The sequence below is a fragment of the Clarias gariepinus genome, chromosome 13 (genome assembly GCF_024256425.1).
Source record: "Clarias gariepinus isolate MV-2021 ecotype Netherlands chromosome 13, CGAR_prim_01v2, whole genome shotgun sequence".
Lineage (NCBI taxonomy): Eukaryota > Metazoa > Chordata > Actinopteri > Siluriformes > Clariidae > Clarias > Clarias gariepinus.
In genome coordinates this window covers 4850930-4923018 of record NC_071112.1, presented here as the reverse complement: position 1 = coordinate 4923018, position 72089 = coordinate 4850930, and the positions used below count along the sequence as shown (strand labels likewise).

Sequence of the window (72089 nt, the reverse complement as noted above, 5' to 3'; positions counted from 1 at the left end):
AACAGAGAATCTAAAGAACTGCTTGTTTTATAATTTTCTGATATGTCATATGACAAGCAGGCAGTGTTAAAGCCACACCTTTTACTGTACACCAATCAGCTGTGACATTAAAACCACCTGCACCACTCCTCACCAGGGAATACTGTTTGCATGAAAGAGTGTACTTTATCAGCAAAAATTTTAAGGCAGGGGGTACATGTAAAAGCAACATAAATGAATGGCAAAACCCAAGCCGAATATTGCCCAGTGCATCACACTCCACCAGCTTACCTTCTAGACCATCCTGGTACATTCTCTTCCCTAGTGCATGAGAAAATGTAATCCATCATACCAGCACATCTTAGTTTCATGGTCCATTTCCAATGCTCACATGCACATTGTAGGTACTTTCGATGGAGAAATGTGGTGAGCATGGGCACCCTGACTGGTGTGCAGCTTCATAACCAAATACACAGCAGGTTGAAATCAGTTCTAACATCTTTTATTGCCAGCAGTAGCTATTAATTATTATTATTATTTTTTTACAATTGTGTTTGATTGGCTGGCCAACTCAAAAACATGAGTGCTTGGAGAAGACTCGTCGATTATTAGAACTACATCTTCAATCGAAAGCTTTTTTCTCACTTGAAACCATTATTGACGCTCCTGAAGCAAGGGCAAATATTCACGCACCCATCGCTTTCAGAATAAGTCGGCAAGGTATTGGATTTGCTTCCACTTGCAACAGGCGTAAATGTCCTCTTTTTTGAAAAGTCCAGGAGGCAAGTTTGGCTGTCTTTTCATCAACAGCAGGTGGTTGGGTGTCAGGGGTTCCAGATTTGTGGGATTGTCCATAACAGTGGTTTGAATATCCATTGTATCCCCTTTTGCATGAGGACGCCTTAAATTTTTGCCTGATTCCACTGTTGGATAGCTTTACGCAATTCAATCTCAGCACCTATAAAGTTTGTTCCATTATCACTTCTCATAACTGACACCTGGCCTCTTCTGCACACAAATCGTCGAATAGCATTTAAGCAGGAGTCTGTATCTAGTGACTGCACAACTTCAATGTTCACAGCTCTTGTTGTCGGACAAGTAAACAATTCGCCATATCTTTTAACATTACTTCTACCTTGTTTGACCTCGAAAGGTTCAAAATAGTCTACCCCTACGTTAGTGAATGGTGGTGATCTGGTGTTATTTTATCACGTGGCAGTTCTGACATTTTTTGTTCACCAGTCTTTGCTCTGATCTTTCTACATGTCACACAATTGGAAAGAAACTTTCTCACAAGGGAGTTAGCAGTCGGAATCCAATATTTCTGCCGCAATTTTAAAAGCATATAATTCCTTCCACAATGTCCAACCTTTTTGTGAATGTCTCTTAAGATTAAGGTTGTGATGTGTGAGTCTTTAGGTATGATGACCGGATGTTTTACATACTCGGCCATTGCAGACTTACCGAGATGTCCTCCAACTCTTAGCACTCCATCCTGCAGTACTGGGTCTAGTTTGGAGAGACAACTGTTTCTTTTTACAGATGCATTGCCTTTTGCAACATGGAAATTTCATCTTTGAATTTTTGGTGAATTTTTGAACTTAATAATTTCGTTTTCTGCTTTTGTTAAGTCCTGAATTGTCAGAGACTTGTGGTTTTTTGTTATTAAGGCAGTTACATGTCTTTTAATATTTTTTGTTCTCTGTTTAAGCATGTCCTTAACATAAAGAATCCAGGCAACGATCTTTTCAACTTGTACCAGTCAGAGTGCTCTCTGTAGTCTTTGCAAGATTCACTGAAGCTCAATGTTTATTCTCAATGTCATCCTCTTTTATTGACAGATCGTTAGTGTTCTCAGGCCATTTACACTCTGGTTCTTTGAGAAAGGAGGGACCATGGATCCAATTGGTGTTTTTCATGAATTTTTCACAAGAAACTCCCCTGGATGCGGCGTCAGCTGGGTTTTTTGAAGTGTTCACATACCTCCACTGCTGTGGCTTGGCCAGCTCTCTTATAATGGTACTGTAATTCTGTTGGCAACAAACACGTAGAGTCAAACTGGTTTTACGCATATTGCTACATTAACTCAGACAATTGATGCAACTCTTGTAGCCAGGCCTTCCATCTTTTTGTAAACTGTTTGGGAATGTCATCATCCCAAGCGAGTCTTTCTTTACACAACTGCTGCATTAGGATCTTAGCTGGCAGTATGACTGGTGCAAGGAAGCCTAAGGGGTCATAAATTGAACTAGTGACTGACAAGATTCCTCTTCTAGTCACAGGCCGTTCTTTTAAACCAATCTTAAACTTGAGCGTGTCTGATTTCATACACTACAACACCCCTAGAGCTCTCTCGACAGGGAGTGTGTCTTTACTTAAATCTACATCCCTCATGTCTTTGATTCTTTCACTTTCAGGAATGGAAGTTAGTAAGACACGACTATTACTTGCCCACTTGGTGAGGTGAAACTCTTTACTTGCGCAAAAGTTGGTGAGATTGTTATATAACGCAACTGCTTGATTATGACTAGAGACTCACACATCACAACCTTAACACCACAGCCAATTGAAAAGATTGTTTTTTTTTTCTTTCCAATCTTTCCAACAAGATCCAGCCAAGGCATAGTCTTATCACTTGCTGCCTAATATATCAGACCCCTTTACAGTTGCCATTGTAATGAGATAATTGATGTAATTCACTTCACCAGCTAGTGCTTTTAATGTTATGGCTGACTGGTGTATGTAAGGTACAGATCTGGCCATTAAGAATGCACGTTTCGAGAAAAGGGATCCTGCAAGCTTTGAAAATGCCCTTCATTACCTGTAGGGGGCAGTCGTGTTTCAGTCTGAAAATGCTTTTTCAAGCTGAAAATGTGTTATCTATCTTAGGCGCCCATTAACAGCAAGCGACAGAGCTCATAAACGTATAGAGTTCAAACTGTAAATACTGATATGTATTTATTCTTCATTTTCTTCTCTCCTTCAGTGATAATACTTCTTTGACTGCGCTTTCTCCATTCAGTATTATTATTATTATTATTATTATTAGTAGTAGTAGTAGTAATGCTCCGAATTTATTATCATTGTTATTATACTTATTATTATTGTAACGCACCTGCGCGTATGTGCAAAAAGACGAAGTACTGTACAACAAATAATACAAAAATGTATGATATGTTAGCCCAAAACAATATTGTTTTATTGTGTTTATGTGCTTTAAATATACACTAAACAATAAACACTGTCTTGTGCACTGCGCGTGCGACTTTTTGATCAAAAGGCTGAAAAAACGCGTGCGCAGATATGAGCAGATTTATCCATAAAACTACAGACATGAATGGAAAACAAACAAAAATATATGGTACTCGCTGAATACAACGCGACAGCACGCAGAATCCCCCGCTTTGACTGCGCTTTCTTCATTCATTAGTAGTAAGAGTACACACACACAAAAAAATGCTGGGTTTCTGTAAACACATCATTGGGTTGTTCATGCTGGGTCAAAATTCTGTGTTATTTCGGGTACTTTAGGCGCACTGTTGGGTTGCTTTTGCTAGGAATACTAACAGCGCTGCATGATTAAACTCAATGCAAAAAAACGGAAAAAGAAACTTTATATATATATATATATATATGTGGCATTTTAGTTCGAATCCAACATTTTAATGGTCAGTGATTGCTGCATGGGCGTCAACTCGCACGTTCTGTAATTTTCCATTGTCATTCATACTGCTGTTGTTTTAGAGCCCTTTACTAAAGCATTTGCTAGTTAGTAAGTAAGTAAGCAAATAAAAGATAAGTGAATAAATAGCTTTAAATGGTACTTCAGCGTAGTAAAAGTACCCTAGCATGAGTTTATATAATGAAAATATTATGTATAAAGAAAATCAAATTTATATATTTTTATGTAATTAAATTCTTGACATTTTAATGGTTAGTGATTGTTGCAGACATTCACACTATTTTGTGGGGAAGGGGATTGGCTTGTACAGGCTACTTTACACTCAACAGTTGGTGCTCCGCTGTAACCAGCAGATCAAAGGAGCAGTTATCGGCTATGACATGTAGCCTTCTGAGTTTGGAGGCCAGGTTTAGTTGGTTGGTTGGGTAGTTGGTTGGAAGCACGTTTAAAGGAGAAGATAACAGCACAAAAACACACACAAACTCTCCGTGCATACACACACAATCTCTCCGTGCAGATACACCGTGCAGGGAACAACTAAACAACAGGTCTTCACTTTGTAATAGATAAACGCTGGCTTTTCCAACACATCAGCGCACGCCGATTTGTTCAAGCTACACTTAGTTCAAAATGCCACTGCCAGAATTCCTACCAGATCAAGAAAATTTTATCATATAACCCCAATACTATCATCCCTGCATTGGCTACCTGTTAAGTTTAAAATTTATTACAAACTAGCACTAATTACATTTAAGATCCTAAATGGTTAAGTATCCTTTGTGTGTTTCAATTGTTAGAGTATTGTTGGGTCAACTTGTTGAATCATTAACTGAACCAGTAACAAAAGTATAAATAATTGAGCCCTAAACCAATACTGCTTGAGCTGACAAATATTTGAATTGGAGATAAGTAGAGTCAAAAAGATTTTGAGTTGGGTACACACTGACAAATAAAAAGCAATTTCTCTAAGTATAGTAAAAAGCTGTGCAATGTGTTACTAAATGTTTTTAAGTTGAGGCATCGATTTAGGACACATTTACAGAACAAAAATGTCTATAAAATAGGTTTGACAGATTATGTCAACTGATTCAACCGTGTTCCATGTAATGTCTTTTGCAATAATGAGAGCTATGTTGTGGCAGTAAATCTATTCAACAGAACAGAAAACAATATATAGTAGGGTAAAAATGTATTTAGTAAGCCACCAACTGTGCAAGTTCTACCATTTAAAAAATTGAAAGTAATTTTCAGTTGGACTGTAATTTTCATCATAGGTATACCTTAACTATGAGAGACAAAATAAGAAAATTGAAAATCACATTGTAGGATTTTCAAGAATTTATTTGCAAATTATGGTGAAAAATAAGCATTTGGTCAAACACAAAGTTCTATTTTGGTTTCATCTGACCATAAGCCATTCTCCCAATGCTCTTCTGGATCATCCAAATGCTCTCTAGCAAACTTTATATGGGCCTGGACATGTACTGGCTTAAGCAGGGAGACACATTTGGCACTGCAGGATTTGAGTCCCTGGCGGTGCAGTGTATTACTCATGGTAGCCTTTGTTACTTTGGTCCCAGCTCTCTACAGGTCACTAGGTCCCACCGTGTGGTTTTGGGATTTTTGCCAACAGTTCTTGTGATCCTTTTGACCCCACAGGGTGAGATCTTGCGTGGAGCCCCAGATCGAGGGAGATTATCAGTGGTCTTGTATGTCTTCCATTTTCTAATAATTGCTCCCACAGTTGATTTCTTCACACCAGCTGCTAACCTATTGCAGATTCAGTCTTCCCAGCCTGGTGCAGGTCTACAATTCTGTTTCTGGTGTCCTTTGACAGCTCTTTGATCTTGGCCATAGTGGAGTTTGGAGTCTGACTGTTTGAGGTTGGAGACAGGTGTCTTTTATACTGATAACAGATGCCATTAAAAAAGGTAACGAGTTAAAAAAAAAAAAAAAAAATTGTTTTTCACCATAATTTGCAAAGAAATTCTTTAAAAATCCTACAATGCAATTTTCTGAATTTTTCTTTTTTATTTTGTCTCTCGTAGTTGAGGTATACCTACTGTACTTTCATCTTTTTAAGTGGGAGAACTTGTACAATTGGTGGCTGACTGAATACTTTTTTGCCCCACTGTATAATATAAAACTTTAAAACTTAATTGCCTTTGGATAATGAATAACTGATACCGTGGGAAACAGCAGCCAGTTCTTTATAAGCATTTGCCTAAGTATGACAAAGCAATTGTCATTTATTACAAAGAAGGAGAAATTACTTTTTCCATGTAATGTCTTATGCAATAATCAGAGCTTTGATGTTTGTGGCAGTAAATCTATTCAACAGAAAACAATATATAATATAAAACTTTGATACTTAATTGCCTTTGGATAATGAATAACTGATACTGTGGGAAACAGCAGCCAGTTCTTCATAAGCATTTGCATAAGTATGACAAAGCAATTGTCATTTATTCCAAAGAATGAGAAATTACTTTTTCCATGTAATGTCTTATGCAATAATCAGAGCTTTAGTGTTTATGGCAGTAAACCTATTCAACAGAAAACATATACGGACCGCTCCTGAGGGCTGCAGGACCCGTCGCCGGGGATGGGGGGGGGCAATCTCTTCCTCTGGAAGCAGGCATTTGTGGGTGTTGTTGGTGAAACTCTCTGGTTTGGGTCGAGAATTACATATAACTGAGTAACTAAATAACTGAGTACTTAAACGGTGGACCTAATGTGGTAGATTACTCGTTACATCAAAAAAGTAGTCCAAGTACTCTAACGCCAAGTACTCTAACTTTGTAATGCGTTAAACCCAACACTGCATCTGATATATGATGAATGCACTTAAACTTTACTGTACATTTATTTTTCTGTAAAATAAACAATTACCCCAAATAGTCTAACTTTTCTCCCCCTATCTCACCATTAAAGAATTCCTATCTCAGCTATTTTCAAGGCACAGAATGACACAGGAGGGAAACCTAAAGTATGTTAAGGGCAAGTGCAGAATCCACCAAGCCTAGAGTGCATGGGGTGAGCTTGTTTGTATATGAATCTAGGTGTGACTCTAAAGAGCATTCATTTGAAAAGAAGGAAAAAAAATAAGATCCATGTATTTTTAAGTAGATGTGAAGCACGGAATCACACTTATACAAGATGGAGGCATAATAATGAAATTGTAAATTATGGAAAAAAAAAATTCTGACCATTAGCGGTGTTGAATCCTGGGCATTTTCTGTACAAGTTGTGGAGGGAGAATCCTTTCAGGAAGTTATACACACTGCTGACAATGGGGCAATAATTCAGAAAGCTGTTCAGCACTGAAGCTTTTGGACTGATCCGCACAGTATCCGATGTCGGAGATTTATTATCTGTCTCTACAGGACAGAGAAAATAATAAATGTCTACTCTCCTAAAAGATAGATGATTACAGGGCTATTTTTAAGTTTAAACTAATATTTGTGTGTGGGCTAAGCACATGCATGAGGTGATATTGTAACCTATACAAAAAAACAAAAAAACTGGGTTGACCTACAATTTGGTCCTTACCTTTGGCATTAGGCTATTTTCATACATGCACACATTTTTGGGGGGTCAGAAATAATGAAACACATGGCTCATCAAGCAGATTAAAGAAATGCAACCACAATCCAGCACAATCCAGTGTCTTCTTGTGCCAGTCCCAAGTTTGGATAAATGCAGAGGGTTGTGTCAGGAAGGGCATCCGACGTAAAACATTTGCCAAATCAATGATGCAAATCACGAATATAATTCCTATACCGGATCGGTCGTGGCCCGGGTTTACAACGACCGCCACTGGTGTTGTTGACCTACAGGGTGCCGGTGAAAAATTGAGCTACTGTTGGTCAAAGAAGGAGAGGGGGAAGGCGTGTTCGAAAGCAGAGAGAGAAGAGGAAAGGCAAAAGTTTAGGAGTGATAGTAGAGACTTTGAATGTTGGGACCATGACAGGGAAGGGAAGAGAGTTAGTTGATATGATGCAGAGAAGGAAGGTGGATATACTGTGTGTCCAGGAGACCAGGTGGAAAGGTAGCAAGGCCAGAAGCTTAGGATCAGGGTTTAAATTGTTTTACCATGGTGTGGATAGGAAAGGAAATGGAGTAGAAGTTATTCTGAAAGAGGAGTTTGTAAGGAATGTTCTAGAGGTGAAGAGAGTATCAGATAAGGTGATGAGTCTAAGGCTAAAAATTTAAGGGATAATGTTCAATGTTGTTAGTGATTATGCCCCACAGGTAGGATGTGAGTTAAAAGAGAAGGATAAATTCTGGAGTGAGTTAGATAAAGTGATGCAGAGCATCCCCAGGGGTGAGAGTGTGGTGATTGGTGCAGACTTTAATTGACATGTTGGGAAAGGGAACAGAGGTGATGAAAATGTGATGGGCAGGTTTGGTCTTCAGGACAGAAATGTAGATGGTGGTGGACTTTGCAAAGAGGATGGAAATGGCAGTAGTACATACTTTCTTCCAGAAGAGGCAGGAACATAGGGTGACATATAAGAGTGGAGGCAGAAGCACTCAGGTCGACTACATCTTGTGTCGACGTTGTAATCTGAAAGAGATCAGTGACTGCAAAATGTTGGTAGAGGAGAGTGTAGCCAAACCACCAGAATAGTGGTGTGTAAAATAACCCTGGTGGTGAGGAAGGTGAAGAGGACAAAGGCAGAGCAGTGGACAAAGTGGTGGAAGCTGAGAAAGAAGGAATGTTGCAAAGTCTTTAGGGAGGAGTTGGGACAGGCTATGGGTGGTCAGGAGGTGCTTTCAATTGACTGGACAACTACAGCCAATGTGATCAGGGAGACAGGTAGGAGGGTACTTGGTGTATCATCAGGTAAGGGGAAAGTGGACAAGGAGACTTGGTGGTGGAATGAGGAAGTCCAGGAGTGTATACAGGGAAAGAGGCTAGCTAAGAAGAAGTGGGACACTGAGAGGACTGAAGAGAGTAGACAGGAGTACAGGGAGATGCAGAGTAGGGTGAAGGTAGAGGTGGCAAAGGCCAAACAAAAGAGCACATAAGGACTTGTATGCTAGAGATGGAAATGTACTGACAGATGCCAGGAGGGTAATAAGAAGATGGAAGGAGTACTTTAAGGGAGTTGATGAATGAGGAAAACGAAAGAGAACAAAAAATAGAAGAGGTGACTGTTGTGGAACAGGAAGTAGCAAATATTAGTAGAAGTGAGGTGAGAAGGGCGTTGAAGAGGATGAAGAGTGGAAAGGCCTGACGACATACCTGTGGAGGTATGGAAGTGCTTAGGAGAGGTGGCAGTAGAGTTTTTGACTAGTTTGTTTAACAAGATCTTGGAGAGTGAGAGGATTCCAGAGGAATGGAGAAGTGTATTGGTGCCAATTTTTAAGAACAAGGGAGATGTGCAAAGCTGTGGCAATTATAGAGGTATAAAGCTAATGAGCCAGACAATGAAGCCGTGGGAAAGAGTAGTGGAAGCTAGGTTAAGGGCAGAGGTGAGCATTTGTGAGTAGCAATATGGTTTTATGCCTAGAAGGAGTACAGATGCAGTATTTGCTTTGAGGATGCTGGCGGAGAGGTACAGAGAAGGTAACAGCGAGTTGCATTGTGTCTTTGTAGATTTAGAGAAAGCGTACAGTACATAAATTAATTTATTACATACACTATGTGCAACTTCCTAAATTAAATTTTTTTTGCATGTTGCACTAAAATTATTGAGTTCATCCAACAAATTTTAACATTAAATGAATATAACTGTGTTTTTAACAACACAGACAGCAGCTTAGAGTGAAGTACTGTAATGCTGTGTGTGAAGGGATTCTTTGCACACAGTACGAGACTGTGCATGTGTGTCCTTCTGTACTTCCTAAACACAGCACCTGTAAAAGGGGTATTTTTTTTTACTTGTTCTGGGATGTTCAATTAAAATAAAAAAGTTGAGAATTTTGAAATTTCTTATCAATTTTCATATAAGCTAATTGAAGGTTGCACCTTAACCATTAAAAATAAGTGACAAATAAATGAAGCCAACAACAGAAGTGAACAAATCTCGTTTCGAAATAAAGCAGTCACACCAATAACACCCGATACAAGCGTGAAAAAAAAAAAAAAAATTAACAACCAAATAATATCTGCTCAGTGATTTCCTCTTATCATTAATGGATGAGAAAAATACAGGATACCAAATTGGTCATTAAGACTCCTCTATAACCAGTATTTGTCATTGTGTGATTCAGAATGAATGAATCTAAATATCTGAATATGTTCTTGCCAAAAAAAAAAACAAGTTGTGAACCAATCACCCATTACATTTCGTCACTAAGGAAATAATAGCACATATACTCTTCATTGACCTTATTTTGTGTAAAAACTTGGCTGTGTTTGATTTTAAATGTATCTTGCAAACCTTAGTGGGTAAAGTCAGAAACTGTACTTGGTTTAGATTTATAAAGACAGTAAACACACACACACACACACACACACACACACACACACACACACACACACACACACATGCACATTTAAAGTATCTATTTAGTTTCTTTATTATTATCATTATTAAACCATGGCAAATATATAGGATACAGTAGTTTTTTATTACACACCTGCAGTAATGCATCTGTAACAAAATGCCATTTGGTTTTAATTGACTGCTCTGATCAATACATTTTTTAGCATGTATACATTTTATGCTGTAAGCAAAGCATCTATTCATATTGACACTAATAATTCATAATGGCAAATTAAAATTGTTCAATAAAAATAAATAAATTGAGAAAATGGTACCTGCATTTGGAACTGTTGTAAACCTTTCCTTGACTGAAGAGAAAAAAGAAGACAAGTGTTTCTTAAAAGAAAAGTAGTAAAACAGTCTAATACAAGGGAAACCTTATAAAACAGATAAAGGTGGTGTAGTGGTTAGCACTGTTGCCTTGCACCTCCAGGGTCTGGGTTCAATTCCTGATCAGACTCAATTCCTGTCTTTTGTGTGCATGGAGTTTGCATGTTCTTCCCGTGTTTGGTGGGTTTACTCTGGGTACTCCATAGTTTAAAAACAGGCAGATTAGGGTAATTGGCGCCCTGCCCCCCAAACCATCCCCCCCCCGAATACAGGGTAAAGTGGTGTAGAAGATAAGTAAGAGTGAGTAAACAGATAGAAAATAATATAAAATATAGTTGCAAGCATTGATGACAGGCCCAAGCACCCTGCGCCATCACCAGCCCGGGTGCACCGCACAACTTGAACACGTCACACAGTATATAGGGGTGATGTCAGTTTAGGCCCTAAATATTTGTGGTGTGTGTCTGTGTGTTAACATTTGTGATGCATCTGTTAGTATGTGTGTAATGTGTGTGTGAGACGTGACTTCTTTGTGTGTGTGTGTGTGTGTGTGTGTGTGTGTGTGTGTGATGTACAGTGGAACCTCGGATTGCGTGCTTAATTCGTTCCGGAAGCGGGCTCGTATTCCAAAACACTCGTAAACCAAATTTAATTTACTCATAGAAAATAATGGAAACTTAAATTATTCGTTCTACAGCCCCAAAAAAATAAATACATAAATATAATTAATACAAAATATAAAGTAAAAATAAAACAAATTAACCTGTACTTTCTCTAAAAAAAAAATTAAAAAAAAAAAATCCCGATAGATAAGGGTTTTCGTTTGTGCACGCAGGGTGTATGTGTGTAAAATGTGCACGTGCACACACACACACACACACACACACACACACATTAACGGATAGATCGTTTTAAAAACCGTTTAAAAATGAGGAAGGAACATTCCTAGTCACACTCACGTGAGCGCATACTAACAGGATCACTGCTGTAAGTAAAACAACAACAAAAAAAAAAAAACAATTAAACAGCTCCTCACCTTCGAAAACAATCGCGACAGAGAGAAGTTTGTGTGTTTATTTGGCAACCTGAGAGAAGGGGGGCTGAAGGGAGGCTCGCTCGCGTTTACGGCCCCCTTCTCTCAGGTTGCCAAACAAACACACAAACTCTTTGCCTTACACAGACACAAACACACGCGCACTCAAAAACACTGCAGGCACTAAGACCCAGCAGGGGAGACGAAAGGTCTCGGCGCACGTACAGCATGTGTGTGTGTGTGTGTGTGTGTGTGTGTGTGTGTGTTTGTATTCACCCAGCAGGAGAGGCGATTACCTACAATTCTGCTGCAAGAGAGAGAAAAACCGTTGGCTCACTTGTGATGATGTAACGCTCGGTGTTAAAACAAGAAGCGCATGCATGAAACATGATACTCGGTGCTCGTAAACTAAGACAATGCTCGTTTTTCAAGTCAAAAATGATTAAAAATTGTTGCTCGTCTTGCGAAACACTCGTAAACCGCGTTACTCGTAATCCGAGGTTCCACTGTATTGTGTTTCTGCGTGCATGCATGTGAGTGGGAGAAAGATGTAAGTGTTAACATTTGGGATGCGTGTGTGTGTATGTGTGTGATATGAGTGTGTTTGAGCATGCATGTGTGTGTCTGTGTGAGTGTTACCATCTGTAATGTGTGCATACAGTATGTATGTGTGTACTGTATGTATGTGATGTATATGTGTGTGTGTGTGTGTGTGAGAGTGACAACATTTGTGATGTGTACGTGTGTAGAATAGGCTGCAGATACTGAAAAAAAAAACATCACACTATAATGTTACTCAATGTGATGTCACTAAACATGATGTCCCTGAATATAATGTCAATCAATTTAATGTCACAAAAATAGTTATTAACCACTTTCCAGTGTAAGTTTAGGGCATTATCACGGCTGACCCGTTTACGATATCAAAAACCCCTTAACAATTTTGCATCCTCAATGTCTTTAGATCACATCGGCCCTGATGATGAACTGATGCAGGTTACCTCAATAAATTGACAGTGACAAAGTGAAAAGATCTGTAAAACTGTAATTGCTCTTAATTCAAGTAGATTTAAAAAAAAATATATATACCTTATATGAAATTTCTATCGTTTGCACAAACTATTTGACGAATTAAAGTATGAATTTTTCATAGAACTAATTTTAAAATAAAATCTTCAATCTTATTCTGTCCATGTTCACTATTCAGCCACTCAAAGAACAATTGAATAATTAGCATTAGAGGTTTAGCTCCAATTAAACAAAACTGAGGTTTATAACCTAATAAAAACAGGATTAGAGGAGACAGGAAAATACAAGGTCATATAAAGTCTTAAAGACTGTAGATAGCTGGAAGAAGGTAGACAGGATCATCACTCAAGTAATCTCGGGGACAATTTGATAATTTTGATCTATACATATTTCCTCACACATTTCAAAATCAGTGTGTGTCAACCTGTGTTATTACTCTGTGTTTATAATTTAAATACAAAAACTTAAACTTAACTTAAATTAAAACAAAAAAGCTACATTTTCACTGATCTCTGTTATGTCATCTGCCATAATTGTTATTTCAAAAAACAAAACTAGCAAATGATTGACTCCTACCACACGGGATGAAAATGAAAATATCTGATGGTGCAGTATCCAGCCAAGTCTGTGCCTCACCTAATGCGCTGAGAAACTCGCTGAATATTTATATCATAGCATATTTCAAGATATGCTAACTTTTGAATACAACTGTACAGTAAACACATTACACAGTGACAGTCTTCAAATATTACTATTGTTTGGTGCATTTAATAAACATAACCTAAACCACACAAATAGGACATGTCTATATGCAAAGGACGAAACATTACCGGTGTCAAATTCTGTAAAGATAAGCGCAAGACTCACCTTAGAAAAGGTCCTTGGAAATGTGATCCCCGGGACCGTCTGCTCTCAAACACAAAACAAAACTCACACCTTCGGCACCGTGCTGGGGGTACTGGCCTCTCAATGGGGTATTATTTTATATTACAAACAACGACAACTTAAAGCAAATAAAACTAGGTAGATCTATAGTGAATACAATAGTAAATACTAAGCAAAGGGTTCAATGGAAAATAAAGAACACAAAGGCTTTTGAACTTAAACTAACAGTGTATGCTAACACTGCCCAAGTACCAAGGAACAATTCAGGAGTACAACAGAACTCTCTTATACCCTGGTCCTGTGACTCATGTTCTAACAGCCTTATGCTACTAACCAATTAGCAGGCCTTGACCTTATAAGGTAAATACTGGCACACAAAGCTAAGCTTATATTGCTTCTAACTAGACCTAATGCACACATCAAAACACATATTTTTTTATCTCAGGGCTGGCTTCCTGCCAAACTGGCACACATTGTACAGCAGTAGCAAACGTGACTCGTGCAGTACAGTTCATCGTTAGGTGAAAGGGACATTGCTGGTAACCGCAGTCTTGCAGATGCCAACGGCTTCCTTCTCTGCGGTGATACAGCATGATACAATTACAACAGAGTTTTCATCTCTGAAACATATTTAGCTTCATGCAATACATCTCCTGAAGTAAGATGGGACATATGACACCTTATAATATTAGCCGGTTCCACAACACTATTCATAAATATAAAACCATGTTGTTTTATTGTGGAAATCTTAAGCAGTGACACTGAATTAAGGGAAGAGTTTTATTAATAGTTTTATTAATGCTTTACACTGCAAAGTGGACCTAAATTACACGTAGAGTCTTCATGACCAGTAAAAGCATGAGTTATTCTTCTCTATCTACAGTACTCTAAGACACACACCTGCAAGTTTTTTTTCTCTTCTCAGCCGTCTAGGTGTCTAATTATAGCTGATGTCCTTGTATAAAATTCCCTTCACTACACTGTGTGTTTGGGTGTCATATAGAACATTAGATTAATGTGAGAACAAGTACATGGCATCTTGACCTATGTTTAGTTTGGAGTCTTCCCTAACATCTCTGTGCTTTTTATAAAAACATTGATACCAAGGATAGACAATAAGACATACAAAAGAAAAAAAAATCCTTAATTATGGCTTGAGGAAACCATAATTCTTCTTTTTTAATTTTTGCTTTATTCAACAACTTCACAACTGAACATGAGTAATTAAATGTAGCTCATTCCTTATATCATTAGTTTTCTTAATTAAAAACAAAGCACAGCATTTAAATAATACACCATAACTTCAAATACAAGAACTTACCATTTAACTTAAATTAAAACAAAAAAGCTACTGTAAGGGCCATATTTTATTCTTGTGATTTGTTGTTGTGATTATTTCATTTCAATTTACTGGTTAAGCATTAAGCATTAAGTCTGTTAGTTAAGCATTATACATTAAGTCCATTAAGTTTATTAGTTTAAGTATTTAGTATTATACTCGTAAGCTGTATTGTGACATCATTTCATAAGTTGTTCTGTGAAATCTGCATGTCTATCACGCATGTTAGTTCTTCAGTTGTTACAGAACACAGCAAACGACTTGTCGTGACTACAGTGGACTTATGCAAGAAACTGTAACAACCGTTGTACTTTGATGTTGAAAATAAAACAAGAGACAAAGAAATCAACGGACGTCTGGAGTCCTGAGTAACATCGTGTAACAAGAAAGATTAGCGTCAGAACTTGTGAATGACATGCACGTACAGCTACAATTTTACTGATCTCTGTTATGTCATCTTCCATAATTGTTATTTTTAAAAACAAAACTAGCAAATAATTGACTGCTACCACACGAACTGAAAATGTGTGAATTTTTTTTTTATGAAAACCATGTGGAGGTTTATCAGCTTCAAATGCCTTTAAAGTCATCCTGAGTTATTATTATTATCATGTTTTGAAAATTTGTTACACTTAAATGATTAAGATCAAACAAATTGTACTATTACACACCAATAACCTAAGAAAATACTCAATGCAGCTTTTAAAAATCTGCTTTTTAATAAATTATCTCATTTATTTCTGGGAAAAAAGCTGTCCTAACCTAACAGGCCGTATGTGAAAAAGTAATTACCCCCATGGTAAATCATTAATGAACTGTGATTTTTAGAAAGCTGAGTAAATTTTTACTTACCACACCCAGGCCTGATTACTGTCTGACAAAGTAAAGCATGCTAAAATATGCAAAAAGAAACAAAGTAAATCACTTCACTTGCAGTTTTGTGTGCTTCTGTGTTCTTTTTAAAAAAGCCTACTGCTGGAAGCTTTCAAACAAACTATTTTTGTTAAATCATCTTCTAATTTTTCCAGTCTTAGACTTTACCATTTAACATGCTCAGTGAGATTTGTAAGCCCAATAATTTGAACATTCTAAAATGCAGACTTTTTTTTTTTCTTTCATAAGTCAGGCAGTATATATATATATATATATATATATATATATATATATATATATATATATATATATATATATACTGCCTAAATGGAATAAATAGATAATAGAATAAATGGATAGAATAAATAAATGGATAGAATAAATAAATGAATGAATAAATAAATGAATAAATAAATGAATAAATGGATAGAATAAATAAATAATAGAATAAATGGATTAACCTAAATGACTACAAATAGCCTTATAATGTAATTCAAGAGATGACTGCAAAATTGGAAGATATTTGGGGATATTAATAAATTCAAGCAGCATGACCCGATACTGATAGTGCCTACTGATGGTCATTTATTTAATCTCATCTGAAATAAGCCTATTTTTATTTTTACATAATTAAATCATAGCAAGAGTTACAGTACACCAAACAGCCAAAACATTACATGGCAAAACATTATGCCCAATGTTGTGTGGGTTACCCTTGTGCAGCCAGGACAGCTCTGGCCTCCTAGGGAATGACTCCACAAGACCTCCACAAGAAGTGTGCTCTGCTGTCTTGCTCCAGGATGTGAGCAGATCCTTTGAGTGCTTTAGGTTACATGGTCTCGTGGTTCTTGTATGCTTGATTGGATTGGGGTCTGTGGAGTTTGGAAGTTGAATATCTTTCTATTATGGCCCACTGTAATATCATGCTTACAGCCGGTGCACCTCACAATACATTAACTCCTTGCTTGACCAGGGGAATAAGCACATTGTGCACATACAGTACCATGGACAGCTCTACCACATCCAAAAGAGGGGTCTGCTTTCATCCGCTTCCTATAATAGGGTTGCAACAACTCAGTCCTGTGAGTACGATGTTCTGAGTATGCCATTTACGCTACTTTCATCTCCCCACAGATTAAGACTGCCTCAAAATCCCCCGACTTGCACACTGCCAAGAAGAGACCAGAGCTCACACTTGATTGCCTCCTCAACACACTTACCTTTTGCCTCACGCGCTCAGCAAAGCTTACCAGCTTACAGATCGTGGATCACCAACCCGAGGCTGTATATTCTGCATATCACCCTGTTTCTCCACACCAAATTCCCATGGAACTTTTGTGAATGTGTGTGTGAATGTGTGTGTGTGTGTGTGTGTGTGTGTGTGAGAGAGAGAGAGAGTCTGTTTTCTTGTGCCCACTAAAAACGCTTACACCAGCATTGACATTTCCGTGATTTGCTTTAAGTTGGCTTTTCTGTGGGATCCAATTACACAGGTTAGCCTTTGCTCCCCACAGATATAAAAGATTTTGCAAGTTCACTGGTATATAATTAAAAATCAATGTTAATGTGTTAATGCTATGTGGTGTTAATGTTCTGGCTAATTCGTTTATTTAATATGTAATTTATGGAAGCAAAATAGTCTCATTAATAATTCACACAAAAGACACAATGCACACATGCGTATCCCAATTCATGTGCACAAATATATATATATATATATATATATATATATATATATATATATATATATTTACAAAAAAACCACTCACGTGCATAAAATAAATACCTTTCACAAATGCAATTTACAGATGTACAACTGTGTACAAAATTTTTGAATTTTTTAAAAATCTTCTTTTGTGTGTGAATTGCCCTGGACTTGCCCTAGCAGCAGCGTGGGTTACTCGTACTTTTTAGCCAATCAGATGTGGCCCAAGTGAGGAAGGGTTCCCTGTTGAGTCTGGTTCCTCTCAAGGTTTCTTTCTTTTACCATCTCAGGGAGTTTTTCTTCGCCACTGTCGCCCTGACCATTTTGATTCATGCACACTCACATTCTATACAAACCTAAATGATTATTTTGATTGTGTAAAGCTGCTTTGCAAAAATGCCAATTGTTTAAAGCGCTATACAAATAAAATTTAATTGAATTAATTTGGAGAATAGATGTTTCTATGGGTCACAGGGTTTTCTGTTATCTGAATGCCACCAGATCTGCTTTGATTTTATCAACAGCTCAACAAGCTCAACAGATTAGTTAAAAATGTTGATTTATTCAGTAATACAATAAGTAAAGCCTTAAATCTTGTGGGAAAATTATGTTTATTGGAAAATTTTAAAATCATGCCTCACAATTTATCTACTGTATTTATGCAGCTTAGAGTGAATTATCAATAATTATAAAAGACTGTTTTAACAGGTGACAAGAGTTAATTGATAACATAAAATAACACCAGCATTACATAGCAGCTGGCAAAACTTGTCAGAGTACAGCATTTTACTGTAGTCTTTTTTTATATTTATATCTGTCTGATCCACTGACGCTGTATGAGGTTGCTTAGATTTGAAAGGGCTGTCATGACATCTTCCGGAATATGTATCATTTCATCCAGGGCACTAATAACCACTAGCTCCTGTCTGCAAATGAACTATAGGTATTCAATGTTCAGTGGCTGTCTCTCCAAGATATTGTGGCGTGGGCGGGGTTTCGACTGGCAACCATCATGCTTTGCGGGAGGGGTTGTTGTGTGTTCACCCTGTTGGGGAAGCGAGTTTGGGTTGGTGGGTTCGGCCAGGTTGTGTATGTGTGTTAGATGTGTGTTCTATTGATCGTGTGTGACCTGTTGAATGTGCTGTTCCTGTTATTTTCGTGCTGAGCTGAATAAAATACTCCCAGCCATTTGCATTGGGCAGCAAGGAAGCTCACTCGTCTCTCCAAATTCCTTCTTAGCGGTGAAAAACGCTACATTTGGTGTCAGAAGTGGGATGGAGAGTAACGGGTTACAGCGCACCCCCGAGGACATCCGGAAAATTCATGTAGGCTGCCACTGGGGGCGTTCGCCATGGACCTAAGATGTCTCACGCGGCGGGGCTACCCGGAATTCGAGCAGGACGAGCAGGAAGAGGTGGCACCGGCTTCCCTGTCTAAGGCTCTGCGCAAGGCGAGCGCGCTGAGCCCATCATGGCAGAACACCACAGCGAAAGAGCCGAGCGATGTCCCGTGGCTAGAGGGCCGGTCGGTAGGAGAATCTAGCCGGGGACAGGGCCTCGACCCAGCCTCTGAGATTCTGCGACGACGCTGAGGCCAGGGACCACGGGACTACCGCTGCAACGTTCTCAGGCCCGAGGACAGCATACCCCAGCAGCCGTTAAACTAGCTCCGGGGGGCGCCGAGGGAAAGCCGCTTCCCACAGCCGTCTTTGTTTCCCTAACTGCTGGATTTAACTTCCGGTCGGGACGTGTAGGAAATCGCGCGGGGGTCTACGTGAACTGTGGCCTGGACAACGTTTCGCTACAGGCGCTTGTAGACACCGGCTCTACAGTTTTGCTGCTGTGCTGGTGATTATTAGAACAAGGCGAGCGCGGTTGTATGCTGCCGGACCCAGCCTTGAACATTCGCACCTTGTCGGGGAGTTATCTGGAGATACGGGCCTGTCGCACAGTGCAAATACAAGTAGGTGCAATCATTCTTTATCATCCATTCTTTGTGGCAGACATCGAGGATGATTGTATCTTGGGGTTAAACATTTTGGAAAGGTGGGGTGCGGTACTGAATCTCGCGGACGGAACTCTGCGTGGTAACTTAGGGTTAGCCAGGTTGCTAGTGCCCAAAGCGCAGCCGGACGTGTTAGTAGCATGCACCAGGGGGGCGGAACTTCCAGTGGACGTGCCATGTAAACATCCGGTAGCCGACCGAGCGAGAATAATGGCTGAGCTTATGCAGTGTAGCAGTGTGGGGTTAAGTCCGACACAGACCGACACCGTGAAGTCCCTTTTGCGTGAGTGCACTCATACCAATTTGGTGCAGCACATGATCGATACGGGTAATGCAGCTTCTGTTCGGCTACATCCGAGACGCCTCCCATTAGCTAAACAAGCTATTGCCGAACAGAAGCTGCGTGAGATGGCCGACTCGGGCATCATAGAGCCAGCGTCCGGACCGTGGTCTTTACCGGTTGTGCTTGTGCGTAAAAAGGACGAATCGTGGCGGTTTTGTGTTGACTACTGGCGGTTAAACGAGGTGACGCGCAAAGATTCTTATCCGTTACTGCGAATAGATGATGCGCTGGAACACGTTGTGGGCTTGGCGTGGTTTAGCTCGTTGGATCTGCGTAGCGGGTACTGGCAAGTAGAGCTCGCCCCAGAAGCACGACCTAAAACCGTGTTCTCGAGGGATTGCCACCGATTCAGCCAAAATTGCTGCGGTACAGAATTGGCCTGAACCGTTAAATGTGTCGTAGCTACGCACCTTTCTCGGGTTAGCCTCTTACTATCGCCGGTTCGTGAAGGATTTTGCCATGATCACCAGCCGGCTGCACGGGCTCGCGAGAAAGAACCAGCCGTTTCGCTGGGACAGGGTGCACGCGCGTGCGTTCACTCAGTTACGGGAAGCTCTGGTCTTGTCGCCCGTTCTCGAATATCCTGACGCATCTTGTATGTTCATCCTCAACACGGATGCAAGCGATGTAGGGCTGGGGGCTGTACTGTCATTTAGGCTGTATTTATATGGGCAATCCTTCTTGCTGCGGACCGATCACGCTTCGCTAGTGTGGCTGCTTAGTTTTAAACTAACCGGTCCGAAGACCGGATTATACCGCGGTTGCTCACCTGGGCACAGAGGTAAAAGCTCTCCACTCACAGTTTAACCAAATAGCGTTGCGGGAGGGTTTTCAGCTGCTGGTGCCACAGACTCTGTGGGCACGTGTGTTAGGGATAGTTCATGGGCATGTGGGTGCGGGACACTTCGAGGTAATGAAAACTCTGCAAGACTCACCTTAGAAAAGGTCCTTGGAAATGTGATCCCCGGGACCGTCTGCTCTCAAACACAAAACAAAACTCACACCTTCGGCACCGTGCTGGGGGTACTGGCCTCTCAATGAGGTATTATTTTATATTACAAACAACGACAACTTAAAGCAAATAAAACTAGGTAGATCTATAGTGAATACAATAGTAAATACTAAGCAAAGGGTTCAATGGAAAATAAAGAACACAAAGGCTTTTGAACTTAAACTAACAGTGTATGCTAACACTGCCCAAGTACCAAGGAACAATTCAGGAGTACAACAGAACTCTCTTATACCCTGGTCCTGTGACTCATGTTCTAACAGCCTTATGCTACTAACCAATTAGCAGGCCTTGACCTTATAAGGTAAATACTGGCACACAAAGCTAAGCTTATATTGCTTCTAACTAGACCTAATGCACACATTAAAACACATATTTTTTTATCTCAGGGCTGGCTTCCTGCCAAACTGGCACACATTGTACAGCAGTAGCAAACGTGACTCGTGCAATACAGTTCATCGTTAGGTGAAAGGGACATTGCTGGTAACCGCAGTCTTGCAGATGCCAACGGCTTCCTTCTCTGCGGTGATACAGCATGATACAATTACAACAGAGTTTTCATCTCTGAAACATATTTAGCTTCATGCAATACATCTCCTGAAGTAAGCTGGGACATATGACACCTTATAATATTAGCCGGTTCCACAACACTATTCATAAATATAAAACCATGTTGTTTTATTGTGGAAATCTTAAGCAGTGACACTGAATTAAGGGAAGAGGTATAGTTTTATTAATGCTTTACACTGCAAAGTGGACCTAAATTACACGTAGAGTCTTCATGACCAGTAAAAGCATGAGTTATTCTTCTCTATCTACAGTACTCTAAGACACACACACGCAAGTTTTTTTCTCTTTTTAGCCGTCTAGGTGTCTAATTATAGCTGATGTCCTTGTATAAAATTCCCTTCACTACACTGTGTGTTTGGGTGTCATATAGAACATTAGATTAATGTGAGAACAAGTACATGGCATCTTGACCTATGTTTAGTTTGAAGTCTTTCCTAACATCTCTGTGCTTTTTATAAAACATTGATACCAAGGATAGACAATAAGACATACAAAAGAAAAAAAAAATCCTTAATTATGGCTTGAGGAAGCCATAATTCTTCTTTTTTAATTTTTGCTTTATTCAACAACTTCACAACTGAACATGAGTAATTAAATGTAGCTCATTCTTATATCATTAGTTTTCTTAATTAAAAACAAAGCACAGCATTTAAATAATACACCATAACTTCAAATACAAGAACTTACCATTTAACTTAAATTAAAACAAAAAAGCTACTGTAAGGGCCATATTTTATTCTTGTGATTTGTTGTTGTGGTTATTTCATTTCAATTTACTGGTTAAGCATTAAGCATTAAGTCTGTTAGTTAAGCATTATACATTAAGTCCATTAAGTTTATTAGTTTAAGTATTTAGTATTATACTCGTAAGCTGTATTGTGACATCATTTCATAAGTTGTTCTGTGAAATCTGCATGTCTATCACGCATGTTAGTTCTTCAGTTGTTACAGAACACAGCAAACGACTTCTCGTGACTACAGTGGACTTATGCAAAAAACTGTAACAACCGTTGTACTTTGATGTTGAAAATAAAACAAGAGACAAAGAAATCAACGGACGTCTGGAGTCCTGAGTAACATCGTGTAACAAGAAAGATTAGCGTCAGAACTTGTGAATGACATGCACGTACAGCTACAATTTTACTGATCTCTGTTATGTCATCTTCCATAATTGTTATTTTTAAAAACAAAACTAGCAAATAATTGACTGCTACCACACGAACTGAAAATGTGTGAATTTTTTTTTTATGAAAACCATGTGGAGGTTTATCAGCTTCAAATGCCTTTAAAGTCATCCTGAATTATTATTATTATCATGTTTTGAAAATTTGTTACACTTAAATGATTAAGATCAAACAAATTGTACTATTACACACCAATAACCTAAGAAAATACTCAATGCAGCTTTTAAAAATCTGCTTTTTAAAAAATTATCTCATTTATTTCTGGGAAAAAAGCTGTCCTAACCTAACAGGCCGTATGTGAAAAAGTAATTACCCCCATGCTAAATCATTAATGAACTGTGATTTTTAGAAAGCTGAGTAAATTTTTACTTACCACACCCAGGCCTGATTACTGTCAGGCTTATTGAATCAGGTAATCACTCAAATAGAACCTGTCTGACAAAGTAAAGCATGCTAAAATATGCAATAAGAAACAAAGTAAATCACTTCACTTGCAGTTTTGTGTGCTTCTGTGTTCTTTTTAAAAAAGCCTACTGCTGGAAGCTTTCAAACTAACTATTTTTGTTAAATCATCTTCTAATTGTGCAGTCTTAGACTTTACCATTTAACATGCTCAGTGAGATTTGTAAGCCCAATAATTTGAACATTCTAAAATGCAGACTTTTTTTTTTTCTTTCATAAGTCAGGCAGTATATATATATATATATATATATATATATATATATATATATATATATATATATATATATATATATATATATATAATTTGGGTTTTATTTACTTTTTTTTTTTTTTTTTTAGAATAAATGGATTAACCTAAATAACTACAAATAGCCTTATAATGTAATTCAAGAGATGACTGCAAAATTGAAAGATATTTGGGGATATTAATAAATTCAAGCAGCATGACCTGATACTGATAGTGCCTACTGATGGTCATTTATTTAATCTCATCTGAAATAAGCCTATTTTTATTTTTACATAATTAAATCATAGCAAGAGTTACAGTACACCAAACAGCCAAAACATTACATGGCAAAACATTATGCCCAATGTTGTGTGGGTTACCCTTGTGCAGCCAGGATAGCTCTGGCCTCCTAGGGAATGACTCCACAAGACCTCCACAAGAAGTGTGCTCTGCTGTCTTGCTCCAGGATGTGAGCAGATCCTTTGAGTGCTTTAGGTTACATGGTCTCGTGGTTCTTGTATGCTTGATTGGATTGGGGTCTGTGGAGTTTGGAAGTTGAATATCTTTCTATTATGGCCCACTGTAATATCATGCTTACAGCCGGTGCACCTCACAATACATTAACTCCTTGCTTGACCAGGGGAATAAGCACATTGTGCACATACAGTACCATGGACAGCTCTACCACATCCAAAAGAGGGGTCTGCTTTCATCCGCTTCCTATAATAGGGTTGCAACAACTCAGTCCTGTGAGTACGATGTTCTGAGTATGCCATTTACGCTACTTTCATCTCCCCACAGATTAAGACTGCCTCAAAATCCCCCGACTTGCACACTGCCAAGAAGAGACCAGAGCTCACACTTGATTGCCTCCTCAACACACTTACCTTTTGCCTCACGCGTTCAGCAAAGCTTACCAGCTTACAGATCGTGGATCACCAACCCGAGGCTGTATATTCTGCATATCACCCTGTTTCTCCACACCAAATTCCCATGGAACTTTTGTGAATGTGTGTGTGAATGTGTGTGTGTGTGTGTGTGTGTGTGTGTGAGAGAGAGAGAGAGTCTGTTTTCTTGTGCCCACTAAAAACGCTTACACCAGCATTGACATTTCCGTGATTTGCTTTAAGTTGGCTTTTCTGTGGGATCCAATTACACAGGTTAGCCTTTGCTCCCCACAGATATAAAAGATTTTGCAAGTTCACTGGTATATAATTAAAAATCAATGTTAATGTGTTAATGCTATGTGGTGTTAATGTTCTGGCTAATTCGTTTATTTAATGTGTAATTTATGGAAGCAAAATAGTCTCATTAATAATTCACACAAAAGACACAATGCACACATGCGTATCCCAATTCATGTGCACAAATATATATATATATATACATATATTTACAAAAAAACCACTCACGTGCATAAAATAAATACCTTTCACAAATGCAATTTACAGATGTACAACTGTGTACAAAATTTTTGAATTTTTTAAAAATCTTCTTTTGTGTGTGAATTGCCCTGGACTTGCCCTGGCAGCAGCGTGGGTTACTCGTACTTTTTAGCCAATCAGATGTGGCCCAAGTGAGGAAGGGTTCCCTGTTGAGTCTGGTTCCTCTCAAGGTTTCTTTCTTTTACCATCTCAGGGAGTTTTTCCTCGCCACTGTCGCCCTGACCATTTTGATTCATGCACACTCACATTCTATACAAACCTAAATGATTATTTTGATTGTGTAAAGCTGCTTTGCAAAAATGCCAATTGTTTAAAGCGCTATACAAATAAAATTGAATTGAATTAATTTGGAGAATAGATGTTTCTATGGGTCACAGGGTTTTCTGTTATCTGAATGCCACCAGATCTGCTTTGATTTTATCAACAGCTCAACAAGCTCAACAGATTAGTTAAAAATGTTGATTTATTCAGTAATACAATAAGTAAAGCCTTAAATCTTGTGGGAAAATTATGTTTATTGGAAAATTTTAAAATCATGCCTCACAATTTATCTACTGTATTTATGCAGCTTAGAGTGAATTATCAATAATTATAAAAGACTGTTTTAACAGGTGACAAGAGTTAATTGATAACATAAAATAACACCAGCATTACATAGCAGCTGGCAAAACTTGTCAGAGTACAGCATTTTACTGTAGTCTTTTTTTATATTTATATCTGTCTGATCCACTGACGCTGTATGAGGTTGCTTAGATTTGAAAGGGCTGTCATGACATCTTCCGGAATATGTATCATTTCATCCAGGGCACTAATAACCACTAGCTCCTGTCTGCAAATGAACTATAGGTATTCAATGTTCAGTGGCTGTCTCTCCAAGATATTGTGGCGTGGGCTGGGTTTCGACTGGCAACCATCATGCTTTGCGGGAGGGGTTGTTGTGTGTTCACCCTGTTGGGGAAGCGAGTTTGGGTTGGTGGGTTCGGCCAGGTTGTGTATGTGTGTTAGATGTGTGTTCTATTGATCGTGTGTGACCTGTTGAATGTGCTGTTCCTGTTATTTTCGTGCTGAGCTGAATAAAATACTCCCAGCCATTTGCATTGGGCAGCAAGGAAGCTCACTCGTCTCTCCAAATTCCTTCTTAGCGGTGAAAAACGCTACATTTGGTGTCAGAAGTGGGATGGAGAGTAACGGGTTACAGCGCACCCCCGAGGACATCCGGAAAATTCATGTAGGCTGCCACTGGGGGCGTTCGCCATGGACCTAAGATGTCTCACGCGGCGGGGCTACCCGGAATTCGAGCAGGACGAGCAGGAAGAGGTGGCACCGGCTTCCCTGTCTAAGGCTCTGCGCAAGGCGAGCGCGCTGAGCCCATCATGGCAGAACACCACGGCGAAAGAGCCGAGCGATGTCCCGTGGCTAGAGGGCCGGTCGGTAGGAGAATCTAGCCGGGGACAGGGCCTCGACCCAGCCTCTGAGATTCTGCGACGACGCTGAGGCCAGGGACCACGGGACTACCGCTGCAACGTTCTCAGGCCCGAGGACAGCGTACCCCAGCAGCCGTTAAACTAGCTCCGGGGGGCGCCGAGGAAAAGCCGCTTCCCACAGCCGTCTTTGTTTCCCCAACTGCTGGATTTAACTTCCGGTCGGGACGTGTAGGAAATCGCGCGGGGGTCTACGTGAACTGTGGCCTGGACAACGTTTCGCTACGGGCGCTTGTAGACACCGGCTCTACAGTTTTGCTGCTGTGCTGGTGATTATTAGAACAAGGCGAGCGCGGTTGTATGCTGCCGGACCCAGCCTTGAACATTCGCACCTTGTCGGGGAGTTATCTGGAGATACGGGCCTGTCGCACAGTGCAAATACAAGTAGGTGCAATCATTCTTTATCATCAATTCTTTGTGGCAGACATCGAGGATGATTGTATCTTGGGGTTAAACATTTTGGAAAGGTGGGGTGCGGTACTGAATCTCGCGGACGGAACTCTGCGTGGTAACTTAGGGTTAGCCAGGTTGCTAGTGCCCAAAGTGCAGCCGGACGTGTTAGTAGCATGCACCAGGGGGGCGGAACTTCCAGTGGACGTGCCATGTAAACATCCGGTAGCCGACCGAGCAAGAATAATGGCTGAGCTTATGCAGTGTAGCAGTGTGGGGTTAAGTCCGACACAGACTGACACCGTGAAGTCCCTTTTGCGTGAGTGCACTCATACCAATTTGGTGCAGCACACGATCGATACGGGTAATGCAGCTTCTGTTCGCCTACATCCGAGACGCCTCCCATTAGCTAAACAAGCTATTGCCGAACAGAAGCTGCGTGAGATGGCCGACTCGGGCATCATAGAGCCAGCGTCTGGACCGTGGTCTTTACTGGTTGTGCTTGTGCGTAAAAAAGACGAATCGTGGCGGTTTTGTGTTGACTACTGGCGGTTAAACGAGGTGACGCGCAAAGATTCTTATCCGTTACTGCGAATAGATGATGCGCTGGAACACGTTGTGGGCTTGGCGTGGTTTAGCTCGTTGGATCTGCGTAGCGGGTACTGGCAAGTAGAGCTCGCCCCAGAAGCACGACCTAAAACTGTGTTCTCGAGGGATTGCCACCGATTCAGCCAAAATTGCTGCGGTACAAAATTGGCCTGAACCGTTAAATGTGTCGTAGCTACGCACCTTTCTCGGGTTAGCCTCTTACTATCGCCGGTTCGTGAAGGATTTTGCCATGATCACCAGCCGGCTGCACGGGCTCGCGAGAAAGAACCAGCCGTTTCGCTGGGACAGGGTGCACACGCGTGCGTTCACTCAGTTACGGGAAGCTCTGGTCTTGTCGCCCGTTCTCGAATATCCTGACGCATCTTGTATGTTCATCCTCAACACGGATGCAAGCGATGTAGGGCTGGGGGCTGTACTGTCATTTAGGCTGTATTTATATGGGCAATCCTTCTTGCTGCGGACCGATCACGCTTCGCTAGTGTGGCTGCTTAGTTTTAAACTAACCGGTCCGAAGACCGGATTATACCGCGGTTGCTCACCTGGGCACAGAGGTAAAAGCTCTCCACTCACAGTTTAACCAAATAGCGTTGCGGGAGGGTTTTCAGCTGCTGGTGCCACAGACTCTGTGGGCACGTGTGTTAGGGATAGTTCATGGGCATGCGGGTGCGGGACACTTCGAGGTAATGAAAACTCTGCGGCGGTTGCACGCTCGCTTTTACAGGCCGGGCTGTCATACTGATAGCGAACTCTTTGTGCACAGATGCGACGTCTGCACGGCAAAGAGCAGTTGCACAGCGATCAGGGGTGTAACTTTGAGGCGGAGGTGTTCGCGGCGGTGTGCGAGTGCCTCGGTGTGAAAAAGACCCGCACCACGCCCCTCCATCCGCAAAGTGGCGGCCTCGTGGAACGGTTCAATCGAACGCTCACCACCCAACTCGCCGTGCTTACCAGCGACCGGCAGAAGGATTGGGGCAAACATTTGCCTCTCGTGCTTTGGGCCTATCGAACAGCAGTGCAGGAGTCCTCACAGCTGACGCCAGCTGCGTTAATGTTCGGTCGCGAGTTGCGAGTTGAGTTCGGGCCACCTCCACAATTGGATTTACCCACGAAGCCTGGGTTGGTAAGTTTGCATGAATGTGTCCATAAGTGTCCATGAATGTCCAGGAGAATGCGAAGAGACAATGTTATAATTGTGGATGTTTATCAAATGGTATTAGTCCTGTGTGGTGTTGTGGTTAAGAAACCTTATCGCCTGCGGGAAGAAGCTCCTCCTTAGTCTCTCTGTGTTGGCCTTCAGGGAGCAGAATCACTTTCCAGACTGCAAAAGAGAGAACAGTCCATTGCTGGGGTGGCTGAGGTTCTTCACAATCTTCCTGGCCTTCTTCCTGGAGGGTGAGGGAGGCTGAGACATGTCCGCCCATCCTTACTGCCGTTCTGCCAGTCTAAAAATTGGAGATCGACTGACACATAGATGAGCTGAGTCCCTGGTGCTCCAACTTGATGGTGAGTGTGGAGGGAATTATGGTATTAAATGCTGAGCTATAGTTGAGTAAGAGCGTTTTAACCTAATTTCCTTTTTGAGTGGCCAGGTGAGTAAGTGATGTAAGTATGAAGGAGATGAGAGACGGCATTATCTGTACAGCAAATGATGCCATCTCTCACTCTCAATTTCTACACTGGACCCGTTACAAACTGTAATAGGTCCAGTGTGTCAAGTAGTGAAGAAATGATAACGTCTCTAGCCAGCCATTCAAGGCACTTCATCACTACTGAGATGAGGGCTACAGGGTGATAGTCATTGAGGGAAGCAGGATGGGGTTTCTTCGGGACAGAAACAATAATAGACTCCTTAAAGCATGTGGGGATCACCGACTGAGATAAGGAGAGGTTGAATATCTCTGTAAACACAGGTGCTAGCTGGTCTGCGCAGGCCCTGAGGACTCAACCTGAGATGTTGCCTGGTCCTGCTGCTTTCCTGGTGTTCACTCTCCTGAAGGCTGATGAACGTGTTTCCGGTGCTGGCATTGTCTTCCTGTCTGCAGCGTCTTAAGCTGCAGCATTAAAGCGGGCATGAAATGTGTTCAGCTTGTCTTCCAGAGTTAGTCATACCAGATGTTGGTGCTTTGTAGTCCGTTATTGTCCTTAGTCCTTGCCACAGGCTCCTAGAGTCACTCTGTTGGAGCTGTGACTCTAGTTTTCTCCTGTAGCGTTGCTTCGACTTTTTTACCACCTTTTGGACATTGTAAGACGCAGCCTTGCATGGGTCCAGGTCCCCTGACGCAAGCCCCGCAGATGGTTTTATCCACCTACAGCTTCTGATTAGGAAATGTTCTGATGTTTGTTTTTTTTCCACTGTATCATCCCTAGGCCCTAAAAGCATGCTGACTGCACCAGTCTGTGCCGCAGTGTCTCGCTCGTGTGCCTCTCGTCTTCCTTTCATATTGTTCCCTAAATTTTACCTCGCTGTCGACCCAGCTGTCCTTCGGAATCCTCTTTCTGGGTCCAGGGTCTTTTCCCCTGATTACCTCGCCTATTCTTGGACTGATTTTTGTGTGTGAACCCTTCTGTGTTAAAAATCTGGTTCCGTACTCGCCCCTTTGGATTTGTTAGTTCTTGCGGCTGGACCTTTGCCTATCGACCCTTACCTGGCAAACAACGCTACTTCTTTCTCCTTGCTCCACGGCTAGTAACACTCTCCCGGCTCCATCTGTAAGCGCTTCCGCCATCTCGAAGGGTTTATCATGACATGCAACTTGCTCCTACCCCTCAAGAAAGCAAAACGAAGCCCTCTGCCCTCCTCTCCCTGTTCGTGGAGCAAACCAGCGTCAGGACCCCATCACGACAGTTTAGTTGCGCAACCCATGCCTCTCGCTAAAACCGAAAAAAATTGTGTGCTTCCACTTCCGGGTTCATGAACTATTAAATATTGAAACTATTCCACAAGTTGGCAGTGTATACTCTAAATGTTTCCAACATTATGCTTCACTACTCAGGTGATGTTTTTACCATTAAGTTCTGCAATATGTTTGCACTAAAATGATTTTCCATTAAGGACTAAGACCTCAAATGTGATTTTTTTTTTTTAAGTAGCTGATATAGGAAATTTCTTTGTTAGCCTTTCTTAGTTACATTTCCCTCTTCTTCCCTGTGCCTTTCTTGGAATACTCATCTACAGTATATTAATATCTGTCACAAATCCTGTTTTGCAACAGGGACTATAAATGCAGAACATTCTTTTACATTGTCCTTAATCAGACACACCTTGGTAATCAAGACTCAAACACCTGACCATATGCTCAGCTATATGGTCCCACTATAGGACCATAGCTTTCCCATACCTTACTTTTTCTTTGACTATTTGTGTTTGTGTACTTCTATACTGTTCAGTACATTTGAATAAAAATAAAGGTGCTAAAGTTTCAGTAAACAGCCATATACCTCACACATCAGATAAGTTATTTCTGTTTATGTGAATGTCCTGGATGTCTGACCTTATGATCTGTGATGAAGACTTTTGTCTTTTTTTGAGGGTGCTGATGTCAAACAGGATAGTGGTACATAGTTTATCATTGACAGTTTCTTTTTCATACTAATTCAGCTCCAGAATATTCTAGTGGAGAAAAAAGAGTCTTAGTTAAGTATTTTATTAAAAGAATACTCTAGCAGTCTTCTTTGTATTTCGTAAAAGACAAGCCTAAAATGTTATATTTAATGTATATACAGTATAGAGGTCAGGCAGTGAAACTGTGTATGAATGTGAACAACTAGTAAGTCAACATATTGTAGCGTTTTTACGCCGGAAGGAATGCTGGAGAGACGAGCGAGCTTATTTGCTGCCCAATGCAATGGCTGGGAGTACTTTATTAAGCACACAGCATGTAAGGCATGAGCAGCACCTTCACTCAGGAGCCTACATCCAATTCAGCACTAGCTTGAACTGGAGCACATTTCACACGTCACACACCCCCTCAAACACAACAGGGCCGAAGCCACTGACCAAAACACCTTTCCCCATCATGGTGAATACACCGACATCCCCGCAAGGCATGCTGGTCGTCAGCCGCCGCCCCGCCCACGCCACACTGCCCCCACCCCGAGCTGTGACCGTCCCTGGTCACCATGACGAACTCCGTTTCGGAGGCGTGGAGGCGGTCGGCGCTGGCGGTGGGAACGCCGGCATCCTTTGGCAGGTGAGGGGTGAACGCGAATGTAGTCCTGAGGCGGTCCGGCCTCCAGAGTTCGATGGTTCCCCGGCGTGCGGCTGGTGAGGCGCAAGACGGTCCCGGTGGGGCAAAACTCGTGCCCGCCCTGCCAACCGCACCCAGTAGATGACATCGGAGAGCCGAGCTGGCTGTGAGTGTCCACGCCCATTCGCCCCATAGGTGCCCCCACCCAAAAGTCTTGCAGCGGTGCCCGCGAGCGCTGGGTGGGGCCCTTCTGCCTGGCGATGAGCGGTTCACAGTTCCACAACCCGTGGGAAACAGTGGAGCCGGTGTCCACGAGCGCCCGCAGTAAGACGCCGTCCGACACACAGTCGATATAAAGCCCCGCGGGGCTCCCCAACCGTCCACCCGGCGCTAGTTTAGCGGCTGCTGGTGTACGCTGTCCCTCAGGCCTGAGAACGCTGAAGCGGTAGTCCGGCTGTCCCTCAGGCCTGAGAAGGTTGCAGTGGTAGTCCGGCGGTCCCTGGCCACTGAGCTGCGGGCGGTCGCTCGGCTCTTTCGCCGTGATGTGCCGCCATTATGGGCTCAGCGCGCTCGACCTCGCGCAGCGCCTCCTTACGGTCACCCGCGCCGTCGCCTCGCCGCGAAACGTCGGAGAGCTGCTCGTTGCCTAGCCGCGACGGGTAGCCCTGTCCCCGGCTAGGTTCACGAACCGAGCGCCACTGAGCTGCGGGCGGTCACTCGGCTCTCCCGCCGCGATGTGCCGCCGATATGGGCTCAGCGCGCTCGGCCTCGCGCAGCGGCAGGTCGCTTTGCTGGCTAGCGGCGCACGGAGCTGTATCTTGCTCCGGCGCTTGCGCAGCGCCAGCCTCCGCCCCGAGATCCAGCGCCGGGATTTTCTGCTTCCCGCTCCGCGTTGGTGGACGTGATGTGCTCGCGCTAGCTCCGCCAGGAAAGCGCTTCTTCTGCGCGAGTAGTCGCTCCGCTACTCGGCGACCCGCTTGGATTTTTAGAAGGTCCTCCTTTGTGCGCTCGAACCCGTTATTCTCCATCCCACTTCTGACACCAATGTAGCGTTTTTACGCCGGGAAGAATGCTGGAGAGACGAGTGAGCTTATTTGCTACCCAATGCAATGGCTGGGAGTACTTTATTAAGCACACAGCATGTAAGGCATGAGCAGCACCTTTACTCAGGAGCCTACATCCAATTCAGCACTAGCTTGAACTGGAGCACATTTCACACGTCACACACCCCCTCAAACACAACAGGGCCGAAGCCACTGACCAAAACACCTTTCCCCATCATGGTGAATACACCAACATCCCCGCAAGGCATGCTGGTCGTCAGCCGCCGCCCCGCCCACGCCACAATATAGACAGGCAACTATATAGAAAAAAAAGAAGCAGTGGCTCTGTCATGTTGTGAAAGGGATAGCTATGTTAATGTCATGATTCACGCCCTGTCTGTCATCTTTTTTCCATGCTGTCACTTCTTCTCACGTGCTCATGTTTTTCCCTAGCCAGTCATGCGCATTACCCACGCCCCTGTTTCCGCCCCGTCTGCTCACCTGTTTCTCATTCCCTCCACTGATTATTTCACTGATTTAAGCATGCGCTGCGCACTGCTCAGATCGCTGGATTATTGTATGTTTTTATACCTCGATTTTCTCGCGTTTATTTTCTCTTCGGATTTCACGCTGCCAAGCTCGCTTTGTTTCTCGTCTCGGATTTGTTTGCCTCGTTCTTTGATCCCCCGGTTTTGACCTCACGCTTTTATTTCTGGTTTTTGCTTCCTCGTCTACGTTTTTGGATTAAACACCTCGCTCTTTGATCTCCCAGTTCTCGAATCTACGCTCTCCACTTTGACTACGCCTCCCGCCTTATGTTTTTGCTCTGATGCTTTGCCGCCTGACTTTTGGTTCCTACTCTGCTTCCGCTCCTCGCCCACGCCCCCTCTGTCTGCCATCATCTTCTGCGTTTGGATCCATCACGTCCCGCTCCACCCAGTGACAGTTAATTTTTATAGTAAAGTTCTAAAGGGTTGTAAAGACTGTCAATGTGGTTGCTAACACACTTTATCTACAATCATTCCTGTGTCTAATATGCATAACAGGTCTTTGAGGATCAAAAATCTGGCTGATAAGCAAGTGATCAAATACTTATTTGACACAGTAATTCACAAATAAATAGTTTAAAAAAAATCATACAATGTGATTTACGGATTTTTCTTTTTAGATTCTGTCTCTCGCAGTGGAAATGCACCTATGCTGAAATTTGTAGACCCCTCCATGATTACTAAGTAAGCGAACTTGCAAAATCACAGGGTGATCAAATACTTATTGACCTCACTGTATATATATTTTTATTAATTAATTAATATATTTTTTATTGGCAAAAATAGTTCCAAAGTATCTATAAACATGTACTGCATGCCAGAAAATGTACCCAGGAGCACTGCATTCTGAAATCACAGCTGGTGTGCACAATTTATATAAATACACATAAAGCAGACACTGGTATGTATTTCACAAAAGTAAAACATTCAGGATTTGTTTCCCAATAAAACCTGTAGTACATTAAAAACCAGACAGCTTCAAGGTGCAGCGAATCCTTTATTGACTGTGTGTCTTGTAATATAAGCACAATACAGGGAATCTGTTAGTCATTTATTAGAGAGATTAAACAATACCAGATCATTACTGTAAGTGAATTAGATAAAATTTATTCCAGAACCTCATTATAGACAAGATTTGCTTATCTTCAGATAAGTACAATAATAAATGCAAGTAATTCGCTTACACATTACAGGCTATGCTGTACCATGAAAATAACCCAGACTGACATGACTTCACATTACACAAAGTTAAGCATCACCAGAAAAGCCAGAAAGCAAAATTTGACAGTATTAAAAAGACACATCATCATCTGCCATTAAATCCCTGTGAATAAACTGTAGCTATAGATGGTATATAACTACCATATTACATTTAGTGTACTGATATAAATCTATTTATGGTTAAAGATTCAAGGAAATAACTGTGGTGTGGTTTAAATCTTACTAACACAAGATACACTTAGCGACTTCGTCCTTCATTCGTCCTACACTCCATTAATTTATTTTGCAATCATTTGTATAATCAGCTAAGGTCATGCTAACAAGCCCTTTTTGTTTAAAACTTTCTTTAGTGCATTTATGATGGTTTCTTTGTTGTTGACAATGTTGTAGTAGGAGAGGTCCACCATTCTTTGGAATTCTTGTGAAGAATATGTGAGGTTTGAGGTTACGTATGGAGAGGACGTTGTGCTCACATCAATATTTCCCTCTTCTAGCTCCTTCATTCCTCTTCTCTTTACTCCTGCAGTATGAGGACACAGACACACACATTCAGTATTGTCAGTCTTCCTTCATTCACTCAAGTTGTTTCTTCAGTTCTAAAATAATTAGCCACACTCACAAAAAAGTTGTAAAAAGTTTTGGCACTTTCTACTTCTAATTATTTATAATAATAATTTTAGATGTTAACTTTATTGAGTTCCTGTTAAAAGCATGAATCATGAAAGCTCTAGTGTTGAACAAAGTGTTTGATCTGAAATCACAAGCTTAATCTGTCACTAGGACCAAGAGAGTAATATTGACCATGCTCTTTGGGTGTAAAAGGTAACACACTCTTTTGTCAGCTGGGAATTGAACATTTCTAGATTTGGAGATTGTTCAGTGGTGTCAAAAGAATTCACATTTATTACTTGGGTAGAGGTATAGATACTAGGGTTTGAAAACACTTCTTTAAAAGTTAAAGTATCAACTCAAGCTTTTTACTCAAGTAAAAGTGTAAAAGTACTGGTTTTAAAACTACTTTAAGAATAAAAGCCTAGGCTGTGCCACGGGCCTATATACTGCACTAACACCTCATAAAAAAAAAAAAATGTGTTTTTGTTTGTTTGTTGTATTTTTTAACGGCCATAGTGATTTGGGATACTGTATATGGCAATTGAAAAAGAATGCATTTTAGTACAATGCAAATACATTAAAGAACCATATATGTGTACTACTGAGCATTAGCATGTTTCATGGAGAAGAAGATATGATAACTAGTTATCTATAAGTATTTTAGTGTGCAAAAAGTCAAACTTCATAGGCATGTCATCAGTAACCATAATTGGAATGTAAATGTACATCCAAGCTTAGCTGCAGGAATCTGTGAGGGCAGCATACAAGAAAATTATGTACGCAGGGCAGGCTTAGTAACAATTACTAATTATGGTTGTCTACAATAAACATCAGAATAAATGATTAATCGAAGTGATTATAATATATATATATATATATATATATATATATATATATATATATATATATATATATATATATATATATATGTTCTTCCTTGCTACCAAACTCCTTGCTGGTGCTTGGTTGTGACATTTCGCTCGAATCTTAAGTCTTTATCACGGACATCTTCGTCTACTTATTACAACGTTATCAACCGAAAATGCAATTTTATTCAAACGTCTTTGCTGGAGTGTGTGACGTGATGTCATGTGCAGGTGCGATGAATCGCGTACCAACCAATCGTATGTCGGAATTGTATGTTTATACTTTTCATCCAACCACAATCAAATTCGCTCCATTCAGATGGCGCGATTTATCTGAATGTTTTTTTTTTGTTTGTTTTTTGAATGACAAGCTGAAATAAAATAGGAGTAACAAGGCTATTTTTAAAATGTAAGGAGTAGAAAGTACATATACTGTAATTGCGTGAAAACACAAAATTTCTACTTAAGTAAGGTAACGAAGTATTTGTACTTCGTTACTTGACACCTCTGAGATTGTTTTTAATTATTATTATTATTACTTAATCTGATGTAAGAATTTTTAAGCAAACTCATAAAATAATCTAAATCCAAAATGCAAGTACATAAAGGATATTTACCTGGTGCTTTGTATTCTTTAAATGAGACATTGACCAGCGGAAAGTGGAGCACTATGGGAGCATCAGGATTCTGCTCATCCATGAAAACATACACTTCCTTTTTGGGCTGAGATGTGTACTTGCTGAAATCAATCTTTGGGAATGGCACCTGGTGGACAATGCAGTATTGCTGAGTGTCCTTTACGACCTGACACAATAGAAACATGTCAAGAGAAAAGCTTAATTTTTTAATGTTAAGTTCTTGTTTTAAAGAAAAAATTCGCTCATTACTCTTGCTCATTGTCTATACTGCTTTTCCTGTACAAAGTCTTGTGAGCCTGGAGTCTATTCCAGGGGACTCAGGGCATGAGGCAGGTTACAGTATATCCTGTATGGAGTGCCATTCCATCTTCGGGTACACAAGGACACACTCACTCACACTATGAGGATTGGTAAATGCCATTTAATCGAATCTACATGTCTTTGGACTGAGGGAGGAAACCGGATAACCCAAAGGAAACCCACCAAGCATGGGGAGAACATGCAAACTCCACAGACCCAATGTGTAAATTGAACCCTCAACCCTTAAGGTACAAGAAGTGCACACACTGCAAATAAAAAATATCTTGAATCTTTTTAGTTCACTTTTGTTACAGGGTTTCCTACATCCTCCACAATGCAGCCCTACTGTCTGCAGATCGTGGTGCCTGGGTGATCTCTTCCTTTATGCTAATTCTTTCATCATGCGTGATGACATCACATACCATTTTATAGACCACTAGCCAAACACAACTCAAAGAGACTGAATTGTAGGACTACTTTGCGTTCAGTAACTTGGAGTACAATGTTGCCAACAAGATTTCCACTAACTCTACACTGAATCCTGAATATGTAATTATCAAATTAAACTGAAGCTATTTACTCCACTTACTTCATGACATTAGTGTGAAAAGCCTCCTAGTAGTACACAGATTAAGTGAATTGAAATATTGTAATAAATAAACAGAAGATGTTTGTCAGGGATAACCCTTGGTGGTGGTGTTTTTTGGAACTTTTAGATAAAAATTTTATTGCGCGCCTGCTTTTACTTTACTGGCCTGATTAGTAGCATTATTTACTGTAAGCCCATGATTTTCTTTAGTTCCTTGTCCCTGTTTGGATCATCTGTGTTTTTTTTTTTTTTATATTGTTTTAGTTTGATATCTTGCTTTTTTTTTTATATTGTTTTAGTTTGATATCTTGCTTGGTTCTTGTGCTGATCCTGGTTTTGATGCTTTTCTTGTTTTAGGTTTGTGTTGGTTTTCAGTTTAATCAAGCATCTCAGCATCTACACTTGCACCATGTCTGGGACTACCATTTGTAACAGTGTAAAAAAAACAAAAACTGTAAAACCTTTAAAATTTCTCGGCAATCTTATTTAAGTAGTCAGTGAGTGTCCATTTTTATAAAATGTATATGTTAATTGAGTAAATGATTCAAATGATTAAAAATATACAAAGCATAAGAGAAACTGGACAAATCAACAGAAAAAATAGTGGAGTGCAAATATTCAAACTAGTGAATTTGTAGACGAATCAAATAAGAAAAATGAGGTCTGACCATTTGAGATGTCGAAATTTGGGCTTTTGGTGTACAAGTTGTGCAGGAAGAATCCTTTAAGGAAGTTAAACACACGGCTGATGATGGGGCGATCATTCAAAAACTTGGAAAATGCTGAAGCATCTGAATCGACCCGTAAAGTATCCAGTGCTGGACGCTTCCCATCTGTCTCTACAAGCCCAAGAAAATTGCTTGTTAACAAAACATAAAATAATAAACGAGAAGACTAGTAAGTTTTTTGTCAGTAGAAAAAAAGGAAAATGTAACTAGAACTAGCTGAACAAATAATACATCCACATGCAGAAAAAAAAAATCTGAAATAATTGTTATTCTAAATATTGCCCAAATGTTTGTAGACCTGGGTTGGCACAGTGGATTTCGATTAGCCTCATATCTGTGTGTATGGAGTTTGTATTTTTCTCCCTGTGCTCAATGTGTTTCTTCTTGTAGTCAAAAGACATGCAGATTAGGCTAATTGGTGTTCATAAATTGCCTGTAATGTGTGAAGGTGTGTGTGTGTGTGATGGGTTGTGCTTTTTTTGTCCTCCAAGTTGATCCTTATTTTCTTCATTCCTACTGTACATTTCTTCCCTTTTTTCCTTGTTTCCTTATTTCCTTTTGTTGCTTCTTTGTTTCCTTCATTCCTTTTGTTACTTCCCAATATTGTTAACACTAGAAGCGCCGAGCAGCGGTCATTTGACCGCAAGGGGGTAAAAAAAAAATAATACTTAGCTTTTGTCATCCTTGTTTGTTTATTTATGCCCTTTATACAGTATATGCCCTTTTTTCCATCCTTGTTTTCCGTCTTCCAATAAACCTTTTTCATCCTTCTTTTTTTGTTTATGTTGATCTTTTCATAGCTAGCGCAGGCTACCAACCAAATCTAGCTGTATCAATGCTGTGCTGATATTTAATACAACAGCACTCTCTCATGTGATATTGCTTAATAAACACATTCATATGTTTATTTGTAGTTGTCATATTTTTTAATTTAAGGAAAAGATCATTTTTAACAATTGAGTGTCTGTACCTTTAATGAAGTTGACAATAAAGGGTAACAAAGCTGATATGAACATGAACTTACCAATCTTGTCTACCATTTCTCCAGTGGAGGATGGTGTCACTCCAGTAAATTTATTCCACAACTGCATCAAATTATTAGAGAAAACACTGCTCCAAATGCCTACACACAGACACACACAGTTACATTAGTATTAGTTTGACAGTATACTTATAATGTGGCAAATGGAGACGAAGCAGGGGATTGTGAAGCTTTCTCTATCACAAACACAGGACTGACCCATGAGGAAGGAGATGCGCGTTTCTGGCAGCTTCTTCACCACATGACCTAGGTAGAACTCACTCCCAAAATTTTCTGCAGGGACAAATGCTCCATATTTGGAGAATCCTACTTCGAATGGGGTAAACTCACACCACTCTTAGAGTACATGGACCAGGAAACAAAAGCAAAATAAATGCACTCAAACCAGAATGTAATAAATGACACCAAATACTGTTCTGAAATACTGTATAAGGTGAAGGATTAATGTGCAGTTTTTACCAGGGATGGTGGAACCACTTGAGTCCTGCATGTTTACTGCTGTATAAATTGGGAGAGGGTTCTGGCCCTCAGAGACTGCCTTTTTCTGGTCAGACAGTGTATCTGTATGTTCCTGAACCAAAAACAATTTTTGATGTTACTTTTCTTCTTAGATTTTACAAGCAAGAATATAAATTAAGGATATAGTCAATAGCAATTGTTGAACTGTTGTGGAACTGTTTTATGAAAGCAATATTACAGTTGACATCATGCAGTTTTGCTGAATATCGTCACAGTTATGATGCATGTTATCTTTTTCATGTCTTGTTCACTGCACAATGTTTGCACAGTTATACTGTACATAACAATACCATAGTTTTATTACCTACTGCACCTTCTGTACATTAATTACTCTTACTCAAGCTACAGTAACTAAATTTCATTGGCTTTGTACATGTACTTTGCACAATGACAATAAAGTTGCATGTAATCTAAAATAAAATAAAACAAAATCACAGGTTTTTATATATGTACTCATTCAAAATTTTTAACACTGGTGTATTTTTAAATTATTTAACCTTTCACTGACAGTGTACTTGGATTTCTGTGCCAATAGAGAAGCAGACCTTTCCAAAGATGAGCTGCTCTATAACAAGTCCCCAGGTATCAACTAATGAGACTGAGTAGCCTTCTTTCTCCCTGTTTTCCAGCTCAGGGTGATAATAATGAAGGCGTGTAGGAGAGAAGACACTGGCTGGGCTCTTAGCCAACTCCTTCTGAGTAGATGCTATCACTTTATCCAGGCCTTCCTTTGACCAAAATGGGTCAGAGTAGAGACTAGCAGTGCCCCTTAAACAAAGGAAGAAAAAGGAAGAAGGTAGCATCAGATTATTATTATTATTATTATTATTGTTTTTAATGGTTTTTGACACACAATATTAATCCAGAAACACAAAACCGTTTATATATTGTTATCCCTGTTTCCATCTGTTACAAAACTGAAGAGATGAATGTGTTCTTTTGATTTTCTGACATTATAATGCAAATCTTTAGTTGAATTCACTGACGAGTCTCAGGGTAGATCATGGTGAAATGCAGCTTGTTTATCACATGACTGCATATGAAATGTATATAACACAGTATTGTATCAATATTGTACGTTTTTGACATAAGAATAGAGAAAATTCGTATTGAGACGCGGATTTTCCAATAGGAAATAATGTAAATGCAGATAATCTGTTAAAGTAAAGGGAATTTATGATTCCTCTTGGCACTGGCTGCTTTTAAAACAAAACTAAAAGTGGCTTCCATTTCTCCTTCCTCCCTGATAACATGTAGCGCAGCCACATAATGGGTTTTTCTAAAGCTGCGGATCATTTTAACACCGATCGCCATTTTTCCAGTCGCTGCATAAGACTGTAAATCTTTCTGTCTCTGTGCAGATACATCTAAATTCTGCACGTATAAGAATACACATAATCTTAGTTAATTAATGAATATAACAAACATTCTTGGGACCAATGGTACTATGTCTTCACCAAATCTTGCACAAAATGCAAAAACCAACAAACAAACATGTTTGCATCAGTGAATGGGTTTACAAGTTTTAAATGGCTACACGCAACTGGCTTGACTGCTTCGAAGCAAAATTTTGGTTTGTAAGTCGAAAATTCTCAAGCTGGGGCATTTGTATGTTGAGGATTCACAGCATCGTGTACTGTACTCCTAAGTGTATTTCAGCTTGTGATGTGCTTTTACACCCACCAGGTGGAGCCAGAAACTGCAGTCATGTAGGTTATGACATCGAGCAGGCCGAGGCTCTGCAGTCCTTTCAGGGAGCCGTACATGCCTGTCATGGCCCTGGAGCCGCCTCCTGAACACACCACAGCCACTGTTGGCACCTAAACACACACACATTCACAAATGCACGCAGCTTTATATGCTAAGAAGGGCTGCTTACTTTTCAGAGAATATCAACCAGTTTAAAAGGTGCTTTATTGACATATGACACTTGTATAGCCAAGGGTCAGAATCAAGACACAAAATAACAACAAACATAGATGAAAAAAATACACACACATTTGTGCAGTCAAAAATTAAATTTGATTATCTTTATTTTGTTTGTCAGCCTTTTAGTGTTCTTATGAATATAAAAAGGACCACATGATTAACCTCAGTGCCAATATTTTATTGTAACTATGAATATTGACATGTATTTTCCTCTTTGAATAATATTATGCCATGCCCCTCAATCACTCTATTAATGCTCCAGCTGGTGTGTTACTTTGGTGCCATCTATAAATAAGTTAGAATGTCAATTTACTTTATTAGATTGTTAATCTGTTTAGGACTGTTGTGACTGTTCTAATTATTATCCCTTCTTTTGCGATTGATTGATGCATTATGCAAATATTATTTCTCTTTATTTGGAAAGAAAATAAGGGGCGGATCTTCATGCTGGTTCGCTCTGGCCTCAATGCACAATACAGTGTGGAAGTGGGTACAGAAAAGTATCACCCCACTTAAAAATATTCACATTTTGTTGCTTGGCAGCCAAAAATAAAAACAGTTCCCTTTTGTTTTATCCAGCTATATTTATTCTGGTTACAAGTCATTTTAGGAGGGGATTGATCTTCTGATGAAAGGAATTACACTAAGTAAATACAACTGGGTTTTTGTCTTCATGTCAGACTTCAAAGCAACAAAATGCAATTATTTTAAAAGGGGGTAATTATTTTCTATAACCATTGTATCTTTTGGAGGGCATGATGTAGCGTTTCGACTTCAAAATAAAAGCTATGTATAGAATCATTAGAAAGAGGTTGGAGCTCAGTGATTGCATCTTCCTCAAATAATTGTTTTTAATATGAAAGTGTGAGTAATTGAAAGTGTGCTGTGAGAGTCTGTGGAGATGAGTGATTGCATGAAAGTTGTCAGCTCTGCTTACTGTAAGTAATGCAACAGTACAGTAAAGATCTCCATCACATTGATTACATGTTGCCCATTTAGTTTTTATAATCCATTTCAATATGCAAATGTTGTAGGATCCTTTTATGTGATAGGTAAGATTTAGGTTAGATTTATATCACATTACATCATATCATACTATTCTATTCTATTCTATTCTATTCTATTCTATTCTATTCTAGGTTAAATAGTTTTATAATTACAACATTTACATAAAAAATAGTTAAATATAAACTAGAATTTCTTGATTTCCTTTTTCAGTAAGAGGGTGGCGGTGCAGAATGTGGGAATGGTAAAGGGGGTAAATACTTTTGCAAGGCACAGTACATTTTTGACTTGTACAATACCTTTGTGGGATCCAAAGGAGTTTGAAGGTTAAGAATTTTCTGCAGTGCACGAGAGACCACCTCTTTCCTCTTCACCAGAAACGCCTTCTCCTCTGCAGGTATATCAAAATCCAGACGCACCTTCATGTCCTTCTCAGAGCTACACACACACACACACACACACACACACACACACACACAGAAGTCAAAATAATGAAATAATCAAAGTTTAAAACATTATTAAGTTTTACATCATTCTTTATACACTGATCAGTCATAACGTTGGGTCAGGGGTTTCGGCATAGGCCTACAGTTTGGAAGATCCCAGGTTCAAATCCTATGACCACCGAATGTTGACAGGGCAGGATCAGGCACACTTAACACTCTTCAACGTTTACAGTGACCAAAGGTCAGCCTGGACAAATAAGCCTGATCCACAGAGACCTCCCCCCGCCGCCAACCCACAGCACTCGAAGTATCCACCCTAATGTCCTGTTTCCTTACACCATAGCACATCCACAGTGGTCTTGTGTAGTCAAGCCCCAAGGTTACAGAAACACCCTGGCTACACAAGAACAACCTAAACCTAGTTTTTTTAAATAATATATATTTTTTTATGTTTTGGCTGATCAGCGTATAAAGAATAAATTAAAGAATGAATTAATTAATGTCTTTATAATAAGTCCAAATAAGTCTAGTTGCCAAATTTGAACAAGATGTCGAAAAAAATGACATTTGTTTAGCAATACCTGTCCACTCTGTTTAAATGCAACTCTACCTTGTCCTGTGGAGTAAAACAAACATTTTTTTAGTACTTATTTTAGTACTTAAACCTATTCCAAATATTATATATTCCACTCATTCTATAATTTTGGGTATGCTCCATGTCTCTTGATGATAAGTAAATTTATTCTAAATATTTTATTCCAAATGGAAGGGAACAGCCGAAAGACAAAGAAGAAGATTTTATTTAAAAGTTTTATAATTTAATCTATTAAGGGAATTTGTTATAATATCACACAAACATTATGTGCATCCTATGGTTCGATTAGCTTGGCAGAATATTTAAATAATTACCAAATAGCAATTTTTGCTGTCTGCTTTTGCAACTCAGGATTTCAAAATAGTTCCTAAACAAGACTAACAAAACATGATTCAACATTTAATTGATTTTAAAAGTCTAAATAGTAAAAAAAAAAAAAAAAATAGAACTCCATCTCTATTCTGTTTTTTTTTTTTTGCATAGGAAACAGAAAGCTTATAGCCTATCGCAGGGGACCCAGGGTATGAGGGGCGTACACCCTGGGAAGATGTCAGTCTATCAGAGGGCACACAGACACTCTCACACTGTGGGAAATATGGAAAGGCCAATTAGTCTACTCCACATGTCCATGGACTATTAGAGAAAACCAGAGAACCTGGAGGAATGTCACCAAGCACATAGAGAACATGTAACCTGCACAGGAATCTGAGGCAGAAATCACCTATAAAATGTATTAATGTCTGACGATCTGTCAATCTGTCTTTCCAAGCTAGCCAGCTAATTAGGTCTCTAAGTTAGCTCGTTTTCTTTTTGTTAATTTATGTTGTTAATTTATGTTGTCATGTCAATCTGTCTTGTCTCAGCTAGCCAGCTAAATAGGTTGCCAAGTGACCAGCATCAAATTATGTCATTATTCGATGTGGAATGCAATTTAAATACACTGTGGTAGGTGTTCTCTCATTTTCGCAATATTATATAAATAAGAGCTCACTGTTATTGAGTATAATAATTGACTTCCAACTATGTTACATACATAGTTGCTTAGCCGTGCAAAAATACTCTGCACTGTTCAGAACTCCGCAGGCTGCTACCCCGCTGCGTTCTGAACAGGCAGAGGCGTGGACATATAAGACACGCAGTTGCCAGGCAACACCACAATCAGCCTGAACGCGCCACATCTGCCGGCATGTTTATTTAAGGGTCCTGATACCTCCGAACTTTGTGCGATCATTTAGGTAGAACTGGTAAGGTATCAGGGCCAAAGAAGCAAACAAGGAAAGACAGCAAGACAGCCAGATGAGCGTGCTTAAGAGAGGGAGAGAGAGGCAAAGACCAGCCTCTGTCTCCCAAAAACGCCGGCGTGAGCTAGAGAGAAAGAGAAACAACACGCTTAAGTTCAGCGTGCGCTCTTCGTTATAATGCAAAGCACAAATTAAGAAACTATCTTTCCGATAAATCCTTGGTAAGGGCATAGTCCCCGAGAGGATATAGTTTTGTTTTAGTTTTCAGAGCCTGTCTGTTCTCGTGTAGACGGTGGAGCTCTGTTTATTGTGTTTTTTTTTTGTTTTCTTTTATTTTCTTTTAAGTTTCTAATTAATAATCCCAAGCTCTCTCCAAAATAAAAAAGTCTTCTTGTGCGTATTACAAGTACTCTCACATACTCCTATTTTATTAACCCCCCCTTAAAGAAGAAACACAATACTGAAAATGATTTCTACTAACATGATGAGTCAAAGAAAAAATTATTTTGATTGAGAAGGTTTTAAGCAAAAAAACAAAAAAACAAAACTTAAAGTTAGTGTTAAATGTTACCATTAGTCAAAATGAATATCCTGAGTTGTCTTACCTTTTCCACAGGAAGAGTAAGTGTAAATTCACTTGTGGCTGCAAAAAGGCTTACAGGGACTACTGCTGGTTTGGAGGTTCTATCATTCTTCAACTATCCTCGTACAAAACAGATAGACATGTGAACAACAAAAAGAGAAAACAGATAATAGCACATACTCTATATCTATGCCTTAAATAAAAATTGTACTGGCTCTTGTTCTGTGCTTTACTGATTATAAACTATTCTTGGTTTCTTTAAGAGCAAAGTAAATACTGTTACATATGATTTTATAATGATATTAAATGCATAATAATGTAACACAAATTGTACCATGCAGAGTCCAATCTCAGTCTCCAGGTATTTGTTGATGTAGTAGTGAAGAATCTGCATGAGGTTGCTGTTCTTGGACATTGAGATTACTTGGTTTTCATTATACGCCCCTCTTAAGGTTAACAACATGTCATGTCGAACTAAAATACACAAAATTAACGGACAATCATTCTGTGTAACATTTATTATACAACTAATTACATAATACATCCCTCTTAATTGCTTATGTAGCACTTTTAACTATTATATTATATTATATTATATTATATTATATTACATTATATTATATTATATTATATTATATTAGTATGATTATTATTATATACTGTATAGTTTTTAGTGGACACATTGTATCTTACAGTCCTTTGGCAGTTTGCTTAGCTTCACCTCCAGAGTAGAAAGAGGGGCGGCCTAAAATCACAACAAAATGAGTAAGATGAATAAACCCAGCACACACAATTCCCTTCTTAAGCGAATCTTGTGTGTATGTTAAAACCATATTTTAGAATGGTATGTATGGGTGTGTGTGTGTGTGTCTACTCCATACAGGCTTTTTTTGATTATGTAAAACAGTACAGAAAGCTTGTAACAGAAATAACCCCTAAATTACATTTTTAACCTTAAACTTTTAAACAAGCCTTCAGATTTTTTTATCTGCCATTTTTGACAATACTGTTCTAAACCCACCAACACCTTATACCCCTATCTCACCTACGCGGTTTCGCGCTGTGGCCATAAGTATGGTTTATCATGATTCACCGCAAGTTTTTGACACTGTGAGTATGTTTCCATATTTCCAAGCGAAAAGTTAAAAAGTTAAACGTTAAATTTTTTTGCCGGCCCTCGCAGAAGCTTGCGGTCCTTACAGAACTTTGCGGAACGCCAGCGGAACGTCAGCAAGCAATCGCGGCGACTCACAGTGCCTAACTCCGCATCACATCGTGAGTCAAACCGCGTAGGTGAGATAGGGGTATTAGCATTGATCCTGTTCTGTACTGAGCTATAATTAGGAGTGGACTAAAATTCCTCATTCATCTAAGCCAACGTTCAGGACTGCATTGTTATTGACAATGGTTAATTGCACTTTTTGCTGCACAAGTGAGTTGCAAAAGATAGGGTTAGGTGCACATACTTTTGGGATAATTTTCCTTAATGCATAAATTACCAAGTATATATTTATTTGCTTATCTTGCTTAATAACTTTTATTACTCACGTGTAAGTCAAATTATGTTTAGGTCACAGTGGTGCAACAACAAAACTCTAAAACTTTCACAAACTTTTAATCACCAATCTATATGTTTACCAAATTTCTTTTGAACTTTAATTCCTTGTTGAACTTAACTTTATTAAACAGCAATACATAGTTATATCCAAATATTTTTCCCCACATTACACCTTTAAATAGTTGGTTGTTTAAAAAATAATAGCTAGAACAAGTGCTTACCACTAGCACACCATTAGAGCAGTACTGACCAGATGCTTCAACACTGTAACACAAACCAAAAGACTTATAGATATTTAAACCTTTTTATTTTATTTCTGAACTAAGAAAAGTATAGAGAGTAAAAATTAAAGCATTAAGTTTAATATTTCTTAGAAAAGTAATATCCTTATTGACAAAGCATGTTAATGCAAGCAATAAAAGAGCCATAAAACACACCAAGTGTTGGTGTGATATGGTCCAATGCAAAGAAGATCTATTATAAGGAATAAAATAAACATAAAGCAAATCAGTTGTTGGTTTGATGTGTCTTAATGCAAAGTAGATCTACTGTTACATCACAGACATCAAAAGTGCTTTTGATAATTTTTTTTAATAGTTATTATTCATTAGATTTACATGTGGAGTTTAGATTTGCATGTGAAGAGTTCAGTATTTGTTTATTGTTTAGAGAAAAGCTAAAATTCCTATCGTCTGATGTATTTTAGCATAGATTTGAACTATAAACAAAAAGTTTTTGTTCCACTGCAGGAGAACTGTTCAGCAATAAGTATGTGTTGCTGTTTTGTGCTTAATTTTACACCGCAAGGCCATATTTTTGGGGGTTGTTTTTTGGCTAAACTGGATGTGAGACACATTGTGTTGTCTGTTCATGTATAAAATCAGTTGTGAATACTGTATGTTTAATTAAATTTCACTAAAAGCCCCCTCCATGCTTTTTGATCAGTAGCGATTTTTTTTTTTACCTCTCTGTGATCTCAAATTCCACCCACAGCTTGTCCTTCCGCTGACAACAAGAACAGCAATAATTATGCCATTAACAGCAGTAATTATGTTTACATAAATATAATACTATATAAAATATTACATAAAACATTATAATAATATACAACAGGTTTATTTTTCTTTTTAGTGCACAATAGGATCATAAAGTATGGTGAAATTCATGGCCATAAAGTCAGTAGTTGGGAAAGACAAAATCCATCCCTAATTCCCTCCTCCTGGCAACCCCCACCAAATTTTACAATATTTTCTAAAATCCTATTGTAATATATTGTTTGTCTTTCTTTCTCTCTTCAACCAGTTAGTATTTGGTCAAATCATCAGTATATGCTTCTTTCCTTACCTCATGGCAGTTGTTTTTCCTGCTTTGTAAACATCCTTTTTCTCCTCCTATGCTACTCACCCTTCAACTTCTCTGTACGTAGAATAATGTTGTATAGTGTTGCTTGCCTTGATGTTCAGGAATACTTTACTAAAGATTTATTCTGTAAATGGCAATTATTATTATATTAAGGAATATTGACTCATCGCTTGTAGTACTGTTCGCTTCTATTATCTGACTAGTACTAATTTTCTCACTGCAATTTTTTTATTTTAATTCTACCCAAAATCTAGTAATCGTTACAGCCAGCATTCCTCTTGCTCATTATAATAATAATAGCTCACAAATCATTCAAACAAACAGTAATAATGCTATTTATCCTAAGCAAGTACACCAGCTATACATTAAATAAAAACTACTATTGCTTACATAAATACATACTGTATCCAGTGCAACATAAATGATTGATACTCACACTTCACACTTCAACATAAATGATTGACACTCACACTTTTTGACAAATGCAATCTAATAAAAAAAAAGAGGAAGTGACCCTGCCCGGAGGAAGACAGAGGGCCCGACAGCGAGCGCCTGGTGGCCGGGTCTGCCATGGGGCCCGGCCGGGCACAGCGCGAAAGAGCAACGTGGCATTGACCCCTGTCCTCCCCCAACTCGTGGACCCACCACCTGCGAGAGAAACCGATGGGGTTGGATGCGCTGTTATTTGGGTAGCAGTGAAGGCCGAGGGCCTCGACGGACCAGACCCAGGTGGCAGAAGCTGGCTCTGGGGACATGGAACATCACTTCTCTGTGGGGAAAGGAGTTGGGGGCTCTCACTGTGGTTTGTGATTATGCTCCAAACAGAAGTTCAGAGTATTCTTCCTTCTTGGAGACTCTGAATGGAGTACTGCATCGGGCTCCAGTAGGGTTTCCATAGTCTTGCTGGGGGACTTTAACGCACATGTGGGCAATCCGGGACGAAGATACTTGGAGGGGCGTGATTGGGAGGAATGGCTCTCTGGTCTAAACTCGAGTTTAGATACCATGTTCGAACATAGGATTGCTCATAAGTGTACTTGGTACCAGAGCACCTTAGGCTGAAGGTCATTGATCGATTTCGTGATCGTATCACCTGACCTGAGGCCATATGTCTTAGACACTCCGGTCCCACATGTACCTTCCCTGTGGAGTGGACACCTGTGGTTAGGGAAGCTGTCAGACTGAAAAAAGAGTCCTTCAGGGATATGTTATTCCAGGGATATGTTATCCCTCTAGAAGCAGTTGCAAGGTACCAGCGGCCTCAAACGTGTGGGAGAAGCTCGGAAAATGCATGGAAAAGGACTTTCGGGCAGCACCAAGGTGCTTCTGAAAAAACGTCCGGAACCTCAGGAGCGGGAACCGGGGAACCACCCAAGCTGTGTACAGCAAGAATGGGACACTGCTGACCTCGACTGAGAGGGGAATCGGGTGATGGAAAGAGCACTTTGAGGAACTCCTGAACCTGACTAATTTACCCTCTGTTGCAAGAGGATGACGGCGATCGGATTGTTTTGGATGCTGGAACTGCTACCCCCGCGACCCGATTTTGGATAAGCAGTTGAAGATGGAGGGATGGACATTTACAGTTTCGGTACAAAATAAGATTTTTACCTTATCATTATCTGTACTGGCTGTAGTGAAGCATTGTTATTGACATAGTGTCAACTAGGGTTTATTTTTTATTTTTTGGCTATTTTTAATTTTATGCTTAGTATTAATCTTGGGATTAAATGTCACTGTTAGTCTTTATCATATTTAGCCTGGATATTTTAGTCAGAGAAACCCTTTAGTAATTTAGTCTAGTTTTAGTCAATGAAAACACAACATTTTAGCAATAGGATTATTATTAATTAACCCTACAGTCAATCTAGTCTAATTATATGTATTTATTTATTTATTATTTAACCATCACGACAACTGCTGCATGTCCATATTTTTACAATCCATATTCATTAATATGATATGAAAGATTTGTATGCAAAATGCAGCTAATATAGGAGAATGTATTGTTACCCTTTCTTTCCCTTGTTTTTATTTAAAACTTAAAACCTTTAAAGCTTTCTGCTGGCTCCTTAATTGTTGCCCCATTTTTTGGAAGCTGGACAATTCTAGATAGCCATCACAATTTTTCAATAATGAAACTCACTGTGCTTCAGTGCCTTATATAATATGCCTTATATAAAGTTCTCCTGTGCTTTTTCAAGAATCTTATCTTGGATCTGTTTGACTTTGTGAATGTCATGGTGTATTGTTTCCTTAGAACTGCACATGGTTGAACAGTCAACATTGAACATTAAGGTTTCTGTAAAAGCATTTTTTCGCTTTAAAAACCGAACAGGGATTTTCAGCAACAGCAGCATGCTTAGATAAACAGTGTGAATGGCCTGATATATTTAATGAAACCAAAAATGTTAAAATCATTAATAAAATTTATTTTTTCCCTAGACAGTTCAAATTTAAGTACTGTATGTGTTCCATATTGATAATATTACAGTACCTACATGAACTCCCCCATATACTGTACAATAATTTGCTAGCATACTTTATACAGTAACAATCTAAGTTACTTCTCATGGAGCTTATTAAACCTTACATGTGTGCAGAAATGTGTATAAAGAGAGTTGAAGTGTAACAAAGTTAATATTTACATTTTTGTTTGGTTGTGACTTGCTAACTTTTTTATGAGGTGAACCTGGTAAATATTACATATGGAATTATGAGTTTTTTTCCTCTCAGTTAAACAAATGATAATGATGTTGTTCCTTTCACACGCTCCTGCACACCAAACCTGGAACTACTTTCCATCATGTGTCGTCCTTTTTATTTACCTCGGGAGTTCACATTGGTCATAATCAGTGCCGTTTATATTCCACCACAAGCGGACACGGACACTGCCTTATGCGAGCTGCATGAGACACTCACACAGCACCAAACACAGCATCGGGACGCCAGACTTTTATCAGCATATCACATGCCCCACCAGGGGTGAAAGGACACTAGATCATTGCTATACAACGGTCAAGGACGGCTACAAGGCACAATCTCGTCCACGGTTTGGTAAATCCGACCACGCCGCCATCTTACTCATGCCAAAATACAAACAAAGGCTAAAACAGGAAGTTCCGGTTCAGAGGGAGGTCGCGCGCTTGACGGAACAATCGGTGGCCGCGTTACAGGACGCACTTGTTGACGCAGACTGGGACATGTTCAAAAACAGCTCCTATGATGACGTCAGCATGTTTACGGAAGTGGTTGTGGGATTTATTGGGAAACTAGCGGATGATACCGTGAAAAAAAAGACTATTAGAACATTTCCCAACCAGAAGCCGTGGGTGGATAAAACCATCCGCGACGCTCTGAGATCTCTTAACATCACCGAGCATGACGTGAGGAGAGCCTTCAAGAGAGTGAACACCAGGAAAGCAGCAGGACCAGACGGCATCTCAGGCCGTATCCTCAGAGCCTGCGCAGACCAGCTAGCACCTGTGTTCAAAGAGATATTTAACCTCTTTTTATCTCAGTCGGTGATCCCCACATGCTTCAAAGAGTCCATCATTGTTCCTGTTCCGAAGAAACCTCATCCTGCTTCTCTCAATGACTATCGCCCTGTAGCCCCTTACCTTAGTAGTGATGAAGTGCTTTGAACGCCTGGTCAGAGACTTCATCATTTCATCACTACCAGACACACTGGACCCACTACAGTTCGCTTACCGCCCAAACGGCTCTACGGATGACGCTATCCCACATCTCCTTCAAACATCTCTAACTCACCTGGACACTCGGAGGGGGAATTATGTGAAAATGCTCTTCATCGACTACAGCTCTGCATTTAATACCATAATTTTCTCCACACTAACCACCAAGCTGGAGCACCTGGAACTCAGCTCATCATTGTGTCATTGGATCTCCAATTTTCTGACTGGCAGACCACAGGCTGTAAGGATGGGCGGACATGTCTCAGCCTCCCTCAATCTCAGCACTGGAGCCCCCCAGGGTTGTGTTCTGAGCCCCCTGCTGTACTCCCTGTACACCTATGACTGCGTGGCCACTACCAACTCCACCACCGTCATCAAGTTTGCTGACGACACTGTTGTGGTGGGCCTGATCACGAACAACGATGAGTCGGTCTACCTGGAGGAGATTGGAAATCTGGAGAACTGGTGCCAGAGGAACAATCTCCTCCTGAACGTCAGCAAGACAAAGGAGCTGATAGTGGACTTTTGTACAAAGCAGGAGAAGAACTACCAGACCCCCGTCATCACCAGGAGCCCAGTGGAGAGAGTGGACAGCTTTCGATATCTCGGTGTTCACATCACGCAGGACCTGTCATGGTCCTGTCACATCAACACCGTGGTAAAAAAGGCCCGGCAGCGTCTTTACCACCTCAGACGCTTGAGAGACTTCAGACTGCCCTCCAAGGTGCTCAGGAATTTCTACTCCTGCACCATAGAGAGCATCCTGACGGGAAACATCACTACCTGGTTTGGAAACAGCACCTTGCAGGACAGACGCGCTCTACAGAGAGTGGTGCGATCAGCTGAGCGCACCATCCATACCAAGCTCCTTGACCTGCACTCAATCTACAGCAAGCGGTGCTAGATCAAAGCCAGGAAGATAGTGAAGGACCTCAGCCATCCCAACAATGGACTGTTCTCTCTGTTGCGGTCTGGGAAGCGATTCCGCTCCCTGAAGGCCAACACAGAGAGACTGAGGAGGAGCTTCTTTCCACAGGCGATAAGGTCTCTCAACCACAACACAACACAGGACTAACTACCATCTTTTTGTAACTCCACGGCACAAATCACTTTACATAATGCACAAATCACTTTAAATAAAACACTTTACAAAGTCACTTTTTTGCATACTTGCACACCACAGTCATTTAAAAATTCTAAATCTATATTTTTATATTTGATATATTGATATTTTGCTTTTTTATAGATATCTTGTTCTTATTTGTAAAGTTTATTTTACTATTACTTTGTACAGTACATTTGCACTAGTTAATCTTATTTTCTAACGTATTTCTCTTATTACAGTACATTTAAAAAAATGAACATGGCTACCTGTTACATGTACTAAAATGTAATATGTGTTTTGTACATAATAATTTCATGTTTCAAAGATGAACATGAATAAATTATGTTGTATTTGCATAAAATTCAACAACTTAACATGTATTAGATTTAATCATGTTGAGATAAACCAAAGAGATCTTGTCATTATAAAAACCGGAAATAGCAAAACCGAAAATATCGCAAGAAGATATCGCGAGAAGAATTTGTTGAGAAGACAAATGTTTGGCGGGCGTGTGAAAAAGGTAAGCAGGAATCTGCGGTTCGGTTCTGGTTTCGGTCTGTTCTCATGAGTTGTGAAGCGATAGGAACAAAGAATAAATAGTTTCCATTTGATAAATTAAGTATCATAAATTTTAATTAAATATATCTATCTCTGTATTTTTTCACAGGAGTTTGTGACTGAAAAGTGTCCTGTCTGCATCTGACTTCAGGAGTTTCCTGACCAACCGTATCTAACGGTCATATTTAAAAGTCATAACGAACAGTTATAAAGTACAAAACGGTTCTGTTGGTGTTTAATTTTTTTCTCTATGATTAATACTTATTTGTGGTGTTTTATGTTTTGTACATCTTTTCAAATTGATACCTATACAAATTAGCAAAAGACAAACGGGATAAAACAGAGATTTTTATTTTACACCAGCAGCAACTTACAAATAGTTGCTGCTGGTGTAAAATAAAAATCTCTGTTTTATCCCGTTTGTCTTTTGCTTCCTTCACAGAATTCTGTCGACCAGGGCTTGAAATTGAAATTAACTTGAAAAATTTGTTGTACCAACGCTATTCATTTATGTTAACAGTATTAAACTATGTTGGACGCAGCTATAGTAAATAAGTTAAATGAACCTAATAAAATTAATTTGAATGAACCTAAGAACATTAAGTTGGGCCAACAAAATTGCTTAATGCTGAAAGAAAGCCATTAAATCAGGTGGAAATTCTTTCCATAATTTAATTATGTTCATTCAACAAGTTATTTTTTGAGTGTATACTTTACTTTGTACAGCATATTTTACTAGTTAATTTTATTTTTTTAAATACTTCTTTTATTCCTATTATTTCTTATGTACAGTATAAGCTTTTACTATTCTTATATACAGTATAGGTCACTGGCAGTCGTATAAGCATTTCACTGCATATCGTACTGTGGATGACTGTGTATGTGACAAATAAAAATTTGAATTTGAAAATGCAGCTGATATAGGAGAATGTATTGTTACCCTTTCTTTTCCTTGTTTTTATTTATTTTTAAAACCTCTAAAGCTTTCTACTGGCTCCTTAATTGTTGCCCCTTTTTTTTGGAAGCTGGACAATTCTAGATAACCATCACAATTTTTCAATAATGAAACTCACTGTTATATCTGCCTTATATAAAGTTCTCCTGTGCCTTTTCAAGAATCTTATCTTGGATCTGTTTGACTTTGTGAATGTCATGGTGTATTGTTTCCTTGGAACTGCACATGGTTGAACAGTCAACATTGAACATTAAGGTTTCTGTAAAAGCATTTTTTTTCGCTTTAAAAACTGAACAGGGATTTTCAGCAACAGCAGCATGCTTAGATGGATAGTGTGAACAGCCTGATATACTTGATGAAACAAAAATGCTAAAATTATTAATAAAATTTATTTTTTCCCTAGACAGTTCAAATTTAAGTACTGTATGTGTTGTACCATATTGATAATATTACAGTACCTACATGAACTCCCCAATATACTGTACAATAATTTGCTAGCATATTTTATACAGTAACAATCTAAATTACTTGTCATGGAGCTTATTAAACCTTACATGTGTGCAGAAATGTGTATAAAAAGAGTTGAAGTGTAACAAAGTTAATATTTACATTTTTGTTTGGTTGTGACTTGCTAATTTTTTTATGAGGTGAACCTGGTAAATATTACATATGGAGTTTTTTCCTCTTAGTTAAGCAAATGATAATAAAGATTTAATTTATTTATATGTATATACCTACATACAGCCTTAAAACAGCTTATCATTTTAAACCAATGCACATATCCAGAACAAAAAGCAAAGATTTTATATAACATTTAATATTTTTGCCGCCCGTGAAGCATAGCCAACACAAATGATTCACTATCTGTCATCATTTGGAGGTGGGGGCGTCACCATCACACTTTACTATAATCTGACTTTAAAACTATTCATGGCAATTTCACCAAACCTTCACAAAGCCTTTATTAGGAAGCATATCTGTGCCTTAACTATTTAATTTTCTAATATTGTTAAGGTGATTAAGGTTTCATTGGCATTATATTATACCATGCCTATAAACAGCATATACCTTAAACATGAGATAACTAATTTCTGAACTTGTAAATGTCTTGGGTGTCTGACCTTATCATCTGTAATGAAGACCTTCGTCTCTTTCTGACCCAGTTTGAGAGTACTGATGTCAAGCAGGATACTGGTGCATAGTTCATCCTTGACAAGGTCTTCATCATACAAATTCAGCTCCAGAATATTCTAGTGGATAAAACTAAGAGTCTTAAGACAGTATTAATTTTTAAAGAATACACATATTTTTGTCAAAACTAGAAAAGTATACAGTGCATACAGACAAACAATCCGAGGAATTAACACTAATAATGCAGATCCAGATGACACAGAAATCGTAATACCCAGGTAAAAAAATGTATGTTAAACATATTAATACCATATTCTACCATGCCAAAGCATATTAAGTAACTAATGATAAGTTTATTTGAATTTTGCTGTCTTAAAAAACCCCATTATGTACCTAGTGTATTTAAGTTGTAATTAAATTATACAAAAACACAATTTTAAGTGTATTAAGTGTGCTTTTATGTGCTAAAGTTGAACAAATTCTAGTATACTTATTTGCGCTTTAAGTTAATTTAAAAAATTTACTAACATACATACAGTATTTGGCACAATGAATAATTAAATTAAAATATATCCTTTAATTTATTATAATTACATTACACCAATCTTTACTGTCACACATTAACAAGTAATATACCATGAATGCTTTTTTCATTGTAGCATTAGCATGATGTTACACTGTACTTGTGTGTGTGTGTGTGTGTGTGTGTGTGTGTGTGTGTGTGTGTGTGTGTGTGTGTGTGTGTGCATGTTTAAGTAAAGTACATTTGAATTTAACAGAGACTACAGTATATTAAAATTTATGCAGGTTTGAGCATAGTGCACTAAAATATAAGCATGAATAATTACATTAAATTTTATTTACAGTAAATGTGAAATTTAAAATACAAATGTATGTTTAAGGTATGCTTTTTTCACATTGTTACAATTTTTATTTCGGGTTTAAATAAGTGTGCCTAAAAATTGCACTGAACGTTCACTTAAAGTGCATTTTCCTGTAACATATTTTTGGAAAGTGTACTATAATAATTTTTTCCGAGGTTTAATCCCAAAATAATTGTAAAAGTATAATATAAGTATGCTTTTTATGTTTATTATGTTTATTAAAAATGTTTATACATTTTTTGTTGGTATATTTGCAATGCACTTGCAAATATTTTAATATATTTATATTATATAAATACACTAAAGTGTATTTTTTTCACTAGGGTACTATTATAAATTTTTTAAAAATAGTGCTTTTTACAAAATGTTATATTTTTCTTATATGAAAAAAAAACACTAATAGTATCTCAGTATCTGCCTAGATGCTGCTAACCAGGGCTGTGTAAATAATGGTGTATGTATACATGTATGGAGGATATAAGGTTTATCAGGTTTGGACTACTTAATCCAAAGGAGACTTAGACTCCGTCCACACGAAGCCGATGCGTTCCCTATCCGATAATTTTTTTGCGTAAACACAGCGTCGTCTCAAGAAATATCTGCGTACACACGAAACCACTGAAAACAGTGTAGTATATATGCCAGACCAGTATGGGGCGCTGTAATTCTGCCATAGAGATACACTATACACGGAGAAGAAGACTTTGAGCATGTGCATAACCTTGCGCGCTGTATACGAACCAAGATGGTGTTGTCTATTATCGCTTGTTGCTCATAACAGTTGCATAGAAGCAATAGATTTTGATGTAATAAAGCTAGTAGGCTTTGTAGCAACACAAACACAATCATGTAGTCCGCCATTATCGTTGTTGCTGTTACGTGTGACGCAGCCGACACGTGATGTGATGACATCATTGTTTCACAAAATATACGGACTGGCCGTACACACGAAGACGCAAGGGTGTCGTTTTCAGATTTATCCACTTGGGGAGCAGGTTTCAGAAAATAGCGGTTTCAGTCTCCTAAAACGCCGGATCCGTGTGGACGAAACGCCAATACGATAAAAAATTTATACGTATACAGCGAAACGCGTCTCCATGTGGACAGGCCCTTAAACCCTTCTAACAAGGTCTCATTTTTAGCCTGTTAGTTGACTCACCTTGGCCTGGCTGTAGACATGAAAGCAGAAGGTCTCATTCCACTCAGGTGTCTTGCAGTTATTGATTGTCCTTGTTCTCAGAGTACAAACTGAGGCCGTGGGTAGGTGTAAGGTCACATAGAGGTCAGGCCATGAAACTGTGGAGGTATGTGAACAACAACTAGTACGTTAGCATACAGACAGGTAACAATATAAGAGAAAAAAACAGTTCTGTTATGTTGTGAAAAGGATGTCTTTTAATACACTGTCAATTTTCATGATACAATTTTAAAGCCACTGTTGTTCTGTTTTTCCATTCATTAAATAATTTATCCCTCCTTTAATATTAACAGTTTTTAAAAAAACAAACAAAAAAACTTTATATTTAAAAGTAGCTCATGTTTATTATTAATGAAATTATAAAAAAATTGAATGTGTGAGAATACCGACATACAGAGGTCATATGAATGCTGGAAGCTTCCTCGTAGCACTGTGACAGAAAGTTTCCACCGCCGTGCGTCTTCCTTCTGTAACACAGGTAATAAAAAGAACGGAGATATTAACATTAATTGACATATTTATATTAAGCATATACTGTATATTGCACTTATAATTTATCTCAATCAGTAGGTGTACACATACAGCATTACAGTAAACATCTGTAATAATGGTCAAATTTCATTCCATTTCCAGATTTATTGTTGAAAGGGCACACACACGCACACACAAACACGCACGCACGCACTCACACACACACACACACACGCACACACAAACACGCACGCACGTACACACACACACACACACACACACACACACACACACACACACACACACACACACACAGGGAAAACATGCAAACTCCACTACCCTGGAGGTGCAAGGCTACAGTGCTAACTGCTATGCAAACAAGCCACCAACTTCAAAGTATTCTTCGAATGCACATCTTGTAAACACACCAAAAATGAAGTGGACTCATCTCCCTTTTACACATACAGTAAACATCTTCTGTAGCTTTGATCTTGTATTAGCTTAATTTTTCACATTTGATTCTTGTGTAATTATCTTGTTGCCAACACCTGATTGCTTATGCAGTGTTAATTTGATTTAGATCTCAAGGATTGTGTTTTGAAGTGACTATTTTGTCATATATATAGTGAATTTTGTTAAAATTTAGGGGGCAACTGTTATATGATTTTATATTGTACATTTTCCCTAGACATTGTTAAGTTTTCCTCCCTCATTATTCCCTTAATTCAAATTTCTATTTATTTTAATTGAAAAAAATTCACTTTATATTGCAGCTCCACAAAGTTAAAAGAAAATTATGGAAATATGGGAGCAAGTAAAATGTATATAACTCATAATGATCAGATTGTCCCTGATGAGCAAGCCTTAAGTAGGGCTTAAGTAACAGATGTATGAGAAACAAGTAATTTGACTCGTAATTTGAATTAAATAATGTCTTTGCTGTTAACAAACCAGAGAGAACACTTACATACCGTCATGCAAGCTGTATGTGTATGTACACCACCAATGAAAAGTTGGGACACGCCTTCTAATTCAGTGTTTTTGTTTAGTGATCTATATTCTACATTTTAGAACAATCCTGGAGATTTCAAAACTATCAAATATCACATATAGAATTGTATAATAAAGGAACAACAAGCCAAATAGTATTTTAAGAGCTAGCTCTTGCTGGAAGAGGAGAAGTTCATTTACAGTTACCAGCCTCAGAAATGAGAGCACCTCAGATGAGAGTCATTATGAAAGATTTACAGAGCATAAGACACATCTCAATATCAACTGTTCAAAGGAGATTATTGTATATTTTTGGATCCCTTCAATTTTGTTATAAAAATCAGAAAAGACCATGGAAGTAGAAGGTGTGCTTAAACTGTTTCTTTTTTTTCCAGCAAGCAGGTGGTGAAAACGGTCAGCAAGCATATCAATATATATATATATATATATATATATATATATATATATATATATATATATATATATGCTGTAAACAGTCCACATAGTGTGTAAATTATGCAAGTGTATGGAAAAGTTTGCAATATCTTTAAGAAAAAGATTCAGTGTGTGTGCAAAGCTGCAAAGGTTTGTGCAGATTGTGCAAATAATTGTGCAGATGATTGTTATTGATTATTATTGTGCAAATGATTGTGCAGATGATTGTTATTGATTATTATTGTGCATGATTGTGCAAAGTCCACAATGAATGTCCTGAGATCTGTGTCAACAGTCAGATACAGTTGGTAGTCCAAGATTGTTAGCTTCTGTCAGCTATTTAGGAGTTTGATGGTAGTGAGAAAGAATGAGTTCTTTAGCCGAGTCCTGCACCTCACACTTCTGTATCTAAAGAGGTGAGAACAGTCAGTGCTTGGGATGGGTGGCGTCCTTTAGAATGGAGGCAGTTCTCCTGCGAACTCTGCGATAGTAAATGCTCTGCACGGATGGCAGCAACGTCCTTGTGATCTTTTCAGCAGTCTTCACTACTCTTCACAGGTGGTTGCGGTCCATGACAGTAGTACTGCTGTACCACAAAATGATGCAGTTGGTCAAGATGCTCTTGATCGTGCAGCTGTAGAAGTTTGAGAAGTTTGAGAAGATGTCTGGAGACATATCAAACTTTCTCAGCCTCCTAAGAAAGTAACTTAAGTGCCTTAAAGGAGTACACAAAACTATGGTTCTTCTGTTACTGACTTACTGACTTACTCTTCTCACACACACTTCAATCACATTAATCCACCGTTGAACTGTTCAAACACAAGACAGCATACAAAATAAACACATTCATATCATGCACCATGTAAGCCAAATAAAACAAAAGTAAATTAGCCTACTTTGCTTGCTGCACACACCCAAAGGGCAATTAATGTGTTTGAGTAAACATAAAATATATAAAAAAAATTGGCAATATAACATGATCACATTCAAATCTCCTTCACTCTTTAAGTAATGTTTAAACACCTTCAGGTGACTTCTTGGCAGAAATTGCAACAGGTTAAAATGGACTCTGGTCATCAACTAGGTCATCGCTACATCACTGGCAATTCATTTCAGTCCTTCTTGGTTCAAGCACAGAACAATGAAGTCAGGGAAGTCAAGGGCAGGTAGCATGTCTCTGATGGTGAACAGTAGTTACATACAACATACAACAGTGTGAGCATTGGACCTCTCACATTCTCCTGCATGCCCAGTCTTTGTCTGGAACATTAAATATCACCCTTTCTAGGGTACAATTCTCCAGGAATTTACTTTGGTCATAGTAAGTGCTATTTATATGATTCAGAGGGAGGTCATTTGCTGGACGAGCATTAGGTTCTGCAGGAGGCTGTGGATGGCACATATTGGAAGATGTTCAACCGCAGCTCTGATAACATCTGTGTTTATGGAAGCAGCTGTGGGATGTATCGGAAAACTGTTATATGATATATGTCATTTAAAAAGAAACTGCTAATAGAACATTTAATATCTAGAAATGGTGGGTTGGTAATAGTAGAAAACTATAGAAGGTATAGAAAAGAATCTATCACCCTCTTCTAAAATGTAAAAACTCAATCAGATGAAGCTTATCACCTCCTCAATGGCACACCAGTTTTTGCCCAAGTTGAGTTAAATTAAAATTAAGTAATTCTATGCAATTCATCTTTTTCTCCTTTAACCACTGTGTGGTCAGTTTTGGTGTGTTCTTTGCATCATTGTTACGTTGGCCATTGACAACTTTCTGGCAGAGGGCAACACATTTTCTTCAAGAATTGAATGGGGAGGCATTTTGCCCCATCCAAGTGCTTCAGTCCTTGCTGCAGAGAAACATTCCAATGCTTTACTGTAGAAATAGTGTTATTTAGATGGTAAGCTGTATTGGATTTATGCTGGAAATATCGTTTGGTGTTTTGACCAAATAATTACATTTCTATCTCTTTTGCAAAGCTCAGTTATGACTCATGTAGCCTTTTTTATTGCAACCATCCCATACAAGCCACGTTTGTGAAGAATGGAACCATTTATCCCTCCTCTTCTCCAGCACAAGCGGAGTTTTTCCTTGTGGAGAGGAACAGGTGGCTAAATGAGATCACTATCAAGAGTATCTTGAGACTATCTTGAGTAAAGCCCTTAACCCTCAACTGCTCAGATGTATAAGAAGATTAAAATGTAAGCCACTCTGGATAAGGGCATCTGTAACTACTATGCTCGTGATTTTTTTCTACGCAAGACCAACTGCTCTGCAGCTCCAAAATACCTGTGTAGGTCAAAGAGTAATGCTGTCCACATGTGACATACTCCTTAAAACTACATCAAGGAAATTGACCAGCACATACATTGGCCCAATCAACATCTCCCATGTCATCAACCCATGCTTAGTTAAGCTTGCTCTGCCATTGTCCATGTGTAGTTCATAAATGGCACCTTCCATGTGCCCCAGATTTAATGATTGATCTCTTGTCCAGTCTGCCTCCTGAAAATATATTTCTGGAAAATTTGCTATAATACAATACAATATTTTTGAAGTATGTTAAAAGTTTAATTCCAAAAATTGGTAAAAGGCATGTTAGTATGTTTAATATATTACCTATTGGTACACTTTTTTGTTAGTATTTTTGCGATGTACTATAGAAAATGTAAATATATTTGTAATACAGTAAAGTGTATCTTTTCAGTAGGGAACACACACTAACTGATTGGGAAACAACTGCTTCTCCAGAGCTGTAGTCTCTATTACAACACCACTCCACCCACACACATGCATACATACACTCACACACCCCATACATACAATACTGTACACACTCATACTGTAACTGCCGAAGACTGTTAACAGAATAAAAATCACCCTGTCTTAGCCACCATCTTTTTCATCTGTTTGTTTGATTGTTTGTCTGTATGTTTGTTTATTCCCAAGCTGCTCCTAATGCACTGAACACTTTTAATTCAGGACTGTACAGTAAATAAAATTATAATAAATTGTGCAATGTGTTCTGCTTGCTGACAATGCCTTTTTGCAACATTCACACTGCCAACAAGTACTGTATGCTGTTGTATTTAAGTCTATATTTTCATCATAATAATCTATTTTTATAGATATCCTTATATTATCTTTATTACTGCTGATCTATGCATGCTACTAAAATTTTTTGTAATATTACTACAACAACAATAAAGTCTTTTATCTTTTCAGATGCCAGATGTAATAGAGTGCTTTGAATATATTTATACTCAGAAAGTTGTTAGAAAATGTCAGAAGTACTTTTTAAAATACCACACCTCTTTAAATTCTATATCACAACTGTAGGCAGTTTTCACAAATGCCACAGACCACATATTTATTTATTTTAAGGTTTTACCTCCAGTGCTCTGATAGAGTTACTGTAACAACATGGGATTAGTTTTTAACTGACTGCTTAAAACTGAACCAAACTTCCCATCAAGATTTATTTTGAGCATGTAAATATTTTATCTATTGATCTGTTTTACAAAGGTTGTTACACTATTTATTGCGCACTTGGTAACTCTTCATACAACATTAAAATTGTTAAATTAATGGAGAAAATGGTACCTGCATTTGGAACTGCCACAAAATATCCTTTGGCTGAAGGTTAAAAAACAAACAAACAAGTGTTTCTTAGAGAAGATGTGCTGTTAGCAGCCTATTACCAATGAAAGATTGAAAAAACCCGACTAAATGTGACAGATTCCAAAGAATTGCTTACTTTATATTTTCCTGATAAGAAGTCATATATACAGTAATGTCATATGAAAAGCAGGCAGTAATAAAGTTACACCCTTTACTGTAAACCAGTAAGCTAGGAGATAAAAACCACCTGCATAATATTGTGTGCCCGCCCCTGTGCCAAAACAGCTATGACCTGTTGGGGCATGAAATCTACAAGACCTTTGGAGGTGTGCTGTTGTATCTGCAAAAAACAAAACAAAATAAAAACGTTAGCAGCTGTATGTTGTTCTGTATGTTGAAGGGTGGGCCTCCATAAAACAGACTTGTTTGTCCAGTATGTGCGCAGACTAAGATCTAGGGAATTTGGAGGGCATGTCAACACTTTGGCATGTTCTTAAACCAATTCTATTGCAGCGTTGCTGTCCCAGCAGAACATTCTCCAGAGCAACCCACTGCCTCTGACATTTTGCCTTCTTCCTCACTAAAATCTAACAATTGACCTACTTTTTTCCATTCAATCACCCTACAATTTATTTTTAATTATCGAACAGCATTTATTTATGCTTTTGTACTGTTATTTATTGACCGATTATGTCATTGCAATACAAAGAAGAAAAAGACAAAACTATATTATTGCACAGCATTGCATAAAGTAAAATACAAAGTAATTGTGCTCATGAAAAACGGAAGGCACAACTGCAACACAGTGTGGAAAATTACAGTGCAGTCTTTCTAAACCTCCTGATGTACATGTCTGTTGTGCCACAGATTCGTATCCAAATACAACAATGCAGCATGGAATCTGCATGTCTTTTGGTATGTGTTACTCAGCCTTTGTAGAGATCTGTTGTGACTCCGTACAGTCTGCATCAATCATTGGTTAATCTAACATTTTAAACATTCCCTTTCATTGGTAAATCAAGATTGCCTGAGAGCAGCTTAATTCAATTCAATTTAATTCAATTTTATTTGTATAGCGCTTTTAACAATTGGCATTGTCCCATAGCAGCTTTACACAATCAAAAGAATTATTTAAGTTTGTATGGAATTTGAATGTGTATGAATCAAAATGGTCAGATGGTCCCTGGTGAGCAAGCCGAGGGCGACAGTGCCAAGGAAAAACTTCCTGAGATGTTAGTAGGAAGAAACCTTGAGAGGAACCAGACTCAACAGGGAACCCATCCTCATTTGGGTAAGGAAAGCAGGAATTGATCTGCATTCATACTGTGTGTTAGTTGGCAGGCAGTTCAGCATAACAGTTGATGTTAATTGATGTTAATATGGAGTCCAGTTAGTTATTAAAAACTCAGGTAGACTTGTATAAAGTTCCAGTCCTGAACTGTTGAACAGTCAAGTCCTCAGAAAAAACAGCTGCCAACACCAGTCGAGGCCAGAACCTTCTTCTAGGTAGAGAGAACCATCCCCAGACACAAGACGCATCCCAAAGAGACACACCAAAAGAGGGGCATCCATGTGATGAGATCTCCAACCAGAAGCGGGGCACCAGGATGGGTCAGACAGGTCCGGAGGGCAGAGGGAGTCTGGATCACTGGCAGCTCAGGAACAACATGTGTAGCTCGGCAAGGAGAGGGAAGGAGAGAGAAGGGGAGAGAGGGAAGAGAAAGAGCAGGAGAGAGAGCAGAAGAGAAGAGATAACAGTTAGGTCGGGTCACAGTCATATAATGTATAATGTAAATGTATATTTACTGTAGAGTGCAAGCAGAGACTCCGGCAGGACTAACTATGACAGCATAATTAAAAGGGAGAGCCAGAAAAAAACACAGACATGAGGGCTCCCTGAGATGTAAAGCAACCAATCACCTCACCGTCAACAAACCTGAGTGATCAATGAGAGTGGGGAGGACAGCATCTAAACATACCAGTTCACCATAATACTCTACGTCCATGAGTCCCCCAGATCTGCCCCTTTACCTAAGGCAAATCTATTTATAAGAATGCTTGATTAAATAAATAGGTTTTTGGCCTGGACTTAAACACTGAGACTGTGTCTGAGTCCCGAACACTAATTGGAAGACTATTCCATAATTTCAGGGTTTTGTAATAAAAAGCTCTGCCCCCAGCTGTAGTTTTCATAATACACGGTACTGATAAGCAGCCTGCATTCTTCAATCGAAGTAGGCCTGGCGGATCCTAAGACACTAGCACTTCACTCAGATACTGCGGTGCGAGACCATTTAATGCTTTATATGTCAAAAGTAGTATTTTAAAATCAATGTGAAATTTCACAGGGAGCCAGTGAAGTGAAGATAAGATAGGTGTGATGTGCTCGTATCTTCTGGTTCTAGTGAGGACTCTCGCTGCTGCATTCTGGACTAGCTAAAGCTTGTTTATGCACCTAGTTAAACAACCAGACAGTAAGGCATTATAATATAATGGGCCAGGGGTAGCTCAGTGGTTAAGGCATTGGACTACTTTTCGGAAGATCCCAGGTTCAAACCCCACAACCACCCAGTTGCCACTGTTGGGCCCTTGAGCAAGGCCCTTAACCCTCAACTGCTCAGATGTGTAATGAGATAAAAATGTAAGTCGCTCTGGATAAGAGCGTCTGCCAAATGCCTAAATGTAAATATAATAGTTAAACCTAGAGGTGATAAAAGCATAAACTAGTTTTTCTGCATTGTTTAGCGACACTATATTTCTTATCTTGGCAATATTTCTGAGGTGAAAGAATACTATCCTTCAAATGAAAGGCTGGAATCTATAATCACACCGAGGTCTTTTACTGTTGCACTCGATGGAACAGAAAGGCCATCTAAAGTTACAGAGTGATCTAGAATCTTACTTCTAGCTGTACGCGGTCCTATGGCTAAAACTTCTGTCTTATCTGGGATAAGCAGAAGGAAGTTAATTACTGTAGCATCCAATTTATTGTGTCCTGCACACATTGCTCAACTTTAGTAAGCTGGTTTATCTCATCAGGTTTTGCTGAGACATATAACTGTGTGTCGTCAGAATAACAGTGAAAACTAATACCATGCTTACGGATTATGTTGCCCAGAGGAGGCATGTAAAGGGAAAAAAGCAGTGGGCCTTAAACTGAACCCTGTGGAACACCAAACTCCACTAGAGAACATTCAGAATAATCACCATTTAAGTCTACATACTGATACCGATCAGTCAAATAGGATCTAAGCCAGGAGAGAGCTGTATCCTTAATTCCTACTACATTTTCTTTTTTTTTCTTTTTTTTTTATTTTATTAAGGATTTTCAAATAATACAGACACAATCAAACAGACAGACAAACAAACAAACCCACCCATCCACCCACAGCGCTGAAAAAATATAACAATATGCAATGTACAAGAAAATATAAATCTCTGCCTGCTGAAGTTAAGCAAAGCAAAACAAAACATGATGGGAAAATAGAAACCTCTATTAAAATAAACATTCAGTTTTTAAAAAAAAAAACAGTGGAGAGGTTTCCAGAGTTTCCAAAATTTGTTCGACCTGTGATTAAGATCATAAGTTAGTTTCTCCAAGGGAAGAAAAGATGACAGCTGGGATATCCACATAGTAATAGTTGGAACCTGGGGAGTGGACCACTTCAGCAAAATGCATTTTTTTGCCAAAAATGAAAGGGTTGTAAACAAGAGCTTGGAGTCCAAGTCAAAAGGCCTTCAGGAATATGATTCAACAAATAAAGTGCAGGAGACAGGATAAAATGTTTTCCAGTTATCTCTTGAGTTACAGAGTGAACCCCTTCCAGAATGATTGGATATTGTCACAGGACCAGAATACATGAAAATATGTACCCCTATGTGCTTTACATTTAAAGCAAAGATTGGAACTGCCTGGATACATTTTGTGAAGACGAACAGGTGTAAAGTAAATTCTATGAAAAAAATTTACATTTTGTTCGTGTAAAGATATTGAAGTGCTTTTTGGGAAAATGCCTTCACAAATTGTGGTCCAAACTGCTGGATTAAATGATACCCCCAGATCCTGTTTCCACAGTGATTTTAGAAAGTCATAGGCTGAGGAATCTGAGTGCGCTAATAAAGCATAGTACTTAGAGGTGGCCCCTTTAAGAGCTTTAGTTGAAATGATGGTTTCTTCCATTTCTGATAAAATAGTACAAAATTTGTTCTGCCTTAATAGGGACTCAAAGAAATGCCGGACCTGCATGTTCTTAAAGAAATCTACAGAGAGGATATTAAACTCTGCTCTAATTTTCAAATGACTTCAGGGTATCACAAGCCAAATGGTCTAAAAAGTCAGACACGCCCTTAGAACCCCACTCCGACAGCCCAATACTCCTAATCTGAATTGGAAAATCAGAATTAAATACCAAGGGAGAACGGACAGAAATAATGTGAGGAATGCCCAAATATTTTTTCACATTTTTCCAAATCAGTAATGTATTATAAATAATTATATTATCAATGAGACCTTTTATTTGATCGATATTATTAATAAACCAAAGAGTTTCTAATCTTCTGGGATAACAAAATAAGGATTCAAAGTCAATCCATAAAGCATCCTGCCTATTCATAATCCAGCTTGTTATAATTTTGAGTTGAGCAGCCCAATAGTAAAGCTGAAAATTGGGCAGCGAGAGACCCCCCAAATCTCTTGGTTTACAAAGTTTAGAGAGACCAACTGGAAACTTCTTTTTCAGGCTTTTTCGTATTCCTTTCCCTGACTCTTTTAAGGTGAGAAGTGTAAGAGATGAGATGACCTCGTAGAGTGGCCTTAGCTGCATCCCAAATCATGGCGGAAGATACTGGGGAGACTCTATTATCAGACCAGAATTGAGATAAACAGTCTGAAACAAAAAGACAAAAAAATGTATCGTGTGCCATGTATCTATCAAACCTGTATCTATGCATAATTCGTTAAGAACCTTGGATGATTTAGGATTCGATACATTTGCAGACGAGGATTTATCTAGAGAGGCATTCATTACACAATTAAAGTCTCCAGCTAGAAAACCTAGACCTTTACAATAATAATTAAACAATAAAATAATATGTGATATGAACTTAGGCGAGTCAAGATTTGGTTTTTAGACATTCAGAATCGTGATATGATGATTATAAATCGAGCCTGTAATCATAGTGAATCTTCCTTCAGGATCTGATTCCTTGTGCTCTAGGCTAAAAGGTAGATTCTTATTTATAAGAATGGCCACCTCTCTCTTATTCTGTGAGTAAGAAGAGAAATCAACCTGACCTACCGAATCTCTCCTCAGCTTTAAGCTTTCAGTATCAGACAGTTTAGTTTCCTGGAGCAGTACTATGTCGGGCTTTTGTTTTTTCAGATGAGGTAAAATTTTCTTCCTTTTTATTACATGGCCAATCCCTTGAACATTCCAGGTAACAAGTTTAAGTGAACCAGTCATGAAAAGCAACAGATTGAAAATTTAAATGGCAGAGAGTCAACCTTGTAAAACTAAACCATGAAACACAGTGAACAAAATTGCAGCGCTTACCCATCCCTATTCTGTCCCCAAACGATAGAACAAAACAATCCCTAATGAAGTCACCAAACACATTAGACATACCGTAGTCCTAACTCAACTGAAAGACCACAATAACAACTTAGTCGCTAGAGACAAAGTCCAAACCCCGGGTTAAATAGAAAAAACTCAAATCAGGGTCCCCTTTAAATAAATAAAAGAGGTGTGCTTTAAGAAACTGAAACCTTATATGCGTAACGTTTTGAGACCAATAACAGTACAAATAAGTTAATAAAAATAAAAGAGAAATGAAAGATAATAGTAGTAATAATAATAACAATAACAAATAAGAGGATGGGTTCAGTTTCAATGAGTTGCACAGTCATTTAAAACTGTAAAGAGTGAAAGCAGGGACTGTTTTACAAACGAAAACAAATGAAAAAAATAAAAAATAAAATACCTCAGTCAAGATTTTCCATGAAAGCAGCAGCTGTCTCGGGACTGTCAAAAAGGCGAATCTGCCCATTATAAAGACAGCGAAACCGTGCTGGATAAGCAAAGCCTCGATACGTCATGACGGGCCATTAGTTTCCCCACGGCATCAAACTTGCGGCGCTTCACATTTTTCCGACGTCCGCGGTTCTCCAGGTCATCGACTTTTAGCCGTAACATATCCACTGTCTTTTGCATTGCGTAAAGTCAAGTGTCACCCCAAAGATGTTTTTATATCGCCCAAAGCTGTGTCAATCGTGTCCAGCCGCGTTTCAACCGATTCGTCCATATTATTAACACGTGAGGCCACAGATTTTATTTCTGCTAGAATTTGATCAGTAGTTGCCATACCAGATGGATTAAAGCACATACCCAATGCTAAATAAAGAATTAATTATTCTCAACAGGAGTTACTGTTATTGCTGGTACTATCTGTTTAAGAAAAAGTGTCGGTACAGGATCTAATGTACAGGTTGATGAATTTGCAGAAGAGATGAGTTTATTTTCTTCAAGGGGAGTAAAGTATTCTGAGTTCCGATCTGACATGGCTAGTTTAACATCTGCATAACTTACATTGTTTGGTTTCAAAGCCTCAATTTTATGCCTAATATTTACAATTGTATTATTAAAAAAGTTCATGACGTCCTCACTATTACACGAAGTTGGTGTGGAGATTTCTGCAGTGGTCTTATTTCTGGGTAATTTGGCTATGGTATTAAATAAAAATCTAGGATTATTTTTGTTATTTTCCATAAGAGTGGAGAGATACGTTGATCTAGCTACACTAAGAGCTTTTCTATAGTTCAGGATGCTCTCCTTCCATTCTATTTAAAATACTAACAATTTAGTTTGACGCTATTTACGTTCTAATTTCCGAGCAGTCTGTTTTAAAGAGCGTGTATAATCGTTATACCAAGGAGCGAGTTTCTTATCTTTAATAATTTTTCTTTTAACTTGAGCTACATTATCTAAGCTATAATGGAACGTCGATTCTAAATATTCAGTCGCCTGATCGAGTTCTGTGGGGTCAGACGGTGATCTAATCAAAGTTGATAACTCTGGGAGATTACTGATAAAACTCTGTGTGGTAGTTGAAGTAAATGTACGTTTAGTACGGTAGCGCTATCCTCCTGTCTTTTCTTCAGTGCCACCATCTCTAAGCCGTAGAGCATTGCTGGTCTCACCACTGTCCTGTACACCTTTCCTTTCATTCTCGCTGATACTCTTTTATCGCACAACACACCTGACACTTTTCTCCACCCATTCCAACCTGCCTGTACCCGCCTCTTCACCTTCTTTGAACACTCTCCGTTTCTCTGGACCATTGACCCCAAGTACTTAAAATCCTGCCCTTCTTTACCTCTGCTCCCTGTAGCCTCACCGATCCTCCTGGGTCCCTCTCATTTACACACATGTATTCCGTCTTGCTGCGGCTAACCTTCATTCCTCTGCTTTCCAGAGCATACCTCCACCTCTCCAAATTTTCCTCCACCTGTTCCCTGCTCTCGCTACAGAGCATAATGTCATCTGCAAACATCATAGTCCATGGAGAGTCCTGTCTTACCTCATCTGTCATCCTATCTATCACCAGAGCAAACAAAAAGGGGCTTAGAGACGATCCTTGATGCAGACCCACCTCCACCTTGAACTCTTCTGTCACACCTACAGCACATCTTACCACTGTCTTACAGCTTTCATACAGTACGTGTCCTGCACCACTCTAACATACTTCTCTGCCACTCCAGACCTTCTTATACAATACCACAGCTCCTCTCTTGGCACCCCGTCATACGCTTTCTCTAAATCTAAAAAGAACACAATGCAACTCCCTGTTACCTTCTCTGTACTTCTCCGCCAGCATCCTCAAAGCAAATACTGCATCTGATGTACTCTTTCTAGGCATAAAACCATATTGCTGCTCACAAATGCTGACCTCTGCCCTTAACCTAGCTTCCACTACTCTTTCTCACAGCTTCATTGTCTGGCTCATTAGCTTTATACCTCTATAATTGCCACAGCTTTGCACATCTCCCTTGTTCTTAAAAATTGGCACCAATACACTTCTCCTCCATTCCTCTGGAATTCTCTCACTCTCCAAGATCTTGATAAACAAACTTGTCAGAAACTCTACTGCCACGCCCTTCTTACCTCACTTCTACTAATATTTGCTTCTTCCTGTTCCACAACAGTCATCTTTTCTACTCTTTGTTCTCTTTCGTTTTCCTCATTCATCAACTCCTCAAAGTACTCCTTTAATCTTCCCATCACCCTCCTGGCATCTGTCAGTACATTTCCATCTCCATCTTTAATCACTCTAACCTGCTGCACATCCTTCCCATCCTTATCTCTCTGCCTTGCCAACCTGTACAGATCCACCTCTCCCTCCTTACTGTCTAGAATAGCATACTTACAAGTCCTTACCACACATTAACGGATAGACCGTTTTTAAAACCGTTTAAAAATTAGCAAGGGACATTCCTAGTCACACTCACGTGAGCGCATACTAACAGGATCACTGCTGTAAGTAAAACAACAACAACAAAAAACAAATTAAACAGCTCCTCACCTTTGAAAACAATCGCGACAGAGAAGAGTTTGTGTGTTTGTTTGGCAACCTGAGAGGAGGGGGGCTGAAGGGGGGCTCCTCATTATTCAAGTAAAAAATTATAAAAAATTGTTGCCCGTCTTGCGGAACACTCGTAAACCATGTTACTCATAATCTGAGGTTCCGAGTGTTCCGCAAGACGGGCAACAATTTTTTATAATTTTTTACTTGAATAAGTATATCGAATTCCTGATCCATGATAATTTCATTAACTATAACTGCTTTAGATGCGAGAGATCTAATATTTAACAGTCCTAGCTTCAGATCAGAGGTGCCGGCTGCGCATTCAGTGTTATCCGAGTATGTGGTATTTATGTTAATTAAATTACTAAAACA

General features: G+C 39.1%; 1 pseudogene; it reads right to left on the bottom strand.

Moving 5' to 3' along the window:
• Nucleotides 1-33854: 33854 nt before the first annotated feature.
• Nucleotides 33855-63206, bottom strand: LOC128535353 (cytosolic phospholipase A2 delta-like; annotated as a pseudogene).
• Between the last annotated feature and the right edge of the window lie 8883 nt (nt 63207-72089).